Here is a 72,089-nt window from a genome sequence, read left to right as displayed (position 1 = left end):
TGTCTAGAAGAAACCAAAAAGGTTCAAAACCTTTCTGAGCACACAGATTTTGTGACTAGTATAATGCTGGGTTCATAGTAATTTTTCTTTATCTTTGGGTCAAAATGATAAATTACTTTTGGAACTAATATGCATTTTTAAAACATTTCACTCTGTACGCCAGTTTCAGACAGATGGTGACATTTTTCTTCATTATACTTCTAATTTTTCTAAGGAATTGACTACCCAAGTAAAAAAGTCAAACCAATTACAGCGGGCTTGGGGGACACATTTTTCCCACAAAAGAATACACCTGAAATCTCCTGGCATATTGTTTATTCAGAAGAAATATGCATATGAATGAAGACTGCTTATGCCTTTAACTGTATCAAATCAGCATTACCATCACAATAGAAATCCCCACAGAAGAAAGCGGTTTTTTGAAGCAAATGTTCTTTGAGCAATGATGTTAGCGATATGCTAGCACAGAGTAGATTTGCCAGGATTTCAAACTCGGAGCCCCTCAAGATTGTAAACCCAATGGATATCTTTTTCTCTTCATACCTAATCCATTGGATGCCTGCTGGAGGCAGTAAAAGTGATGAAAAATTTTAGTACTAAACTGGCAGAATAATGTTGCCCCACTCCCAGGGTTGTGAGCCTGTGGGAAGAAATAGTAACATCCTCCATTCCTGTTGTGGCCTTGAGATTGCAATTGGAAAATGAGTTGTTGCTGTGTGAGCTTTGCTCCCTCTGCACTCAAAAACGCAGGCGCTTAATGTCTGAGGAAATTGCAGGAGGACACCCTCACTTGTGTGAGAGGTGCCAGTTGGGTCAGGGTCCCACTTAGGGCTTGAGATGTGATGGACATCCCAGGTGCTAGTGGAAACCACAGCATGGAGGTGAACAAAGAGGTGCCTGAGGGGACACGATCTGCCAGAGGCACATGAGAAACGTAAACATAGGCCCTGAGGCTTCCAGACTGATGTTTCAGTAACTCACCTGTAGTCCTTTATTAGGCTGTCATCTGGCATCTGAGGTTTGGATAGCATTTGTTCCTTATCACAATATTTTTGTTGTCACTCTCGTTATGATCTGCAAGAACAAGGAGCCTGGGGATCCAGGCTCCAGATCTTGAATACTACGCAATCTTTAAATCACTGGAAATACCATGATATCAAATGACATTTATCCAGTATTTCAGTTCAATAGTTTATAACCTGTGCCTACCCAACCATGACCACAGTGTTGTATTTTTGCATCTGTATTGCTTCCTTGCCTCTTCTAGTCATGAGCAAAGTTACAGCTTAAACTCTTGTTTGCTTAGTATTATTATTATGGCATCTGCACTATGCCTTGTGTTCAGTTTAGTAGGGGAAGTTGGTCTGTCTGAGACTAATTTATACAAATAATGTAAAAATAATGTGAATCTCAAGGGGTATGACACACCAAGTTGTTATCGTTATATCCACCTTAGTGGTATCTTCCATTGGAAACCAACCTAATCTAATCTCTGACACATTTCCCAATTACAGCAGCTGCAGTGATTGCAGAAAAGTGCTGCAGAAACACATGAATTCCCTAGGCACAAATCTGTCTGTCTTTCACCAGCTATTGGGCTGATGCCTGGTGTTTCTTCTGGTGCATTTGCCTCAAAAAAGCCCATAAATTTTTGTTCTTCCACTTTGGATGTGTCCAGAGAGGGAATAAGGGTGAGTAATTTAGGACCTGCACCAAAGTACACCAAATAGGATGGGATATGTATATGTATGTGTGTATATACATACATATACATATAAAAATCACTTTAACATCAGAACCCCTTGACTCTGCCAAGAAAGACTGTTATTGAAGAGTAGTTCTGGTGGCAGCACTGATGCTTTGTTTCTATCTGTGTTATCCTACTTTGACAGGTAATTTGGCTCCAGGATAGTGCTGTGTATCAGTCACAGCAGAGATGCAGGTACTCTGACAAACCCAGTTAACCAAAGGAAGGTTGCAGGTTACAAACCCAGTTGTTGCAGATCCAGTTTCAACAAGTTACCCTTGTTGCTTCAGACACATCGGTTTGGGCATTTATTACGTTTCAGACAACCCAGGTACTGATGAGTCTGTAGTGCGGGAGGCTTAAAGAGCTCTGTTACAGCTGATATTTTGTTCATGGAACTAGTCACAGCCTAAACTATGTAGTTTGCACATGTTACAATGCAATTCACAGACGGAATTTTACGGTGTCAATAAATACCTTGTTTTGCTACCATTTGACCTGACAGATTATCCCACAAGTATGACCAATCTCAAAAATTTGTTACCAGCATTGGAAAGATTGCCCTAATCGGGAAGCACACCTGGAAATAAACTGCTGAAGTACTGAGAGAACAAACTCTCTCAGTCACCAGGAGATCATTTACAGCAGTACCAGCGTTTTGGAAGGGACGTTTGAAAGAAAGATGCTCCAATGCCGGTAGTCTTTTCTGTGGTATCCTGGAATAGAAACTTTTTGATTTAAGCTAACGAAATATTTGCCCATCTTTAACTGCTAAATGCTAGAATGATGCACTGTGGGCCGTGTACATCCAGGAGGGTTAGATAACGCGACGGGAGCCGGAGAGGTTTGCAGGACGGAGATGCCATCTAGTGGAAACGGCTGGCTCTGCAGGGAGAGACCTCTGTAACCTCTCTGCAGGAGGAGACGGTCCTGGCGCTTCACAGGGCGCCGCGGGCAGCCACCCTCCGTCCCCTCTCTGCCGCCGCCGGGAGATGCCGACAGCTGAGCCCCCAGTGCCACCCGCAGCCCTGGCATGGGGACATACAGCGACACCGGATTAGGTCCCCAGGTGCCAAAGCCTTCAATAGCGTGGGGAAAAAAAAAAGTGATTTGTGCTTTCCTTGATTCCCGAACTGCTGACAGTTGTACTGGAAACCGGTCGTACTCCAGGTGCTTGAAACGTGGGGTTTGGAGGGGCATCCTGCTGCGGAAAGTCCTGGGGAAGTCCAGCCTCAGACACAGGGGGTCGTTCTCTCCCTCCCTCCCTCTCCTGCTTTGTCCCTCTGGGCTGCTGACAAGCGAAACAGGTTCAACAGGAGCAAATGAAAGGGTGTCCACCTCAGAGGAGCCCATTTTCTGAGAAAAGGTGGTAGACGGTTAAGGGCTATCCCATGCGATGGATTTAAATATGGTGATACTCAGGCTGACTGTGAACGAGCCACCTTCCAAACCTAAACTGGAGGGGGGTGGGGCGAGGGACCGAGTTCAGCCTTGCATCAGTATCTCAGTATTGCATTTTTTGTTTCGTTCTTTTTTTTTTTTTTTTCCCTCAAAGTGTGTTAACTGCTGACAATGTGATGCCTGCAAGACAAAATTAATTTCCATATAATACAGTAAGTGTCGGGGATATAGCTACCTATTGTGCTGCACTGGTCAGGGTGCAGAAGGGAATACGCTGCTACACCCCAGTGGGTAGCAGAGATGTGGGAGGGGTGAGGTGAAATAGCAAGAGCCACGGAGCGGCTCCAGAGCTCGCACAAACTGCCCTGGAGTTCAGCTCTTCCCCCAGAAATCCCCGCTCCACATCAGTCTGTGGGAGGCTGCTTCATTGACTTCAGTTTAGAGCAACACAGGCTTAGTCTTAGGGACCTTGCCAGTGCCTAGAGACCCAAGATGTGAGAGCTGCTCTTGAGGACAGGACAGTCTCCATTAAAGAGGATCACCATTCGCTTCCTATATCAAAAGACTATAGCAAGGGTCACTGCATCACCAGTCACAAGAGAGCTTCGAAGATCCAGAGAATTTTGTATGTATTAGTCTTTATTCTTAATCCACAACTGTGAATGAAGGGATTACAACGTCCTTAAAACTTCTTCATGAAATCAGGTGTTTGGAGAACAGAATGTGAATTGCTGGCTCCTGAGATCACTTTGCAGATGTATAATTTAAAAATGAAAAATGTTGCTCACACATTCAGTCAGTTCCATTTTTCCTTCCTTTTCCCTGTTGCTGCTCTTCTCTCATCTATAAATAGCTACTTGAGTGCCTGGTCCCAAAGCAGTACTACAGCAGCTCTTCTTATTATCAGCAAAGCTTGATCATTTTTTTCCACCAAGAGCTTAAATGTGCTGACTTGAGTTGCAGAAAGACCTGGATGTGGGGGAGCTGCCCTGGCTCTGCTCTTTCACACAAGAGGCAGATCGCCAGGCTCTTTGTGCTGGGACTGGGCGTCCCATATGACTTCTTCTGTGAAGCCATTACACTGGAAACTGTTTCAGCTGGAATCGACCTCCTAATGCTCTGTAGGGAGGGCCTTGATACCAAAACCAGGGTTATAGATCCCAACAGTGGGAGTCGGAAACTAAAAACATTGAAGGCATTTTGTGTCTTCAGAATGGTGAAGTTTCTTGTAGAACTTGGCCCTTATGTTCTCAGTTTGATCAAGTCTTTATCTCTGCAGTTGAATATGTTTTGATGATGAAAGAGCTCCTCAACTTCTTGGAGTTCCACCTGTGCTAAAGAAATTTTGCAAGAGTCATCCATTGCTGCTCACACCAGAACCCCTCCATCATGGTAAAGCCATAGCTCCTAAGGCAAGCAAACTGCTGCCCCCATGGTTGCAGTAGAGAGTGTTGGTGTTTCATATGATGCTCCAAATATCTGCTGAGCGTGAATAAGATGCCCTATTGCATAAGATGCTGGTTGCAGCCAAAAGTCTATTTGCTCTGTCGTCTCCCATAGCTGAGCTGATGTTACCAATGGTACAAGCAAAACTCCAGAAACCAGCTGCACCACAGAATGACGCGTGGCACAGAAGAAATGTTTAACTATTAGTATGAGGGAGACTGAAAAGTATTAAGGGTACTAAGTACTGTTATGCTAGTTGGGTCTACTGCAATAGTGGTGAAAATTATTTCTGTCCCACTGACTCAAGCAACCAAGTCATTGTCAACACCAGTTGAAAAGAAAATGGTTGGGAGATACTCAAAGTGGGGAGAAACAAGGGACTTCTGATGCTGACATCCTTGTCCGTAGCAGGTTGTTTTCCAAGAGCAGATAGACCTAGATTTTTTTTTCCAGTTCTCAGTTAAGAGCTTTGTTTTGCTCAGTGCCTGCTGCAGTTCACTCTGCAGCAGACTCTTTCTATGTAAGAGGAATTATTTGTACTTCACTCTTTGCCTGCACAGCAAGGACTGCTTCCCTCAGCCTGCTTTGTTTGCTTTTGCACAGTACAGCTCTTCTTTATTCCTTCTGTGGCTTTTTCTTTTGGTCTTTCTTCTTCCTTCTCTGCTGAAAGCAGATTGATGCTTGGCCTGGGCATAAATTTGCCAAGATGTTTTTCAGGTCATTTATTTATGAACCGAACATTAGCACTTTGTGCACAGAGAGGGGAAAAAAATAACAAGGCAAAAGAAATAATGTTGGCTTTTTCTCTCCTCTCTGGAAACTTTAGAGTATAAAAATATAAGAGAGGAATTTTTATTATTATTATTATTATTGTTATTATTATTGCTCCAAAAATACAGCAGTAAAGCCTGAGCTGATGCTGATGGTGAAAAAAAAAAAAAAAGAAAAAAAGACCTCAGTTTGCAAAATGACTGCAAAGCCAAAACACTCCGCAGCCTAAGTGATGTGTATGATTCTGTCCAGTATGTCCAGCTGAGTCAATAACTAGGTGGAGGAGCTGCCATGAGCCACTGCTTTGAATCCTTACCAAAAGGCCCAAAGTAATAGTAATAATAACAATACCCGTAAGACACTGGTGAATTCTCTGTCAAAACGGGCTACTTTGAACCAGAAGCTGCACATGGATGCTGAAATTTTCATGAATCTGGAGCTTTTCAGCAACAGCTGCTTTGCTCCTATTGCACTGCGCTCCATGCTAATGCTGACATAGACGGATGCTCTTCACCAACCGGTGCCCCACTGCTGATTAGCTAAGGCTTGTTTTCTAGTCACTGTGGCATATATAAACTTCAAAACCTACCAAATTCTTTTTCTCAGCCTCACAGCTTGCTCTCATAACTTGCCTTTAAAGAGGTAAACAGTGGCATCTGAGTACTCTGGCTAGATTGTCTTACCTTATGGATTTTGCTTTGATTTACGTAACATTTCCTGTCTGACAAGAGCTCTGTCAGTGGTTACAGCAGCAATTCGGATCCCGCCAGCCCTGGAGCAGCAAACAAAACAGCAGCTGGGTGGTGCACATTATACTTTCATACTCAGTCTGTTTTGTGTACCTAAATAAGTTGGGAAGAAAACATGATAAATTGATTTTATTTATCAGCCAGAAAAGCAATTTGTAATGAGGAGGGGATTGAGGGGGAAAAGGAATGTGAGACTTTATTAAAACAATTGCAGGTTTTGTTTTTCTTGCTTCAGATTTGTTAACAGCACTATCAGAGCACTGTTGCTAAATGCCATTGGCTTCAAAACCATGTTCTGTTTCCTACAACTAAGATATAAAACTGGTTTTAAAAACTGGACACTGTTGCCTGCATATGGATGTGTGGCTGATGGCGTCCTCCAACTTTTTAATTTCTACCTCTGGTTAGCCCTTACTGTCCTTGCTGAGCGCAGTGCAACTGCACGGGTGTAATTCAAGGTGGAAAAAAACAGCAGTAGTCCCTCATTTGGGGTCTGACAACTTTTCTTGCCTCTACTTCACACAGCTGTGTACAAAGTCACTCAACTGCAGCGGCATGGGCTGGTGCTGTGCAGGGCCACTTCAGGGCCTTACCCTGACCTCAGTCAAGCTGCAATGAGAAATAACTCTTCTGAAACTTGCAGACAATCCTGTTGGTACTTCTGGACCCTTTCTGACCAATGCAGGGTGTATTTGTGCGTAAAAGATGTATACTATACCTATGTCTATGTGTCTGTGTGGTTTTTCCATAATAAATTCTTAAGAATGGGCGCAAGAAACAATCTTATCCTCCAGCTACTAGTCAATGCAGAAGGAGGGAGAGGTTATGGAAATAGCGGGTTCTTCAGCCCCCAGATTATTTGACTAAAAAGATAAGAAAAAAAGCACTTTAACTAATGTGAATCTTTCAGCTCTCCACAAGATTACACAGACTTTTACACTTGCTACAGAAAGATGAATCAGTAGTTAGCTTCTAGAATAAAAATAATAGGAATACTTCATTCATCTGACTTGCTCTTATCCCTGCTGAGCCAGCAGAGCTAAGGACGACGACACTGGGAGGTCCAGGTGCTGCTTTCATTTCCCTGTTACTGTATAGACTGTGTCATTTTTGGCATGGTTTACTGTGTCGAAAATGGAATGGCAGTGTTTTAGGACCCTCTCCTCACCAGAAGACCTCAGGAGCCTTAGCCCTGTAGCTGTTAAATAGGAATTTCTCTGGATCTTACCCAGTGGTTGAAGACTCTGTATGAATATTTGCATGCTGAATTATAAGTCTTTCATCATAAAATATGCCACCCTTTTTCTGTGACTGCATAGAAGTCTGCCCCTGATAAGACGGGCAGTAAACTCCTAGTTTTGTTGTTGCAGGGCTTGTTCCAAATCCCAGCAAACCAATGGAAATTTAAGCTGGGAACCATACATCCGGGAGCCCAGCAGACCCAGGTAGTTAATTACTCCAGCCCTGCTGGATAATGAGGAGGGACAGCCATTTTAAACACAATGTAGCTATTACAGCGCGGATGGCCAGCTAGCCAGGTTTACAAATCTCGGAGGGAAGTACACGGGAAGCTGCTAAGGTGAGTTGGGTACATCGCTTTTTCTCTTTATCTGTACTGAAGAGTCAAAGAGTTTCAGTGTGCTGCAGCATGTAAAATTCATTTCCAGTTACAACAGGCTTCTAGCCAGAATCTCATCTTTCATGTGAGGAATAAATCATTGAAAGGAAATTGCACTAGATGTTCAAGCTAAAAAAGAGGCAGAAAACAATCCCTTCAAATCCAGTTTAAGTGTCACTCCTACTATGTATTTATCTCTTTCTGCAAACCCTTCTGTAACATTAAATTTGTGGGGTGTACTTTACTTAGATTACTAACCATGTTTTTTTATAGAGGCTACATCTCTAGTAGTAAATTAAACAGTTCCAGGAAACATTCTCAGCTGCCGTAAATTTGTCTCCTGTTCAGTATAACTTTTAGAGCAGTCCCTAATATGGTTTTAGTCTCAGACAGATAGGACTGTCCCAAATATCTCTTAGTCCCTGTTTGGGAGTTAGCATGTCCCAGAGGCAGACCCAATAAATAGTTTGCATGTAGCTGAGTTGACAGAGAGGCTGAGAGTTCGTTAGTACAAATGTGGCTGTTTCTTGCCTTCTAGCCCTGGTGCTAAAGAACAGTCCGGGGCACTTTGAATTTATCAGCACACATGTAGCAAGTGTTTTGCATATACATGTGTTCACCTTCTGCAAATATGGGCAGTGTGCTTGTTAATTTAAAATCCCACATTTGCTCCCAAATATTGGCGGTTCTTGAATAAACTTGCTCTGCATAGAACTACACTTGCCATTTGGCTCCACACATGAAGATGAAGACTTCTTTGTTATTCAGGGTGGCTTGATGTTAACATTGGGTCAGCTTCTCTGTTTTGTGCATTTGTTTAATCCAGCCCATTTTGATACAAAGCAGGCATCTGACCCTACCAAACTGTATGCCTTGACAGAAATGGTTCCCTGAGGAACAGAGCAATGAGGAACCTGAGTCAGGAGCTGCCTTCCTGCACAATGCCCAGACCTTCCCTTCCCTTCCCATTAGTGCAAGAAACTCCATGTATTTCAGTTTCTTAGAGAACAGTGACTGCTTAATGTGACTTTGATCTCTTTGGTTAAGCAGATAGAAATACAGGCCTTTCTATGAGTGGGAATCTCGGCTTCTCACTCATATATATTTAATTTTTTCTCTCTCCCATAGTCCGCTATTGCTCTGGGCGTTTTAAGCTAAGAGAAAGATTAAATTGGGTTGAGCCTTTACTTAAGCATAGCTCGTGCTTTATTTGACTGCGGTGCATGTAAAGGCATGCCTAGCTCCTCACAGGATCAAGCCCTTAGCGTGGGAACTTGGGCGAGACACTTGATTCTCTGCGTTTAGTCAGCTGTGGCCAGGCTGATGCCTGCTGCATGGGCCTTAAAAACATGGATCTCGACTGCAGAGTATACTTGAGTTAGCTGCACAGCTTTTTCACATAGTCTGAAAATAAAAGGGTATTTAGGGGATTATAACACTTGTTTGCAAATCTAGAGCAGTTCTATCAGAGCTTTCATCCCAAAGTCTGTGGGTTTAACAGCAATTACTTGAGAAATAATGAATAAGCAGCAAACAAGAGACAGCCCCATTACTTAAACAGAAATAATCTCTTAGCAATACAAAGTGGATTTGGAAGCAGTATCATAAATATACTGGACCAGCTCATTAGATTAGAGATGGTTCTTTACAGAACAATGCAGAGGGCTGAATATTGAACGGTCCTGTTTGCAGTCCTCCTTCCAGAAGTTTATGACTCATTTTCTAGTGAAATGGGTTATTCTTACATTTAGAGAACAGAAATCATAATGTTTGATTGCTAACCGGGACTGTTTCACTTTGGGTAAAGGCATTATATAATTCAGAGCAGGGGGATTAGCATTCTTTTAAAAAGTATAGTCAGTTTGGTTTTATGAATTTTCTGCTATGTCTGTCCCCTTCACCATTTCTCTCTCACAGGGGAGAAGGTGGATGTTCTTTTTCTTTGTCTATCTTTGAATTCTCCAGACTGCTTTATAAGTGTAATAACTTTCTTGGTCTGCACCAATATGTATTGTTTTATTTTCTCAATCTTTGCAAACCATTAAAATCTCTAGGTGCAATTTGTACAAGGTAGGTCCCATTCCACCTGTTTTTTACCAACCACCAGTTAAGCTTCCAGGCTAGGCTGGTAAACTTCCACTGAAGTAGATGTCTAAATTAGGTGGAGTGGATTCCCCCTTGGAGTTCTTTGTCTGCGTTGTCTCTGGAGAGGGCAAAGATCACCAGTTTACACAGTTAATTGGGCATTTTAGGTAAGATGAGTCCTAAGATGGACTGTGAGGGGAAATTTCTAGCTCTCCTTGCCTGCACTTTGCTAGGATGGTGATAACATCCCTGTTCTTCACCTTTCCAAAATGTCCATGGAGCTGTCTGCTTTTCAGAGATAGTCAGCAACGGTGCTCCACTCTGTAAATGAAGAGTTGATGCTCAGGCCCTTTGAAAACTAGGTGTATAATATGTTGAATTCTACTTTTCAGTCTAGGTTCTTGGCATGTGAACCCAAAGGTGAGCTCTAAAACTAATGAGACCATAAAAAGAAGCAGACGTTTTAGAAGTGCTGGCCTTAACCTCTATCTGCTCTCTCCATCTACACTTGTCAGACAGATATATTGGAGTTTGTCAAGTGTTTTGAAATCCTGAATATGTGTGCTACAGCCAAGCAGTTCCATCTTCATTCTCACATGTCTTTGGATTTCTATTATCTTCCTGCCTGTTAGCTACAAACTGGTGTCCTGTGTGCTGGCAAGTATACTAACTAGGTTATATGCCTCAGCTTAGCAAGCTCTCTTGTTTGTAGGTGATATACCTCATGCAAAATACATTGTTTTAGTCCTAATACCATGAGATGTAATCAGGAGTTGGTCGAGGAGTGATTTAGCATGGCTGGAGCTCTGCACGTTGGAAGAAGCAGCCAGAATATCTCAATTTTTCACTCCTGATTTATCTCACCCTGGCCAAGCTCCTTATTAAAGGGAATAAGCACAATGTCTAAGAGGTCAGCCTGCTGTCAAACTGCTCCTTGGAGGGAAGATTTGGGCTTTTGCTTGAGATACTCAGCGAGCTTGACAACAGCAGGATCATTCTGAGTGTCCTGAGGCTTGGAGTTGTCCACCCTTGCAATTGACATCCAGGACTTGGGCCAGTAGTATTTCTACGTCCACATCTTTGCCTTCATCTGTGGAGTAGAATAAGTAGGATATAGGATTCTGAGCCTTGCAGGTGAATGTGAGCTGGAATATGAGTCTTTCTCACTTCTGGAATTTGACAAGTGAAACCGAAACACATGTGTTTAGGGAGAAACCTCCGTGAGCATAGAAGCAGAAGAGGAATCAAGTTAATAACCCAGGGTGTGCACATACAACTTGCCGGGACCATTCCAGTGGTCCCTATTTCAGTGGTCCCAGAGCTTTGCCTGGGTTCTGCCATCTCACTGTCAGGAGTTCCTTAAGAAATCAAATGAGACCATGCAACCCCTGTGTTGGTGTGTGAAGCTGGTATTTTCCAATCACCACCATTCATGAAGGCAAAGAGATTTCAAAGTTTTTTTCTGGCTATGTAAGTCCCTAGCAGTTAGGTAATTTACAGTTTCTGATACATAGCTGAATCTACAAAAAAAAAAATTATATATCTTAATCTACAAAAAAGTGATGGAAATGTAACATCTCAATGCTCTCCACTTCCAATAATCTGGGAAAAAGCATAACTGTCATTGAGGAATTTCAGCACTTCCATTCTTGGCCATAATCTGAATCTATGATGAAGTGAAAATTATTTTTTTTTCAGCTGATTGTAAGAATCTTCAGTCTATGGAAGTACCATTCAACAGTAAGTTACTGTAATTGCTTTCTGGCAATGAAAGTTTGATTTCTTTATGTGTTTATTTTTTTAATATCTGAGATAGCCAGCTTTCATAAGAAGTCTCACTTTGTAGTAACTGTGATATTAATTTCTTAAAAAAGTCTGTTTAGTTTTTTACTTTGAAATCAAGAAATTATTATATAGCAGCATGGCCTTACTGATCAGTCTAGAATAACCTGCTTGTTAAAAGCAGCACTTAAAATAGTGAAATAGCCTACTGTTTCTCTGGTTTTCCAATGAATTGTTTGCACTTCTTTACACAATGGAGGAGATTAAGTGGAAACCTTAAGCAATGAATATTATTCATCATCTCTCTGTCTAAAGCTGAAATTATCTCCCTGAGTCTCTGCTATCCAGGCTGTGATTTAGCAAGTCATTTAAGCATGTTGCTAATCTTTAAATATGCAAGAAAGAATTAGTTTATTGACTGAAGTCCTCACTAATTATGGGCTCCATACAAGAGGGACTACTGAAGAATTCTAGCTAGTTTTCATCAAAGAAAACCACAGTATTATTTTAATTTCAGTTAATATATAAGTAATAGCAGAAGAATGATCAAAATAAGGATGTTCCTTAATCATCCAGGGAAATCATAAATTGTACATCATTCAGATACAACTGTTTCTAAAACAGTTGAAGTCGTCTAGCTATAGGTCTTAATGGAAAAGTGATATGAAACGCAGACATAAAAAGTGAGAAAGTACTGGAAAGGAAATTATAATGTAAATATTTTGCAGAAAAAAAGTGAGAAAATTCTGAACAGGTGCTTAGTGCATAAAAAAAAGCATTTGATAAATGCTTAAATGAGTGAAAGCAGCTTCCCTACTAAAGGGGAATTTTTTTGCTAAATTCAGTAACTATTCTTAGTATAGAAGTGACAGTTCACTGAGCAACAAAGCAATCACTTTTTCTTGTATACAGACAGTAAAAAAGGGAGCACATCTGAAGCTGTGACCCTGGCCCTAAAACCTTGTTCCCCTCCCAATATCATTAATCTGTCCTTTACTGATTTCAGGAAGTGGTAACATTCGTTAAAGAGGTTTACACTTTAGTCAGAACATGCAACTGCCAGACGTGCTCTGGGATAACTATGATTCACTGAACATCCAGAAGATGGCATAGATGTAGCAAGCCTGGCGTGGGGAAGCCTTTAAATGCCATTATACAGGACAAAAAAAAAAAAAAAAAAAGAAGAAGAGGGAAAACTTCACATAACTTCCCTTGTTCTCAGCAGGGCTACCCCAGTAAATATCAATACACAGAGAGAAGGGACAGAGTAACCAGCTTGTGAGGAAAAGTGCAAGGACTTGCAGAACTACAGGCAGTGCCAGGGAGGGGACGGAGCCTCTTGTAAAGGCTGGAGCCTACAAAAAGCAAGGGACAGCCAGGTGGTGGGGAGAGGCTGCAAGGGGCAGAAGGGCCTGAAGCAAAATGTAAGTTGCCCGTAAAGAAAACACGTTGGTAGGGAGGCCCGCTTGCCTGTCAATAGCTTCTGACAGAAAAGGCTTTGAAAGAAAAGGCCATTTCTTTGGATGTTATTAAGGTGTTATGAACGTGAATTATTGTAATAATGTTTTTATTATATGTTAATAAAAGGTATTATTAAATTAAGTTGGATATTACTAGGTCTGCTGCTATTGACTTTTTTGCATTGACAAGGAGATGGAACAGGTATATATTTTCAGTGTTTCTAGTCTCCATTAGTCAGAAAAGTAAAAAAAAAAAAAAAATAACCCGAGTGACTCCTCTGATATTGTTATCAATGCAGAACTAATACAGAGGCAGAATGCAAAGATCTGACTGAAAGAGCTTTCAGCATAAAATGTAATTATAGACAGTATATTACTGAGAGCTTAATACTATAGCCTGTGACGTGTCCCACAGCCAACATTGCCCCAAAAGATTCTCTCCATTGAAGCCCGCTCTTAGAGATGCTGACATTTCTTACAAAATTGCTCCCTTGGTGCTTAAAGGTCCTTGTGCGGTCTTGACAGGTCTGAGCACTTATCCCATGGCTAAGTCCTGCTGGCATTCACAGGTGGGCTGTTTCCATACTCATCTCACCTGTGATCTGCTTGATCCCACTGGCCTTCCTACTACACCCCTCTCAGACTGGGCTCCAGCCAAAACCTGGCTGCCAGGAAGGTGCTTATTTTGTAGCCAATAGCTCAAGGTCACCCACAATGAAACATTTCATTTGTGATGGCTTGCTGGGAAATCAAAAAACATCAGGAAAATTTAAGCGTTCCTCACAGAAATATGATGTTAGTAGAAAACTACCAACCAGCTCTCCCGATACACGGTGTCAAAGACACTTAGACCCAAATCTTTGTTATGACCTGTAGCACTTTCTGTAGCAAATAATTAAAAATACTGCTTGATGGAAGAGGAGTCAGTCTAGTTTAAGGTGAAACCAAATCGCATAGACCTGGCAGTTTAGAGACAATTAACCACAAATAATGAAAAAATCCTTCTAATTCTGAGATTACTTTGTACTTCTCGCTTTTTTATTGCTTTGTCCAGAATTCTTGTGTACAAAAGACTCTTCAATTCATTATCTTGGAGCTAGCATAAAACTAAATACCAGTAAGTTAAAGACATAATTATGAAATAAAACTTAATTCATGGCTGTGTTCCAGCAAATCATATAGTTTCTTTCATGTAAATGTAGCTGGCTTTACAGAGTCTTGAGCTGAAATATAACATTCCCTGGCACATTCTGGCTTAGACCAATTGCTGTATGTTCACTTTGGTGTTTGCAGCTTGGTTAACTGAGAGGAGCACAGTTCCCTCTCCTGTCTTTGCAACCCTTTTCCTCTAATGTTGGTTGATTGACTTATTATATTAAAGTTCCATCATAATTCAGTGTCAATTTAGAATTCTCCTTAATCATGCCTTCAACAAACCTATGGATAAATTGCACATGTGCAAAATACCTCCACGAAGCCATTCAAGTAGTTCTGACATGAGGGTGGTAGGACTCATACAGCTTCAGGACAAGAACCACCATGTTTGCTCTACTCACGGACAATCGTACAACTGACTTGGGTCAGCTTGAAGAAGGCCCGTTTGAAATAACCTGAGGAAGAAATACCTATGATTTGAGGCAAAGTCACAGTCTCTGTCTAGCTGGACCACCTGGCTCTGCCTTTGAGTAAAGGGATGAGGATACGTTGAGTAATAAGAAAAAAAAGTCATGAGGAAAAACTTAAAGCTAACTTTCTGCATGGCCTCTAAGAGAAGTTATCGAAGTGCTGAATCTCAGCAAAGTGATGTTAGCACCACCACTAATAGTTACCATCGAACTGTAAAACCTGAAAGCTTTCAGTTCCTGCAATGACTAGAACACACGGAGAAATAAATATAAATACAAGGCAACGGGATTTATTTCAGACAGAGAGCTGGCTGTCTAGGCCCCATCTTCCAGTGTGGTAAAAGGTAACCCAGCCAGCCGCTTTCACACCCGCCTTCCAGACAGAGATTTAGCACAAGATAGGGAATTGGGAGTTCCTGAGACCAGTCCCACAACCCTCTGCAGTCCTGCCATGTGAGGGGACATGGCACTAACCAGGAGCTCCATCAGGTTTGGTTGTCCAGCCATTAATTGCCTATTCCCATGCTGACTGTTGGAGCTGTGAGGGGAAACTTGTTGAAGCTTAGACAGCACTTTGTGCAGCAAATAATTATCCCTGCTGTACAGCAGCTTTGTGCAAATGGAAATAACTGTGCCAACAGATAGCTGTTTTGTAACCACATCTTTTTTGCTGAGTTTGTATGCCTCAGTGCTCAGTTAGTTAATCACAAATCACCAGTAGAGACGGATTTTTTTTATTAACATTAACAAAGTACTTAGTTTTGGCTTTATGCCTTTCTGTAGAGTAGGCTTCTCTGCCTGAAATGACGCCTCATGAAGCTCAACTCGCTTCCTAAGTCTCTTTTCTTTTGGTTTGTGTTTTAAATTTCTCATTGTAAGAACTACCAGTAAGCAGTCTATACACACAGTTTGATGCTGATTTCTCATCAAACACAGGATCTGAATTTTAACCTGCCTGTAATTTAAACACAACCTCCTCTTCAAGCAGCCTTTAAGATTAAAACAGAGTATTAACTTGATGCAGAGTTTTAAAAAGCATGCACCATTCCAATCACTTAATTTAGAGATGGCTTGATGTATTTTAAACTTTGGCAAAATGTAAGATTTTTGTGTTTACAGCTTGCCAAAATGCTGCACATATTCTCTTGATATCCAGTGGAATGCTGCTTACCCTTTGAAGTAATTTCTTGTGATAAATCAAACCACTAACTCTCCATTTCTAAACAAAGAAGGAATCACCAAAATTCAGCCATTTCAAGTGGAACAGTTGGAACAGCAAAATAACTGCCTTGGGAACTTGTGTACATAGCTGAGGAGTTGGAGGCTAGAGAAGGCAGGCAGCTGAACTGATGACACTGCAACCTCAAAGGCTAACAAGAGGTGGAAAGCCCAGGGTTACCCAGGAGTAGTTCAAAAGGCTAATTCTCTAAGAAAAATGGTCCTGGTGGGAAAGGACTACTTAGAGGGTGCCGCCACCTGTATGGGCGTTTTAGACCACCTCAGGAGCATGCTGCTGAGAGCTGTCTCCCTGGTACCCCCACTTAGCCTGCTTTTGTAGGGGCCAGAGTGAACAAACCAGAGTGGTTCCGCATGGCGCCTGCCTGGGAGGTGTGCTCTGGGCGTGCAGTCGTTGGCGGTGCTCGCTCCGCAGGCCCAGGCTAGGGATGATTCGAGGTAAAACTCAGTGACTGCATAGCCAGGGACAGGCAGGTCCCTGGCATGGACTGTTTAGTGCTATTGGTCTGCTCTTGTTGGGCCTTTCTACTTGCACAGCCCACTCTGGTGCAATTTCAGCTGCATGAACACAGAACTACAGTGAGAAAGAAGGGAATCAGATAGAATGTGGGAAGGAAAGTTGAATTAAAATGAGTGCCTGTGTCTGGGCTCAGTGTATAGAGGACCTGAGTGGTGCTTGAGCTGAACCCTGCCCCATCTCCTATTTACACCATGCACCGTCGGGTCTCTAACCTAATGCTGCATTTAGACCTCTGCTAGGGAAAGCACTTATCCCCAAGCCTAGTCTGAACATGTGTATTTATATATATATATATGCGTCCACTTGGTTTCCATGAAACCTGAAATATGTTGAAATCCATAGCTCTCATTCCTCTTGGCTTGGGGTCTGTGCTGGCAATAAAAGACTCAGACCTACGAAGCTGAAAAAGCTACTCTTAAAGTCTTGTTTATGACAAAGGGAAAACACACTTTATATAGCAATAAAGTCATGAACTTATTGAAATCTTAACAATCTAATCATAACTAGTCCAGATCTAATAGTTACAGAAGAAGAAATAATAACATTTTAACCCAAATTGATATCCATATAATTTTTAGTTTCCGCGCATTTTCCTGGTGTTACGCTCACCCCTCCACTGCTCCTCTGGGTACTGAAGTCGGCAGTTCCATTCCTGTAGCAGTGGGGTGAGAGCAGTCAGCGTGCAGAGTCCTCCTGTGGGAGGAAAGTGACGTTCATGGTGATGGTTTCTTCTTACGCACTCTGGCATCCACTTGGGGTCACTTTTGTGTTTGCTAACATGCTATTACACTTTTGTCTCTTTGGTCTGCAGCTCCACATTACATCTGAGTTTACTGTATATAGGGCCTTTTACGTATGTTAGATAGTATTTCTTTGTTACTCCTTAAATTTTACTTGTCCAGCTCCAGGTCTGGCATGTCTTTGACTGACCATTGGTGAGTTATTTATGGCCGTGGGGTCTCCAGTGCCAAGCCTGTGCCCCGTCTCTTGCAGTTCGTGCCTGTACACCTTTATGTTGCATACTGTCCTGCGTCTCCACTTCTCAAGGCCTCTGCTGTCATATCAGGCTTGTATTTCTTTATGGGACATCATCATTTTGGAGTCATAAATGCCTCATTATGCATAGAATAACTGCTTGTTACTGCTATCTATCTAAAACTGTGGTTGTACTCCACAAAGATAAACAAACGCAGAAAAAATTAACCAGAGACACCCAGTCAATTAGAGAAATTACTGTCACAGTCAAACCAAGTAAAAGAAAACTGCAGGCAGGTGAAGCCACAGTTCAGGCTGAGCAGAGCCTCAGCCCTGGGGCTTTGCAGACTCGGTACAGAGATTATGGCCTGTGACTAGCAATGGCAATACTGTATTACAGGACTACGTGGTTACAGTTCAGGGAGAGTCAGGCTTGCTCAGGGCCTCTTAGAAGTGCTCGGCACCATTCAAGCTCAAAACTGGGAAAGCAGAAACTCCCCAAAGGCAGTAGGTACACGGTCATCTTCTCTCTCATGCAGCAGTGGGAAAAGGCAGGGTGTGTTGCTCACTGACATGTCAAGGTGGTGGTTTCTTTCAACACAAAGAAAATAAAGGGTTTCTGAATGTTATTGGAGCAACCTGCTGAAATGAGGGGAAGAAGGGCTTCAGTAGCCTCCCTCTTTTTAAATCCAAAGCTCTCTTGTTGAATCCAAAGCTTTTGGCTTACAAGGATCACTGAGAACACACAGAGGTTGTGCTGAGCTGCCTCAAGCTCTTTAGACCCAGCACACAGACAAGGTTGCTGATCTCAAATCTTTACTACAAAGTCTGCTCTCAGATGTCATTGGCCACCTTCCAGCTATGTCTTTTATTCTCCTTTCCTACCACCAGAATCTGAGTACCACAGCTACCTACCTAGAGATTTCTCTGTAGTTCCCTCATGCACCTCTGACATATTCAAAGTTGTTTGTTTTCTACAGCTTGGGAAACCCAAATATGGATAAACATATGAGGATATATTGAAGTCCGCATATTTATCAAAGCATTTAAGCATATACTTCTGTGGAATTAGTCTCAGAGGAGAGGGTCGCAAGCTTCTGTGCCTTATTAAACAAGGCAATACGTTAAGTGCACATGAAGTACCTGCTCAAATTTGATGCTGAATCAGGATCTTAATTGGTTGAAAATCTACAGCTCAGCCTTGAGCCTTTCTTTCTACAGTAAACGCCTTTGGCTGGAGTGAGATGACTCATTGCTCCCTGAGTGCAATTGTGCTTATTGCAGTCAAATAATATAAAAATCACCGGTCATGAAGGCCTTTTGCTTCTGGTTAAACCAGTAACAGTTGTAAATGATCATTCATTTACAGAGAGTTGCACTAAAATAGAATAAAATCTGGTTCAAATTCAGCTTCTTTGGGGGGAAAAATAAAGGAGGGAGAGGTCTGTGAGCTGAGTCTACAGACTACAAGGGCCAGAGGAGGATTCCTGGGTGGGAAATACAACTGAAGAGGCGCTGCCAGAAGAATGGCTAGCCTTCACACACTTCTCCAGTCCCAGAAATGAGGGATTCCCTTCAGAAAAAATCTCTTGAGAATCTGCTTCTTAACTGTCAAGAAGGAACTGACAGAGACTTAAAGGGGGCTGCAGAACCAGTGGCTTCTGAGTACTGAAGTACTTCTGAGTGGCATTCAGGAGTCTAGGTTATTTGAGATTTTTTATATCAAGGCATATTTTGATACAGCACGTGTATTTGACAGGTTTAGATTAAGAATGGACTTGAATAGTATTAAAATACATTAGCATGGGAGATGGATCAAGTTTTGAATCGGAAAAGGAACCGTATTTCGTTAGGGCCATATATATCTATATACACTGTTATGAATACAGAAACCTTCAGCCCTTAGGATGGATGGTAGAAGAGGTAGCAGATGTGTCTTGCAAAGTTTATTTTTAACCTGGCAATGATACATTTCACTTCATGAATTATTGCATTGTGTGGGATTTTCCTATGTTGTTAGAGCACTGTCCTGTTTCTTCCCAGATTAAAAGTGTATCAGGAGAGCCTGAAAAAGTGTTGTGTGCTTACATAGCAAATTATTAGAAGTCTGTTAACTTCTGTGCCCCGGCACAGCATAAAGGCAGTCAGGAATTGCACACTGAGGAAAGGGAAATAACTTTCAAGCACAAACTGAGTTTAAGAATCCTTTAAAAACCCCAGTCCAATCAAGTTAAGGAAAGCTTACTGAGTGTACACAACTACTACTTAGGGAAGAAAGCTCCTGAAGCAGTATGGCAGATTGCAGGAAACTTTAAACATCTGTAAAATGTAGACTGTAAATGGAACTGAAAAGAACCCAAACCTGTGAAAATGCCCAGTCAAACCACCCAGACGACTTTATCTGGGCTCCCTCTGGTGCTGCCTTAGGCAAGAAAACAGAACCCCCAGGCAACTTTATCTAGCTATCACTAAAAAGTCTTGTTTCATTAGTTACCGCAGCCTGGGGAAAGCATCCCCTGGGGAAAGGCACCGGGCTCTTTTTAGGTTTGCTGGCCTGTGCTTTTACTCTGAGTCTCCAACAACTGCTGCTGTTTCAAAATAGCCTTAGCTTCATTAAATGCAGCTGAAATGTTTATCTCATCAGGGTCTGCACAGGGCACCTGAGGTTTCTTCCTATTGCATTGGCATACAATATGCATATAGTAGCTATATTCCTAGGATATGACAAGTTGGAAGGAGCTGAAGTACAGCTCCTGTCCAACCCTTCCCTCTTTGGAGGTAGGCAACTATTACTGTAAACAGAGGGAAAAGTCATCTTTGCTCCCCAGCGCCCTTCCTCCCTGCTTTTCACAGTCCACAGCCTTACTGGCCTCTCCATCTTTTCAGTGAGCCAAATTCACTGCTTTCCTATTTAGCTTCAAGATGGGGGTCTCAGTCGGCTGCCTCCTCTCTGTGTTTCCTGCTGCCAGCTTCCTCTCTCTCCAGTATGCCATCGGCTTAACTCTCTCTTAATTTCTATTACCTTCCCTAGAAGAAAAGGGTCATGAGTTGCATTTGTCCCTCTCACATACTCATAGTGGCATTGAGATTACAACTCTGCATTGATTGCCCAGCTGAAGAGAACCCGGAGGACCAGCCTTGAATTTCTTACTAGTTACCTCCTAGAAAATGGTCCACAATTTAAAATGTCCTAAGGGGTTTCTGCATCCCAGGCTCTGAAAGCCCACCATTGCTCAGGACTGGAGAACCCCTTAAGCACAGCTCCTGGGAGGTTAATAAAGCATGGGAAGTTTATAATCAAAACACATGAAATTCTCTCTACTTTCCATATGCTAAAGAGGAAAAAAGGGGGAAAAAGTTTCCTTCTGCTTTGTTTAAAATGCCCCAGTGTGTGAACACATCAGTTACTCCAGGCACAAGTTAAAAGAGGGGTTGAAAATACAAAAGCTATAATGGATGTCTAGACTCAGAATCACTCCCAACACCTTAATATTACTGCCCATGTATGGGAACAAGTTGGGTATGTCCACATTCATTCAGCAGCACATTCCTCCACATTTTCTCTTATTTGTTTTACTCCACACAAACGAATCTCTCTAGCCGCTTTACAGACATATAATTAGACAGTTCCCTTCCCTTTAAAACGTTTTACGTCGAGGTGTCTCAAAAGGCGTAGGACTGAGGCATGACTTTTATAGAAAGAAAAAAAAAAGATTGACCACAAGGAGCAAATTAAAGTAATAGTTAAAAAATGAACTGCTAATTCAACCACATCTTCAATGGAAAATTCATATTACAATGAAAACACCAGCATATTTCTTTCTCCTTTGTGAGTTTAACTTGGAACGTCACCACGGCTTTAAAACTGGATGAAAAGCAAAGAGTTTTGGAGTGAGAATTTCTAGCATCTGTTTTGCTATGGCAGCACTACAAGGAAAAAAAGGCTCTTGTGTTAAAAGATAGCTGAGGAAGTTTGGCTCAGTTTTCTGACCTTGAGCTTCATGTTGACACTGAGAAAATCTGATCACTATACCCTAATTTATTTTTTCTTAGTGCAAACTATACTTTTACACTTTCTAATTATTTCTGGTATTATTTGAGAGACATTTCCAGGACCCGGGAATGATAGTCAGGTCTTGCTTTTTTTTGCAAAAGGTTACAGGATGTATAGTTTGAAAGCTGTCAAATTAAATAAAAATTACACTACAGTTTAAACTGGCAATTGCATTCCCGACCTCCCTTGCCTGGTTCTCACTTATTCTGAGATAAAGGCCTGATTCAGCACCTTCTGCCATAGCGGCGCTCGCTCACCACTGAATTGAATGGCCATTCATTCGGTCCCTGTGATAATGGACTGGTCCTGACGGCTTGGTTCATGCAGGCATATCAGTGAGGGAGCCACTGAACAGGATTTGTTTGCAGGCAGTTATAAAAAAGCTGGTTAGATCCTCAGTTAACCTCTGGACCTCTAATTGCTGAAGGAGGATGTAGGAACTGTGAGGGCAATTACTTAAGGGTAGGAATTCATCCTGTGATTACTTAACAACTGACTCGGTGTACATTTTAATGATTTTCCTCATCAGGGATGCTTAAAAAGTAGCCAGAATACAGTTCATACACAATAGGAACCTTACTGGTGGGCTAAACATTGTGGAAGATGTTCTTGAACCAAACATTTAATACTGCAGTGGTTCCCACTGCATCTCAGACAACCTTTGTACTTCCAGATTGCAGGATTTCTGACAAATAAGTGCTGAATCTTGGTGCTCATGATATCAGAATTGATTTGGCTTATGCTTTCAGTCATAAGTTGTACCATTGGCATAATGTCTTCCAAAAAATGAGCATAGTTTTTGCTCTTTTCAAAACATAGTGTAGCTTTATCTGTAAAAATACTACAAATTTTCCGTTGTCTGGTGAAGCCTCCTTTGGGTTCTTGAGTTTGCCTGCTAGGGTGTCACACTGGCACTCATTTTTAGCTTTCACGAGAAGCAGAATGAAGGGACTTTATAACTGCTATGGTCTCATTAAATGCAGTTTTGGCTGAAAATAATTGCCCAGGGACAGCGACAAGGAGAATGCAAGAAAATAAAAAGTTTTATCTGATAAACGAGTTGACTAATTAATTGATTTTATATCCAGATTATCTATGGAAAAAGCAATGACAGTTGTTAAAATGCAAATAGGAAAGAATTAATTTCTTTACATGTAAACCCCATATTGATCAACTGAGCCTCGCTTGCCACTCACGAGTCAGACCATCACAAACTAAGCTTCAGGAAATCATTTTCCTGGCAATCCATTTCACTCCCACAGTATATGCATTAACAAGATAACTTATTTTTGAAGTGACTGGGATGCAAAAACTGCTTTGGTGATCCATGTGCTTGACTAGACTTGTAATTCTGATCAATTTAGAGCAACTCATTAGACACACAGCTCTGTTTCTGCACATGGTGAGCAATTTCCTGCTGTAACCACCTAAGCCCCGAGTTCCTGCCTAGACTAACAGGGGACTAGGCAATTTCTTTACCTCTGCTGCCACAAGGTCAATGTTCAGTGTGGTTTTGAGGATACTTATGACACCCTGACAGAATCAGACCCCCTCACAGGATGCACTTGTGGTGCTTCGTTTTAGTATATAGTGGTTTTCTTTTCAACGGCCAGCTTGCAGAGGAGGGAGGAACACAAAGGTTCATCACTCAACCTGCTTCTGTGTCACCTGGGATTACTCCTGAGGAGAGCCTTCTGTGACTGAGGAGAGCCATTCAGATACCCCGCTTCTTGGGGAGGAGCATAAATCAGCCGATAGCTGTATAAACCATGGGCACCATCTCCAACCACTGCAAAAGCCTGGCCTAGTTCCCACAAAAAGAGTAGTGACTGTGCTCAGAGAGGTCTACAAAAGGGTACTTCTGAGTGCATGCTTTCCCTAGGGTTAAATTTTGGTTGGCCCCATAAGCACACTCTTGCACACTGTCCAGTAAACCAGGGATAAAGGCACAGGACAGAATGGGAAGCCCTGATCTCCAACTGGGCTGCGGCAATTTCTGAGGCTACTCAGGTGCTACTCCAGTAAGGAATCTGGATGCCACCAGACTTCCGGATTTCAGGTGCTTCACTCAGGAGGAGTCCAAAAGATCAAGGAGTTCTACTCTCTACTGTTGCTCTACCCTTGTTTTACCAGAGAGCATGCAAGGGTGTGCTTACGGGGGCTTTTCTAAACCCTCTAACATCAGTTAACAAGTGTGATCTCAGAGTTTTGGCTATACACAGAAAACCAGGCGCCTGTCTGCAAATTAAAACTAGCCAAATGACCTGCTTCAAGCACGTTGCTCCCTTTTACAATTGTTTTCCAAGGTGCAAAGGTAAATCTTGCCAGTGCAACGGTAAATCTTGCCCCATCTTGTATTGCGTGTGTGAGAGACTCTGCCCATTCAGACAGATTTCACAGAAATCAGGCAAAACAGTGACTGAGCCGTATAAGTCCTGTGCAGAAGTTCTAACAAAAGGATCACAAGGATCAGTGGCTGGAGCTGCCTTGTGGTGCGAGAATCTGCCACCACCCCCTCCCCATACCCCACTGCTACTCTAACCCGGAACCCCAGATGTAGTGATTGCCAGGGTGTCTGTGGTATCTTGCTTGTATCTGCCTGAGGGAGACATCACAAGTGCCAAAGGAGGCAGAAGGAGATGAAAACCTATATAAACATGTAGTGCATGAAATTCTGCCGTTGCCGTGCTTTGACTTTGACCTAGCTCTTTCTTCCACTCACATCTCCCTAACCATGTCTCAAGGTGGCTTTGCTGCCAAACCATCTTTGTTGTAATTTATTTTTTCTATATTACTGAGATGAAAATCAGCATATATCAATGTAGATACCGATACGCTTTCATATACATATTCTGTTTAATTTAACTTGAGGCACTTTAACAACTTTAACAAATTCCAAATTCTGCTGGCCCTGGCAGACTGCAAACTCCCTGCCTGTCTTTCCTACGAGCAGTCTGTGTCAGTAGATCTAAGATGTTGGAAAGATCATCCCTTGGTTAACTTCAGCACTTGAAAATCACAGGCATTTCTCATTTGAGTTTTCAAGATTACAGGGCTACGCACATTGACGTATTTCCATAGAACTGTAAACACCCATCAGGTGTTTGTGTTTCAGACAAAGAGATCAGTTTTTTACCTCAGAGGCTGTAGGGTCAGCTTCGACTATTGCACTGTACTAAAACAAAGGTGAGTGTTTGTTTCCGTTCTGCTAACTAGATAGCAGAATATATCGCTGTTTGCTGGGGAGCCGGCAAGCTCTGAGCAAGACAGCGTGCTGGGATGGCTTTAGTCTGGCATCTCTGCGTGGAGTCGTATACCAGTGTGCGTGTGTGTATGTAGGTCCGTGTTGGGAGTTACTCCATTACGTTAAAGTTATGCATGTTGGAGATACAGAAAAATTACATAGAAATGTAAATGACAGTGGAGAAAGGCAGGCTAGAAGAACTGCATATGTTCTACAGGAGTAAAAGTGAGGCTCAGGGTTTTTTTTTCCTTACTATCATTTCGGTGGTAAATTGTTAGTCCACTTACTTTACAGTATTCATAAGAAATGCCAATGGGATATTTCCCTAATCCAGACAGACCAAAAATAAAGTGATAAAATGTACTTGGAATTTTAACGTCAAGGATAAAAAACCTAAAACTTTACAAAGAATCAACTTTGTGCACAACCCATGCTTTATGTATTTAATTTATCTGCTTAGTACAGAGGCAGCATCTGTTTTCAGTGAGATGCTGCCTATTTTTTTTTTCCTTAAGTCAGCAGCTGGAATAAATGAAATAGTAGTGAAAGACCAGATTAACAGTTTGAGGGCCACAAAGAGGGGAAAGGAGGACAGTTGAGGAGGACAGCGACAGGAGGAATTGTAACCTCCAGATGTCCCAATAATAAATCCCAGGCACACGATCTCGTAATGTGGTATGTATTATGCTCCACAGTAGACCGCTCTATCTCAGACAAGTTTCTCACAGTGCTGCTAATTCTTTTGTTATCCCTTTCCTCCCACGGTGCTGCAGAGACGAGGCAAGTGAAGGAGAGGTTCTTCTGAGCCCACCGCACATCACTGATGCTGGCAGCTCCCGACAAGACATGGGCCACAGTGTTGCGATAGGAATAAACCTGCCTCACTCCACTCTGTAACTGGAGAGCCAAGCGTTTTGGCCTCGAGTCACGTTCTTAAGCTTCTCCCTGGATTACAGCTTCCAAAATACCAAAGTATAAATTCTCTTCTTTCTTCTTTGCTCTCTAGCTCTCCGTCTCACCACCTCAACCTTCTCCAGCAGCTGAAAGCGAGGAAGCTGCAGGAGCAGTTGGGAACAGGTCTGACTAGAAGAAAAGACAGAGCCTCGGTAACCAGCAGGGCAGAAGAGAGGTGAAACAAGCTCCTCAGTCCTCAGCAACTGACTGCTGACACACTCTGGAGATGCCGTTGAGAAGAGGAGCCCCTGTCTACTGAGGAAGGCAAGGAAGAGGGATCAGGAATAAATGGACGGGTGCGGAAAGGTATTTGTGGGTGCATGGCTGAGTGGAGAGAGTGAGTGGCTGGAATGACTGGCAACAGGGAATAGTGTTTAAATTGCCTTTATTCTAATGAAGAAAGTTAATTGGGCTTTTAATCATCCCAATTGAACTAGTCAAGCTTTTACCACACCAGATTGTCCTGATTTTATCACAGCTTGAATAACCAAATCTAAGTACCCTTTCTAGCCCTGTATTTTCCATTAGAGGGTCTGAACTTTTCTTACACTTACGTCTCTTCATACTGCCAGAGAGATATAAAAGAACTGAGTGGAATTGAGAATAATACCCAGAATATTCCTCACTTCTTTCTCTGAATGGCTGTGTGGCACTGCAGAGCACTTGCTGCTGGTTTTCGCCTTAGGGAGGGTTATTTTCTGTAACAATGGCATATTGAAGTGGAGTTAAAGTGTATAATTCCCCCACCTACTCCCAGGTACCCTACCCTTTGCAGTAGTTAATACAACACCCACAGTATGAGCCAGTCTCTGAAGAGTTCAGCCTGGTCCCCAGCAAGAGGATCAGCCTGCAAGGAGCTAAAACATTTTGGATGAGAAGCCCTGCACAAATGCAAGATGGTAGTGCTGATAGCATTAACTACCTTGTAGTTATGCATTGCAGGGGTTGGAGATGACTGAATGATCTCAGAAACAGTATTTGCAGTAATAGCTTTGCATAAAGAGGTCACTTAGAGATAAAGTGGCAGTTAATTCGAAACAGAATTTCAGACTTAGCTTTCCCTTTTTCCCCCTCTTTGAAGGAAATGAGAGGTGACACAATTGGATTAGATACATATTTTAGGCTTTTTCAGAAACCAGGATATTATTTACTGAAAAGATTGTAATAGTTCCAAGCTGATAAATGCAGTACATTGTTTTTGGCATGCATATCAATTCTTAAAACAAATACAATTTACCAGAAATTTTGTAGAAGCTCCTTTGGACTCTCAACAGTCAATTAGGTAAATATGGGCTTTGTAGCACTATAGGAAAATGTGCATTTTTACAGAAGCATTCAAGTTTGGCAACTCCGTCCAGCTCAGCCCTCTTTATTCTATAACAAAGCTCTTGAGATTAATTTTTTTAGGACTCAGTTGCCAAAGTCCACAAAACTCAGCCTACTCTTAACATGACAGTAAAAGAGTGAGGGAGATAAAGATGTACTTTGATTGGCAAATGTGTCAGGAGCAGAGATATAAAAATGAGAAAGAGTCTGAAGTGAAGCAGTTCCAGAAACCCAGGAGTAGCGAAAGACCGTCCTTCCTTCTCCAGCATCATGGTATGTGGGATCACAGGAGGTAAAGGTCGCCTGGTCTGCCAAGGAATGTGTGAAAAGCTCACCTCTAGAAATCACCTCTGCTCCTGTATGCACACATGCACACAAAGCACATATGCCATGTAGTACGAGTGTGCGTATAAAAATTCAGGTTTTATTTACACACAAATATCTATCTCAATTCAGATACAGATACACACTACAATTATTTTAATTTAATTGGCTTTCATTTCAGAAATTGCTGGCAACAGGTACAGTAGCTCACTTGAGGTGGACCACTTCTCTCAGCCCTCTCTTTCTAGCAGCCAGCTAGTTTCATCCCTGTTGGAGCTCTGTGAAATGTTTTATTTGCTGTGGAACTACAAAGCAGGAAGGATTCACCTGCTTTGGAGCGTGCGCCCAAAACCAGAACTGGCAGGACATCTTGTAATGTGTTGTGTCCAAATACTGTCTTGCCAATGCTGGAATTAAATTGTCTCACTCAGTTTTGATAGCTCCAGATTCCTGGAGGTTCAATTTATTGGAAATCCAGAGCCCTTTCCATGGCCTAGGCCTGATGGCCAAGCTCCAGAAAAAATCAGTGTAGCTCACTGCATTCTTCTGGACAGAGTGGGTGCCTTTTTGGCCAGCCTATTTTGTCCAGCAGGAAGGACAGCCACGTCGGGGCCCACTGTGTGGCCAGCACCAGATGTTGCCCTCTTGCTGTCCAAAGCAAGCTGGTCTCCATCATCAAGGTGGGAAGCGCAGGACTGTCCTCTGAGACAGACTCACCTGTGCAGCTCTGTGAGCTGCCTGCTTGCAGTCTGTGTCCCCCTGCCCAGACCTGGCTCAGTAGCACCTTATGCATGTTATTCACTGGAAACCTTATGACTTCAGTGGAGATAGAGTGCTTTCCTGCTTCTGTTCACCTGTGGAAACCACCTCAAACCTCCTGTGCCCAAGTACAGGACTGTGTTAAAGGATAGCTCTTGGAGGCAGTCCTCTAAGGTGACTTTTGGTGACTTTTCAGGCCGCTGACTTGCAAGGACGAAGAAATCTCACTACAGATCAGCTGGGATATATTCAAGGAAGTGATACAAAACAAAGTGAAGGAAGCTATTGGAAAGCACACATAGTTAACGACAGTCTAGACGAGCAATAAAACAAGGTAATATGGGGAAAATGTAAACAAGCCAAGTCTGAAGGGAAACAAAAGAAGTAAAAGTATCTTGCAGAAAATTGAGTGAATCACTCTGAGTCCGGACAAGCAGGGAAAGCTCTGAGGGAAGATCAAGAAAGCAAGGCACGAGAGCAGTATGCTAAAGGTTAATTTCTGTGGAAATGCAGCTGGGCCAATAATACCAACAATTAGGGAGAAAAAAGAGTGGTGAACCACATACTACAAAGGTGAAGTAAATACGGAGGGAATATTTTGATGCCTGCCTTAGCCAGCTTTAGAAGTTTGCAGTCTACCCTGCAATGCAAACACAGTAAACGTGCTTGAGTGAGCTCAGTTCCTTCATCAGAAAACTCTGCTCCAAGAAAGAGTTAAAAGCAGAGAAGAGATAAATAGCACAGCTGGCCTTTTAGGGGTTGGAGGAAAAAATTCTGCCAAAGCAGAAAAAAAAATCTGAAAAGGTATAATGGAGCAAGTGGAGGTTCAAGGTAGCTGAATAAAGAAAATAGCTGAATGAACCCTGAGGAAAAGAGTTCCTTTCATTCCAAGCAATCCAGAGATATAAGTTCATTGGCCTGATGAAATCAGTTGTCAACAGGCTGCAGTTAGCTGCACAGTAGGGGGAAGAGAGTGTGACTTCAAATCAGGGTATGTTGCAGTGGTCAAGCTGTGAGTACTCCAGCAGTACATGGAAAAGTGTGGTGAGTGGAGGTACTCCACTATGACTCCACTGTCACTGTTTCTGCTGGATTCATCATAGCATTCAGCTGAGATATGTTGTGGGAAGTAGAAGAAATATAGGGAGCTCCACATAAATGCACTGGTAAAAGATATGCTTGAACTCCTACACAACAGTGCCATAAGGATTTATGGGGGTTAAGCAACGGCTTCATATAAAAACTTAGTGAATGACAAAGCAGTATGAATCCACCATCACTCTTTTTGCTTTTAATCAGCTATTACAAACACTAGATGTATCAGAGAACAAAACCACTGTTGGTCCAATGCTAAGGTCCATATGCAGTTGCAACTGGATATCTGACATATTCTGAGAGACCATGTGAAATTGGAGGAATTATTTAATAAAAATTGTCATGTAGATGAATTCATTCCAGCTAGGAAAAGGAAGTTATAAAACAAGGAGACTATTTTGTGCACCTTGTAAACTCCATCTTTGCTAGGCATTCTGTTAGGTTTGAGATTAAAAGTATTGCATTAAAGCGTTATATTCAATGTCAGATACAAATGCATCAAGACAGTGCACGAACAGTAGGATTTTGTGGACTGAACAATGTAGTCAAAGAGAGTAGATCAACAGGCACTCGAGGGCTGAAGTTGGAACAATAGCAAATGTAAAGTGTGGTCATTTGAAGGCAAATGAGGAAACAGGAAGGAGGGAAGGAGGTGAAATCAAGGCATGGGAATGACTGAACCTGAAAAGATTATGATGGTGGGAATACTGCAGAAATCAAAGAGATAACAGAATGCCAGAGATAGTCATGCAAATGCAGCCAAGGTCAGCTCAACAAGAAACAGACTGAAGGAGCTGGTCTGAACGGGTTCAGCTGAGTGGGCTGGCGCCCTATGCAGGGGTGTAGCCAAACTGGACTCAGTGGAGAAACAAGTCCCCGGGAAGGGACAAGCAGCAACGCTGCTCTGTTCCCAGTGTCTGTTGAAAGCCTAGGAGATGCAGAGAAAGACGGCATTTAAAGAGATCATTCACGGTTGCCTGCACAAGTTTTGATGCATAAATTAAGGTTTCGGTGTAAATTGTCTCTGGTCTCCTGTCCACTGGTTGCAATGCTTTACTGAAGCAATGCTATCTATTTCTAGAAAGCCCAACTCAGATTTTCATGCAGCTTGTGCCTTAAAATCTGTGACTGAAGTCCCTGTTAAGACCAAACCATGGGAGATGAACTTAGAACTGAATATTAATCAACTATTTGTCAGTATTAAAGATCAGGTTGCAAACAAGTTTTCTCTGCCCCAAACTCGGCACCAAATGATGCTGTAATCTGGAGGGTGTGCATCCTCATAGACTAGACCTACTGAAACAAATACATTTCCCCTCCCAGAGACCTTTGGACAGCTCTAGTTTTTATTGAGGCCCGTAGGGAGACTGGCTTTTCCTGTCCGTACAGTATCTTTCAGACATATTTTCTGTGAATGATAAAATCTGGGGAATGTGTGGGGGTATATGAGGCCACCTGGCTGCTATGTCTTAATAGTAGACATGGGGTTTTGTTTCGTGATTATTTTTGGCTTTGAGTGCTGCTCATCTTCTCTGTCCTAATGCATAGTCTCTGGTCTTTCATGCCCAAAGAGAGCGTTTTCAAGCATGGGTATCTGTAGTTGAGCATCTATATCCATATTTTAAGGCTCCTTCAAGTGTCCTGCTTTTGAAAAAAAGCAGAGCACTTGGCACTGATTTACCCAGCCTTTTAGGAAACAAGTTAACTTATGGCAATGGCTGGGAATGCATGCGCACCCTTTTACTTCTTAGTGAACTGCTTGAGAAAAGCAAGTGTCCCATCTAAGAGACACTCAAAGGGACAAAACACACCCAGTCTCCTGCTGCGTGGGTTGTCATGTTGGCATGTCTTGAAGACCATATTTAACACCACTTGTCAATAGTTGTCTCTGTAACACAGGAGTTTCTGATATTGACTATGGTAGTGTCAGCAATTGTCATGAAAAGAGATTCTTACTCAGTTCAGTATCTCCCAGTTAAATGTCTCGTCTCTTTACATGCTGCCATTTGCAAGCCCAAACAATCCTTGCAAACATTAAGATCAGGAGAGCTCTGATTTGTTTTTCATGCTATTAATTTTCTACTTCACATGATGGATGGTAGGATTTATTATAGCTCAGAGGAACAAAGCAGTTGCTGTACAATCTGCCCCAGGCAAGCCGGACGAAAAGCAATAGCCATGGTCCCTGAAAAGATTTTGCTCAGACTTTCTGAAAGAATTCACCTTTGGGGCAGGGAGCAAGCATGGAAATATGCAGCCCCAAAGGTCAGCATTTTGCAATGCTTATGGCATATGAAAATAGGAGGTTGCAATGGAAACTATGGTGCAATCACAGTGACAATGGGTGCGGGCAGCACCCCTGTGCCATCCTCTTGTCATGAAACAATCTCTTCCCCTGAAATATCATGAATTATATTTTACTTCCTCTCAAAGTTGAGTTCAGTAGATAAATGATGACAACTCTGCCTTCTACAAAATGTGATCTTAAAGCTGACTCTTTTTAGCCCTGTCTGGGCAAATGTTTGCACTTTGCTTTTGGAAAACCACTTTCCTAATCTTTTTGTAGTAGGGATGCCATGATCTATGTTGGTGATAGTGAGCCTGGGGATAGTCTTTGTACATACACCCTGTACTGCAAACTCTGTACCCTTCCCTTTATTACCCTCTTTTTGTGCACTTTCAGTAGTGTCATATGCTCTGTCAACCTCAATAGTTGTCTGTAGGCTCACTTCATAATCCTCTTTGATAAAGTATGGCAAAAGTACACACTTCAGTTCCTTTCATTCAAGCCAGAAGTTATTCTCCAGGAAGGAACATTTAAAATGCACAAAGGTACTCGTTTAATGTGTTCTGCCTTTTTAGTGCTGCTTCCTGAGAGGCCACCTAGTCTGGGCATCTGAAACCAGTAACAGCAATGTCACATTTTTATACCAAATAGTCACAGGCTTGTACAGCTCAAAGAAATTCAGTAAAGAAAGCCCGTAACGGGTATTTTCACAGGGCTCTTATTGCTGTTCATGAAAATAATTTTCCAAGTAAAATAATCCATTATTTCTCAAATTACTCCAAAGCAGAGCTCCATTAAAATATCACTGCATTTCAAAGGTGAGGAAAAAACTAACCTACTTGCTGGAGAGTGTTAAGGAATGTGTTTGAGAATTTGAGATTGTGGCCCCATAGGTGAGAATTCAGAGTGGACTCTCCAGATTCAGCGACGCAAATAAATTGAAATCTGACTGGGAGAGATTTCCCTTTCCCTTGCTGTCCTCCGAAGTGTGCTATTGAAGATATGTGACAGGATATAGCTAGGAGGTATTGGATATGCAAGTTTCTCTTTGACTGAGGAATGGTCTTTGTGCCACAGAAAACACATCAGTAGAAGGAGAGATCCAACGGCTGAGAAGCTGGGGCTTTCTAGCATTTCCCAGAAGGATTTCTGGTCATCAGGGCAGCTCTAACTAGGGAAATTCACACTTGAGGAGAAGCCACAGGAACACCAGGAGGACTGACCATCATGGGTCAAGTGGAGGAAAATGCTAGATCAGAGAAAGCTGCCTCCCTTTCTTGTGGTCAGCAGTTCTTGCAGCTGACTGCTTTCAGGCCTGCTTCTCCCAGCATCCCTTGAAGCAGATCTTCTGGACCATAACCCTGGGCCGTTTTTTAGGCCAGATATTTCTTGTAGCTGACAGCAATTTTTAGGATTGAGTCCTGCAGAACATAGTTCTCCATGACTGTCAATTCAATCCTATCACAACAAAACCAATGTTATGTTAGAGCCACGACCTGAATGACCTGGAGAGGTGTCTGCTCTTGCTCTCATAAGGATGAGCATGAAATTGCTGTAGGAAGCATCTTTGCCTTCTGGGGAGATAACAGCAATGTGAGCAGATCATCCCCATAGAGAGATTTACGCATCCTGATGGCTCATGATGTGGCAAACCAAGCATGCGCCCACCACAAAGTTTCAGAAAGCAAAGACATGTGGCCCAGTTCCAGGAATCTGAGGTGAATTTTGGCTGCTTTGGACATTTTGACCAGATTGGCGGGGGAGGGGAAATTAAAATCCCTCTTGGATCTGACGCCCATTGTCATTTTCACTCTAGTGTGGAAAGTCAGCTTGGATTCGAATTCCTGCTTGTGAATCTGCCCCAGCTCTGGTCTAGAACCAAAACCAGAGGATGCTCATTTCTGCAGCTGGGGAGAAGGCAGCCAAATGTGCCTGGGAATGAGCGGCTTTTCTCAGGGGGCTGTTTTTTTCTCCAGAGATTTCTGCTACCTGGTAATCCTTTTGACATCTTAGGCAGTAACATGTCAGTACTTGTGTCCTCAAGAAGCAACACCACTGGACAGGAGCTTAAATTTGGAGGCTGCGGTTTGCCGTCAAAGTCCTTCTATCCCTAGCAGGACAGCAGCCTTGCTGAGGCTCTGGAAACCCGAGCCAGCTGGATGGAGAACAACAACCTTCCCTAATATGAACAGATAAGACACATCTCAGCAACTGCAGGCCTCTCAAATCCAAATTACTTGGGATGAAGTTGAAGCTTTTGAAAGCACTAACTGCTGCGGTAACAGGGTTTCCACAAAGGTCACTGCTTGCTTCATTGAGAACAGAGCTGGGCCCTCCTCAGCCAGATCCTTCTGTGTGAAGCTTGTCAAGTGGAATAAAATCCCGTTCCAATTACATGCTTTTCATGTGTGCAAATCTCCCTTAGGAACGACAGGAACCTCTCATAATGCGAAGAACATATGGCGGAGGGCTTGTACACAAACCACCGCTTTAAACCGTAGCAGGCTAGGTAATGTGATGTGGATTCCTTGGTGCGGCCGCTGTTGCAACATCAACAAAGAGGTGACAAAAGAAAGAAGACAGAACAATGTGTATCAACCATCCTAGGAGCACACATACACAGTGAGGGCATGGTTTCTGATTTCTTCGGAGTGTGAAGATTCGTGTGCCCATTAGCATTCACATGCTTGGCGAATTGCATTTCCTGCAGCACCTTCAGCTCCAGTGTTTTACTTAATCTCATGGGAATGTGTGTAATGAATTTTAGCCCTTTCAATTCTTTTTTTTTTTTTTTCAAGAACTTCATCAATAAGAAGCAGATGAATGGTTTCATTTACAGTTTAGATGAATACTGTAACGCACAGGGGCACAAATACAAAAAATAGAAGACTATTTTAAAACAATTGAAAAAAGCATACAGTGATGAAAGTGCAAAGTCACAGGAGAGTTTCTCTGTCTTTAACGAGAACCAGTTTTGGTTCTTTTAATACTTTAAATGTCTTGTATATAAGGGTTTTCCAGTTTGGAAAGTATATATGAGAAAGTCAGTAAAACTTTAGCTGTAGGAGACCTTCTAGAAAGATTATGAATAGGAAAATAAATTTTCAGTTAGTTTCTTATTTTTAAAATAAAGTTCTTTCATGTGCACAGCAGTATGGTTTTTTTTACCATTTTTAATGAATGTAATTTTAATCCTGGAGGTGTCTTGTACTGAATGACTAGGTATAATTCAAATAATGTGTGACAAAAGGGTATTTGGGTTCAGTTCTGCATCGTGTGTTATATTTTGTTATTGTTAATATGAAGTGGATAGTTTCTGTTGCATTGGTTTTATAATACTTGCTTTCAAATAAAGGCGCGTTTTGAAGTAACGAGTCCATGGACAACTTAGGCAGCATTCCTACCAGCTTTTCACTAACTCTTCTACTAACTGAAGGCCTTGCTATTATTGAAGCAATTTTTTAAAAGCCTACAATAAAAATAGAAAAAATAACTTGCATAGATTAAAGTGGAAAGCCAGCTGGTACACGCAGAAAACATTAAGTTCTAGCAGTTTCGTACTGAAATATAAAAGCAGTGTTTGGGCTGCAGGACTGAAATGGCTGCAGAATGCAGAGCACCCTGAATCATAGCAGAATAGTTCTGGCCTCCAGCCAGCCGAACTGAACGCTTTACCTAATTGTTTTGACTTGGATGGGGGCACTAAAAATAAATGCGCTATTGCAAGAGATAATTTTTTTGTGCTTTTCCTTCCCATCTTTATTGTATTTGTCCTGAAACGCTTCTAAGGTTTGGCTGTGCTGTTATCCCAATGTTACAGAGGGAGACTCAGTCCTGAGGGACCACGTATGTGGCAATGTTTAGGGGCCAGTGAGATTTCTCTGGGAGCTGTGCAAGGGTATTTCTAAGGATCTGGGGAAGGGTAGACAAGGCTCAGCTGTACACAGATATTTGGGTGCATAAAAGTATAAACATTTTTAGCAGTTCGCAGGTGACATACCTGCGAAGGACATCTTGAACTTGTGCAAGGTCCATTTCTAGTCTTGTGTCTGGTTTATATAACAATTACAATTTTCTTATATCCTGTAATATCCTTACATCATGAATTTTTAACTCATGAATTTGGGGTTCACAGGAACAGAAATTTTTTTATTGTCTTAATCCCAAGAAAAAGAGGTAAGGCTTGATGGTGGTTTTTCCCACTGCACACATGAAAGTGACCATCATGAGCTGAGGGTCACTCTCCACATGAAAAGCCCAAAGCACTTTTTTAGTAAATGAAGAACTGACCTTTGGATGGAGGATAAGTTGGAGGTGCAGGTCTGATGTGTATGACTTACTCTTCTGCCAGGGATTCTAGTTTTATTGTCTCTTTTCCTAACTCAACTCCATCCAGGGCCAACATAAGAGCTGAAAATGCCCTAAGCAAGCCTCTTATCATCATGGGATTTCCTACTCAGCTTTATTGATTGAAGAAGTTTGGATAAGTATTTCTACTTATCTAGGCCAAACTTTTGATCTCTTACTTGTTGTTGCTGTAAGGAGACAGGTTTATGAGCTTCAGTACTGAGGTAAAGCTGAGGAAACAACATGTGAGCTTACGCATTTTGGAAGGCATGAACTAACAAATTAGCTCCTCTGTTTAGCCCGCCTCAGCAACAGTGTGGGAACAGTCGAGGAGCATGTGGTCACCACCAGAAAACGACACTTCTTTAAGATAGTTTTCTTGTAATAAAGGAGTAGAAAGAGTGGAGCACAGACAGCTACTGGCAGGCAGCTGACTTGTGGTAACCCATGTCCTGCTCTTCCTCTGCTGGCCACGCACTCCTCTCGCTCCTCTTGTGGGAGCTCCCAGACTTGGGTGATCTCTAGGTGAGGTGCCTCAGATCACTAGATTGGCAGAAAAGTAACCCTTCAGAAAGGAGCAGACATATGGCACTTTCCTTCTGATTTAGCAAGCTGATGGGATTCACTGAGGTGGTTGGGCAAGCATCAGGGATGTTGCAAAGGTGGGGAAGGAGCAGCACAGTTAAAGCAGAGGTAAAATGGGGGATGAGAAACTGGAAGACCACTTTGCATGGCCAAGAGCAGTGCAGTCAACTCAGTCATCTTTTGGAGCCTCTATATATCCTCCTGGGAGAAAAGTTTTGTACTCTTCATTTCCTGCTAAGAGTCCTGACCACCTGTGGGCTCTCTGCTAAGTGGATGAATGCAAAACTGTGTTCAAAGAAAGGTATTTACATTTTCAAGTCAAGCGTGCAAAGCTGGGATATGCCCATGCAACTTAAATTCTACTCTTTGCTGGTCTATCTTCTGGAATGGGATAGGGATTCACAGGGTATTAGCAAAACAGCACAGGAATTGAAAACTGAACTGTAGTGTGTTTGCCCGAAGTGTGAATTGCATCATTCCGATGTTGTCATATCCTCGTGTTATGCTCTCCCAACAGCCCCTCACGCTACAGCTGATTTCACGGGCACTGCGTTGCCACAGATGCTGATATGGCTGATGTGTGGGACTAGAACACTAGAATATTCATATTGATTTATGATTTGGGCATTTTCCCAAACTTTGCCAGAAGAAAGAAGAGGAAAGGTGTAATTAGGGATTTTTAACAATGTATAGTTCAGTTACAGCTAAACATAATTTAATTGGACAGTGAAAAAGAATTTCTAGTATAGGTGCTTCATCCCATGACATTTCAGAGGGCCCTGCAAACAAAAGAGCTGATCTGAAAGCAGAAAAAGACATTCACTAGCATTTTTATATATATATGTATATATATATGTGTGTGTATATATATATAATGAAAACTGATAGGAGCTGTTGCCATCTCCCTCACAGTAAATATAGAGAAAGAGATACCAGTGCAACAGGTTCATGGATTTGGGGAACAATCCAAGTCGTGTGAAATTCTTTAGTCTCTGGCAAAGTAAAAAAAATCACATCTAACTGTTGTCCTTTTAAATGTAAAACAGCTGCTGCCTACTGGCACTGCCTGAATGCCTACATACTTGACCACTTGACGGCAGGATTCCAGCCTCTAGTTTCCTATGGCTGCATATCATGACATTATTAATGTCTGTTCATGGCATTTAAATGTCTGTTTACCAACGCTGCTGAGGAAAGGAGAGATTTTGCTTTTGCTAATGTGCTCTCTGTGAATTTGTGGTGGGCAGAATTTTGTTAGAAAACCACTCACCCCGTGTGTTGATCTCCTCTTTCCCCCAAGAAAAAGAGAATGAAGTTAACCTGGCATCAGTTGGACCATGGGATGTCCCTGCAGGTGATGCTGAGCTACAGGTGCATTGGACAAGCTTGCTGAGTGACATATGTAAATCCTGGAAGCAGTATCCCTGGGAATATGGACACACAAGAATGATATCCACATGAGCTTTTCTAGTGCTGCAGTGACTTCCCTTTCACTGCTGCTGTCCTCATTCAGTTCTGGGAATCCCATCAAATACCAGAGTGGTACCAACGGCAATGTAGAGGCTTTACAGATGGCAAACACCCACACCTCTTCCTCGCTGTGTTCAAGGCACCTGACTTTCCCTGGTTCAAATCAGCAGTATCTGTGCTTTCTGCATCTAGGAAACAAGAGCAGAAAGGCACTGAAGCAAACACAGAATAAGTCATCAAATGAAAAAAGTGTTGTGGCTAAACAGATTGGAAACTTTGGTGGTTAGGGATTTCAGCTGCGTCCGGGGCTGCTACAGCTCAGTGTGTTACAACCATAACATGAATTTATTTCAGATGAGTTTCAGCCTCCCCTTTGCCAACAGAAAAGGGGTGATCAATAATGTTGACTTTTTATTCTTCTTACTCTTTTCTTAGCATTATACAACCACTTGTAACCTTATTTATTTAGGCAATAAGGCCTTTAAGGGACTTTGATCAGCCTGGCTAAAGTTTCTTCAAAGATTAACTGACGTTCTTTAAAAGTACATCAGTTTCCTCTTAAGCAGGTATTTGCTTTCCACGTAACTGGGTGTTGAGGGCTATGTAGTTATAAAGTTTGCCAGGCTCAGTTGTAGATTTCCTTAAGACATACTGCTGACATCACTGAGTCTCCTCTCAGAGTTCTCTCTCTCTCTCTCTCTCTCTTTCTCCCTCCCTCCCTCTCCTCCCTCCCTCTCTCGAGTTTCTTTATTCAGGTAATTCCAACTCAGACTTATTCCAACTTGTTTTGACTGACAGTAGGGAAGGGAGACTCTCTGAGGGTTGTGTTTTGGGTTTTTTTTGTTTGCTTTTTTTTTGTTTGTTTGTTTTTAAACCACACATGCTTTATTGAAAAGACATCCCACCTTTTATAAAAAAAGATTGTTTGACTTGTCATGACGATAACATCTAGTAAGGAATCTGAACGTTGCTCTTTTACAGGTAAGAGGTATTTGTCAAAAATGCATACATGCTTAGCAGTGCTTTGGAAACTCTGTGGAACTGAAAGCTAATGAGTACGTTCTTTTCCGATTTTCTTCTTATTTTAGTAATTTAAGGATTTAGAAACTGTCTGTAAAAGAAAAATGTTTATAAGATTATGCCTTCTTGTGAACTTTGAGATACAGGCAGTTGAGCGATGATAAAGAAAAAGCTGTCATGGTTTGGGCTTTCCACTGATGCAAGTTACTGAATCTGGGGTTTATAATGTATGTTCCTGATATTTATATGTGCTGGGGAGACGGGCAGATACTGAACCTATCTTTGTAAATGTTTGTCTGCCAGAGACTTTTTCTTATAGAAATATGTAGTGCTTTTTAAGCTTTTAGAAGCATACCTTTCAGTCAGTTCTTGTTCTTTTTTCAATGCAGAAATCAGTTTTAGTTGACACAGTGGGAAAATTTACCTAGTACTTTATACAGTCCCTGTTACCTATCTGTATAAGAAAAGATTATGTAAGTTTTCTGTGGTAGGTACAAAGAATGCAAACATGTCTGAGTTGGAGAACATTATGCATTTTCTTCCAATTTTTACATGTGTCTTCATATTACTTGTTTGCAACAGGTTTGGCTTAACCTTAGTAATCACAGTCCGAGCCTGTGGTGCAAGTTTCCCTCTGCTTCAGTGTTGCTTGGTTTTGACTCCCTTTTTATTTTCACATAGGGATCATGCTTTAAACAGATTTACAGATAAGTTCCTTTTTTCTCCATGACGTGCTGGTTGCAAAAAGGAACAAAGCTGGCTTTCCTTTGTGAACCAGGAGTATCTACATTACTTTTTAACTAACCTTGTTTCCTCACTTGCATTTGGCTGTATTGTATTTAGAGGCATTTCTAGGGTCTTTCTGATCATGGTGCCTGCATACCTATCTGCCAAGTCTATTGTCTGTGTTCTCCTGTGATATTATTACCTTCTTTAATCTTTAAAAGATTTCTTCTTTTAAAATTGAAGGGGAAAGGGGACCAATTGCTATTACAGAAATGTCTTCTTTATTTCCTTGGTTGTAAAATGTCACTATGCTCTCTGCACTCTCTAATAATTAGCTTATAGGAGGGGGGAAACAAGCCTGGAATGTAATGTAGTGCTGGTTGTACAGTAGAAACTGGCATCACTTTTGCAAAGCAGAGTGTAGACGAGACCAAAAACTTCCCCAAGAATTTCATCCCAGTAAATGAGGCATGGCCTAGAGACAAAAACAGCAGCAGATGACTTGGGCTTCAGTCTTCCAACGTACATACAATACTTTGGTCCTGTTACTTTTTATAGAATTTCAAGTGAAAACAAATAGTGCTTTTTTATCCTGGCTCCTCATGTAATGAAACAAACAAGGCATCAACCCACAGCCCTGATTGGAACTGAAATTTTTGTTTGTTCAGTTTTCATTAAGGTAGTCTGGAATATTGTTCCCTCCTCCTCTCCTGTTTCTCTCTTCTAAGACACACAGTTCACACGGACAGGCTGTATTCTTTGGGAACAGGTAGAGACCAAAGCTGTGAAGTACCAGGCGGTACTCTTGCGAGGGGCCAAGAAAAACAGAAACTTAAGTGTTTTGCATGCTGAACCTCAGAACATTTTGAAATAAATTTTGATTCACTTAGCTTCCAGGAAAAACAAAGCAGATTACGGGACAACTATTATTTTTTTTTTTTAAATGGAGGGAAAATTCTTTACTTTATTGGCTATACTGTGTATATGAAAATTAGAAAAAAACATTGGTTGGAGTATCAAACAGTTAAACTCAAACTTTTCAGTCCAAATGAATTCACTAAATGTTAAATATTCGAAAGCTACCTTCTTGTGTGGCAAGAGTGTGGCAAGCAGATCGAGGGAGGTCATCCTCCCCCTCTATTCCACCCTGGTGAGGCCCCATCTGGCATACTGTGTCCAGCTCTGGGCTCCCTGGTTCAAGAAGGACAGGGAACTGCTGGAGAGGGTGCAGAAAAGGGCTACCAAGATGATTAGGGGACTGGAACACTTCTCTTATGAAGAAAAGCTGAGGGATTTGGGTCTCTTCAGTCTTGAAAAAAGATGACTGAGGGGGATCTTATCAACACTTATAAATACTTAAAGGGTGGATGTCAGGAGGATGGGGCCAGGCTCTTTTCAGTGGTGCCTGGGGACAGGACAAGAGGTAACGGGCACAAACTTCAACACAGGAAGTTCCATCTAAACATGAGGAGGAACTTCTTTACTTTGAGGGTGCCAAAGCACTGGCACAGGCTGCCCAGAGAGGTGGTGGAGTCTCTGTCTCTGGAGACGTTCAAAACCCGCCTGGACGCGTTCCTGTGCAACCTGCTCTGGGTGACCCTGATCTGGCAGAGGGGTTGGACTAGATGATCTGCAGAGCTCCCTTCCAACCCCTACTATGCTGTGATTCTGTGATTCCTGCCAGGCAGTCCCTCATACCTTGGAATGAGAGAGCATTCATGGCTTACTTGAATGAGTTACTACAGGCTTGAGGATCATTTTAGAACTTAATGTGTTTGTATCATTAATATGGTAAACAGCTTGGCATTGAGCGTGTGCATACTCTTGGAGTAAACAGGGCACAGCTGAAAAAAGCAGCTCCCTTGTGTTGACTGTGCATGAATTGAAACGCCTGCTCATTCTATACCTATCTAGCCTGAATTTTGTGAAATACACATGGAGAGCAGCCAAGGACAGTGGATACATTACTAATTGGGCTGCAGGAAGGAAGAAAAGTACCAAGTAAGAACCATAGTACCTTTCCCTGCTCCTAAGCATATGAAATTGTCTTCGTATGACTAGCACACACTGAGGTTCACAGCAAGCTACAGGTCATGGTCAGGCAGAAAGGGAGCAAGCAACGACATGAATGCTCTAAGTATTGTCATCCTTTACTGGACAAAATAATCATTTGGACATAAAGAGGGTAGGTGTATTCTTTGGAGTAACACATCTGCAGTCATTTTTACCCACTGGGGAGAAAGGTGTTTGGCAAATTTCATCTTCCAGCAGAGCCCTTGGCAAACTGTGGGCTGCCTTTGGCAAAAGGTTGAAAACAAACTGCTGGGCCACAGGTTGGACCCAGCATGGATCTCAGGGAAGTACCATGGTGTTATGCAGCTTTCTTGTGCCTGCAGGATACTGGGAAGCCTTGCGAGCTTTTAATCACCAAGGCTTGAGAATCCCCTTGGCCTCTTTGCTGAGGAGATCTGGCTCACTTTGCAGGTGTCGGTGGTGAGCATTTGATCATTTTCACCTAGGCATTTTGTTACTTGCGAAGCTCCTTCCCTCCCTGCACTGTGCCTGCTGAGGTATGAGAGCCAGCTGCCTTTCTGTTGCCTCCCAGGAGGGTTTCTTGATTAAGAAATGTCTTTTTTCCACTTGGTTCAAAGTAGCCCCTGCAATTTGACCTTCAGGGCATACTGCATTTTATCTGGATTTTAAGGTGGAGGGAAGGTCTAAAGCTTGGGAACTGCAGCTTGGTACCTTTTAAAACCTCACTTGACTCCTTTCTGGTTTGTTTTTCTCATGGAGATTGTCAGCTGGATTTGTCCATGCTTAGGGAGCCTAGGTAAACCACCTTCTCTTTGTAAATCGAAAGTGATAAATGTAAAATAAGTTTTGACTGGAACAATAGTATAGCCTGATTAGATTAATTTAATCTCCATTGCTTTAACTGAGGTAATTCACTCTTCGTTAGATCATAGCTTGCAGGATACCTCTCTGGTTTTACATTATGAACTTTTCCTTATCTACAATTAGCACTTTTACATTGAGGCTATATGATAAAAATGTTTATCTGTTGAATAAATTACCGTAATCTGTAATCATAGAATTGTCTAGGTTGGAAAGATCATCGAGTCCAACCATTAACCTGACACTGCCAAAACCACCACTAAACCATGTCCCTAAGCACCACGTCTACCTGTCTTTTAAATACCTCCAGGGACGGCGATTCTACCACTTCCCTGGGAAGCCTGTTCCAATGTTTGATAACCCTTTCTGTGCAGAAATTTTTCCTAATATCCATCTTAAACTTTCTCTGGCACAATTTGAGGCCATTTCCTCTCGTCCTGTCGCTTGTAACTTGGAAGAAGAAATGACCCCCACCTTTCTACAACCTCCTTTCAGGTAGCTGTAGGGAGCAATAAGGTCTCCCCTCAGATGAAGAAAAAAGGGAAAAATATATTATGATCCAAATTTCCCATTTTTCTCACTAGAATTGCACCGCCTGAAAAAGCATATAATAAAATAAATGGTCACAACATTTTGACCAATAAATAAATTCTTCCTGCTTAAATGATTTTTATTTTGGTCAACAGTTTCCAAGGAAACTTGGAATCAAAAAATGTCAATCAAAAAAATGTTTCTGAATTTTTCCAACCTTGTCTGTAAAGATCCCCATAAGCGCTCCCTTGTTTTCCGCTCAGTGGTGCTCCCACTCAAAGCTGCCTACCCTTACTCCATGCCAGCTGTCCTCTTCTGAACCCCCTTCAGCCTCTCACCCAAGGAAACAGGCTGCAGTTTCCTGCTGCCTTACCCATAAATAATGTTTCCTGAAAGTTTCCTTCCTCAAACACTTCAACACCAAACCTATCAATAGTCCCCTTTCTCCACAATAAACAGCCAAACCACAACTCCATGTACTGCAGCAATGGATAAAAGGACTGAGGGAAGCCAAGAAAAGATGTGCTTTCTGTGACTTTCACAGCATTTGGGCAAGGCTGGGCTTCATTTACACACCAAAGGTATATCAGGATATGGGAGGAGGTGTTTGCGTGATACAGAGCACTTGCAATTCAGACTCATTTTCTTAGGCAAATGACAAAACATTCTTGCAACAATGCAAAAGCTTAGGATGAAAAAAAAAGAAAAAAACTTTTAAGGCAACATTTTATTTTATTACCATAATGAGTTTCATTAACTGGCACACTTGGTGGCCTCTATGGTACCTGGTAGTTGGTCTCTTAATTGTTCCCAGCTTACTGGTTTTAGATCACTCCTCTTTCCCTAAGATTAGGTAGAAAGTCAATTGTTACAAGGAACTCCGTTTATGAGTTATAAATTCACATAGCAAACATCACTTCATGGGTGCTGGCCTTCAATATGCCTGTTACCTGTTGTGAAATGTGCTACATAAAAGGTGCTGAAAGCTCTTATCAAGGCACAAAAAAGGATCAAAGACTGCAATGGCCTGCAGTGTAAAATGCTTCCACAAGACTAGAGGTGAATGAACACAATTCAGGCAAGTGTGGAAAAGCTAACAATGCCATTTTTATCTATGTATAATGGAAAAACAAAAGGCTTCAGGTCTGGTTCACGTTCACACTGTGGCCCTTTTACACTGCTATGGGAAATGCAGAAGCCAGAAGGCGTTTTTCAGCTGGTGGCGTTACACCATGAGCTCTAAATTGAGTTCTGTCTGGTTTCATTTGCGACAGCACATTTCCACAAGCAAAATTCAGAAAATTGTGCAGTACATCAGTGAGTTTTTCAGAGGTCTAAAGGTCTGTCATAGTGGCAGGAATCCTAATAATCATCTGTCTTATTTTGCTTCATACCCTTGTTCTTCTTGTGGTAATTATGCCAACACACTTCAGGCTGCAAGCTTGACTACCTGTCCTCACTACAGGTAACAACGTTATCAGTGCTTCAGCCCAAGTCTTGAGGAGTGCCTGGTATTTGAAGTTCATTTCGACTCTGTTGTATTGTTGCAGTTCTTTTAAAAACAACCCCCAAAAAACCAAACCAACAAAAAACCCCAAAAAGCTCTGTACTGAACCTTAAATATATATATTTGGAACAAAAATGTGTAAAATTTAGTGTTGATTTCTTTTTCTGTCAGCATAAAATGACCAAAGCTGTGACTTTATCATGACACAGAATAATATTTGTTGGTAGTAATTCTCCCTCCCCTATGTAAGGTCTCAGGTGATAGGTAACATAAAATCTTATTTTCAGACCATTTCTTAGTGTTTATGTGCTGAAATCCAAGAAAACATTTCAATGGAGTAATCCTAGTGGTACATCCTCCTACTGTACCTTGGTGTAGTGTTCTGCCTTTGCAGATATATCTCAGGTTTGTAAGCAGTTGAAAATGTAAGAGGAGGGCACCATGCCTTTAAATGCTACGTTACTTCTTTAGATCTTACAAATAATGATTACATAATCAAGGGAAACCTTTTGTTTCTGATTACTTTGCATGTTCTTAGGCTACATTACTTCTTTAGATCTTATAAATAATGATTACATAATCAAGGAAAAGCTTTTGTTTCTGATTGCTTTCTACGATCTTAAGAAACTTGTTAACCACCCAAGCTGTCACGTGAAGACTGACAGTGTTACAGAAGTCAATAACCTTTGTATTCTCGCTAGAAACTTTGATTTAAGCATGTTGCTAACAATACATATTATATAAGCTCAAACGTTAACATTGAAATCCGCAAAAAAGCTGGGAGGAGAACCAGATCCTCATTCCCTGGCCTCAGAAGAAAACAATGGTCAAAGTTTCAGAATTTGCTGAGTTCCTAAAACTCCAGCTGCTATTAAGAGAAATTATTTCTGATCTTCAGCTTTGCTCAGTGTAAGACAATGTGTGCCACTGAATGGCTCTGGTTTAGTCTCCTCCTCGTTTTCAACTGATTACTAGCTCCATCTTGCTGAATGGCAGGTTAGGCATGGTGAAAAGCAGAGATAGATTTGAACTGCGCTGTGAAAAGGGGAACCTTCGAAAGAAGCGGTAGTGACAAAGATGCAGGATGCAGGTTGTTTGCAGGCAGGCTCAGATGTCATTTTTTGGAGGTGCATAGGTAAAAACATCATGGATGAGGAAGCCTTTGCAGCACAAGCATGGTGAATCCGTACTTTGGTAAGGGATGTGGTGGCAGTGTATATGTTGATGACATAGACAAGCAAGCTGACCTGTGGTGGGGAGTGTCATTAGCGAGAACACATAAAACAGAGCAGACATATCCTGTATCTTGTTTTAGATTCCTAGATAGCTTCTTTTTACATAAGAACCTTGTCCATCTGCTTCAGTGCATAATTAAAAGTCTTTTACAGTAACTAAACTATAAGTGTGATGGAAAGAGTACATTATGTTGTGTAATTTTACATTGGATTCCACACTGCACAGCATCTTCTATGGGATTTAACATGAAAGGCTTCATCAGTGCAAGTCAGACTGACATGTATTTATTTAGGATATTTCAATTTAAAGTACAGAAATGTACTATGTAATTTACATATGTAAGCCTCGTGCTTCCAGGAAGAGTAGGGGTACCTTCACATACACTGGAACAGTTGATTTCCATACAAGCGATAAACTTGGCACCTCTCAGAAGTACTGACCTTGCTCTACAGGTGCAAGGATAAGAAAAATCCCAACTGCCTAAAGGTTAAAGATCTGGTCTCAGCTCATCAGGCACTGTGAGGAGATGGGTATCTCCAGGCTTTAGAGGAAGAAGAGGCAGACTCACTCTGTGGAGGTGTCCAGCTCTCTCCATTGACTCTGGTGCCTTAGTAGACTAGCCCAGACTAGACCGAAACCTTTTTGAGAACTAACGTGAACAGAGAGGAATTTCAACCTACAGAATCCAACAATTGGCATTGCAGTGCATGTACCTTTAGAAACGGCTCTGTTTGGTAGATGCTTGGCAGCCAAGTTAGAACTACTGCTTCACAGTGAGGTTTCCAGATGTCTGGTATTCACAGGCAGATTTTAAGAAAAGCATATCTCCACATTTCTTTCAGACAAAACTCACTGTTACATAAAGAAGCATCATTCTGGGTATCTCAGGTGTGTAGTAGGCAGAGACATCCTGGAAAAGGAGTGTTTTCAAGAAAACAAATCACCTGTTATCAGTGCTGATGCCGGACATAGCCTATAATCAGAACACATTATTTCTTACCATGCTGTAGGTCCTCAACATGCTTTTGAAGAGGAAAACTTTATATCTTCTCTAAATGATTTAAGATCTAACAGCAAATGAGGCATCATGCAACACAAAGGAGGAACTTGATAGGTGAACGTAATGACTAGCAGATGTTTGTTGAAGTTGTAATGTGTCTTAAAATGGGCGCATTTTCAGGATTTGGTTGGAAGCTGGTGAAGGGGGGAATTTCATGTATGTCAAATGCAAAGCTGTTGAGGAATGGCATAAGAGAAGTCTAAAACATGAAGGGAGCAAAACATCACAAGGAATAGGCATTTATGAGAAAGAGGAATGAGATGCCAACAAAGAGAAAAAGAAAGCAGAGCTATGGGGGCCAGAGCAGTAGCTGTGGAGAGGTTAGGCTGTGAGCTTTATGGGTATGAAGTAATGAAAGAGATGTTTACATTAATGAAGGGGAAAATTATGGTCAAAATAGTAGAAAGGAAATAAGATTTTTACTCCAGAAGTTTGAGTGATTTGGCCATGGGACCATGTGAACAAGAGGCCCATTGGGAAATGGTTAGTTTATAAACTGAAATTCTGGACTTGAAGAACAGGCGGATTTTGAAGACTCTGTGGCATCAAGATGCCTTCACACAAGAAGTCTGAACCATACAGCAAGTGGAGCAGAGGAAGTGCTTTCAGACAGGACATGTCCTTTCGGGAAAGACTGGGTTTGACAGCGTGTCACCAGCGCAGGGAATGAAGGGGTTTTCTGCATTGCCATTAAGCTGTCATCTGCCTGGTGGAGTCACAGTCTCTGGGACTTTCCTGTAATGGCATTATCTTAACCCTATTTGAAATACAGTGCTGCAAATTGCTATATTCATAGTCCTGCTCAGCTAGTTTTTGCAAGCACTTATCTTTAGCAATTGTCTACAAAATATGAATTCTGTTCAATAACACTAAAATAACATATAAACCTCCACTAGGTCCAGTTACACGTTTCCCACCAAGTGTGTTTTTCAATGAAAACGGAGGCTTTCTTAAATTAAATATTACAGGAAAACTACAGAAGGTTAGAGTTCAAAAAGTTTGATTTTTCCACTGAAAGAGTGATCCCTTGTGGGAGATGTAGTTGATTTCCTCACAGCCCAGTTATTCTTTATGCCTGGACTCCTCAGCCAGACTATATTTCCATTGATGTATCAAGCCTTATAACAAGGCGACAGAAAGTAATTGGGGAATGGTGGTATTTTTTGTTCTCATAAATCAGGCTGCTTGGAAAACATCAAAGTGACTTCTGAAATTCATGGCATCTGGAAAACTTACAAAAAACAAGGTAGAAGTTGCTGAATATTGTAGAATTTTAAAAATAAGTTTGCGGTATTCTGAATGTAGTTGGAAACTATTCTGAGCAGAACATGAACAATGTTCTATTCAGTCTAATTACTTCAGTGATCAAAGCTAGACCTTCCCAAGTTCCCGACTGTAAAAGATTGCGGAGCTTTTGAGATGACATAAAGGAACACTCATAAAGATAAGGTATGTGTAAATAAACAAGCAAAATAACCTCCTTTGATAATAAGGAAATGTAGTAACTTTGAAAAACAGCACGAGCTTTTTTTTCTTGTTTGGGCACATTATCGCTACATTTTTTCAGCCTGTTGCAGCGTAGCACCACGAAGCTTTTATGGAGGTTCCCAAGAAACTACAGGACAAAGAAAAATGAACAGTGAATCACACAGTTATGTCCCTAGATCCTAACAACGGGGACAGGCATTGCTTCTGCTGTGTTCTCAGAAGAGAGCATCGCACAAGCTTCACTTGTCACCAAACCAACCAGGAAACTCATGTGGTCTTTACAGTTACAGAAGACTGGGATTTTTCAGCCAAAAGTCTTATGGGCTGAAAATGCAGATTTAGGTCAGATGAAAGATATAATGAATTCACGTGAACAAGACGGAGAAGCTTAGACTGGAAAAGTCTGAAAATAATTTTGAAAAGTAAAAAAATTTCATTTTGACTTTGTGGAAACAAGATGTTGTGATCTGTCACTTCAAGCAATGTTTTGTTCCTCACCTGATTTAATTTAAATTAACACAAACATACACACACCTCTACACAAATGTCAAAGCAAAATGGAAGGTTTAGTTTTGGTTTAAACAAAGAGCACCTTCAGTCCAGAATGGCTGTTTTTTTTTTTTTTAATTTTGCCAGAAAAGTTGAAACTTTTTTTTTCATTTTTTGTTTGTTTTGATATTTTTGGTTTGGCAAGAAAATTAGAAAACATTGATGTGCACCAGTACATTCATGCTATTTCCTCCCTTTCAGAAGCCACAGACTTTGTAGCAGACTGAGGGGTCTGTGTCATGGAAATTGGCAGGGATCAAGTAATTTGGGAAAGCAATGAGGAAAACAAATATTCTTTTCCCTCTGATTCCTTGGGAGTTTATCTGGAAGACATACAATCCTGGGCTGTGTAACCTTCCAGTCAAGAAACTCAGGAAACAGCTTTTTCTTTAAAAATCTATATTTTTTATTCCAATTTTTGCAATAGAAGAGTGACAATAAGGTTCTGTACAATTATAACATTTAGTTGATGGAAAGGGTAAATAATTGACCTACCATATTTTCATTTCCATCCCCTCACAACAAAGGGATACAAAACAGCCCACATATTTAAATCCACAGGCTAATTTCAGCTTAACTTGGCAGGTGAACAGAGGCTTGAGAAATTGCGTTCCAACAGGCTTCATGAAACTAGGTGGCTCTGTAAGTCAGAGAGACTTTATTGATGCCTTCACTGAGAAGAGGAAATCAAGGGGGACCAGCCTTAACCAGGCATCAGACAATCCACGTGGAGGCAAGTGCAAGGGAAAAGGCTTTGCAGGGAGCTTGCATGGTGTTACAGCCCTGGGGTTCACCTTGGAGATGCAATAGCAGGAGGAAACAGGGCTTTGTGGGCTCCTTCCCAGTGGCCTGGTGGCTCCTGCCACCCCGTGAGCTGCAACGGCAACCCTTGTAGGAGGGAAGGGGTGGGCAGGGGTGGGAAGGTGGTCATCCTGCAGCCTCCCCTGCTGTGAGGTGACAAGAGGGGCCCTTTGCTCTCTGTCCACCTCCTTTCACCAAGATGCCCATGGCCTGAAATACCCTACCAAAGGGAGCACAGAACGACACAGCTGAAAACTATCATTTCCATTTAAAACTCCCCAAAGTTTCTCACCATTAAGCTTTGATTATTTTTTTATCCGTCTCATAAAATAACGATGCATTCAAGAGTGTTACCAAAGTGCTTCATATAAGCAGAATGGAAACACACACCAGCCAGCAGCTTATGGTACTTTTAATATATAATTATTAATTTTTAAATCTCCTTAGCACTCCACAAATACAGCTTAGAGTCCCAAGCAAGCAGTGGGGCTCAGACGCCATACATTTCCACCTGTGAGCAGGAATAGAGTATTCACACTGACGACACTAGGACTCTCTCCTGTTTCTGCTCTAAAAAAAACAGGTATAACTAAATTCTTCTGGAGGCTTTTCCTCCCTCTCTTCTACTCACTCTCCCCCTCCTTTCCCCAAAATGTGCAGAAGTGGAAAAAAGGGCATTCTTCCATTCATTGCATGGAGAGTATGAAAGCTTGGCACACAAGTGAGCTACGTACTGGAATTTGGGTGGGTCTAGGAAAAAGCACGGACTTCAGTGGAAAACATATATGGGTGTGTGTGTATGTGTGAGAAAAAGCCTTTTAAACCTTAAATTAACCACTTCCATGGATTGGTCAGGAAAAAAAAAGAAAAAAAAAGAGAAAGCTGCCCTGAAATAAAACTCTTGGGCAGTACTGAGAAAAAGCAACCCTACACCGATGTGAAAGTGTCACTGATATTTTTAATTTGTCCCTGACCACTCCAAAGAGGCGGGTGAAAGGCCCCGGTTTATACACCAGTGCAGCATTTTAACGGTTTATAGGAACCCCGTGGCCATTTCTGTCCATGCTGGGAGCCGTGGCCACCTTCCGCGAGGCTGGTGAGGAAGCAGCACCTGGCTGGGGGCAGCAGCAGGGCTGGGACGGGAACGGGGCCAGGGACGGAGATGAGGATGGGGACAGGGTGTGTGAGCCCCGAGGTGACACCAGTGGCCTCCCAGGGACTGTATTGTGACTGCGCAGTGCTTTGGCAAAGCACGAGGGGAGACTTGATTGGGTAAGGACTGTGCTCCAAGACCATAGCCGCAGGTTGTGGTTACTGGTCACTGTGGATGTGTCCGAGACTTGCCATTTGAGAAAATTATTTTGTGTCAAGATCTAGAGATTTTATTAAGGGTAAAAATGTCACAAGGGGAAACATATAAAAGAAGATGCATTCACAATTGACTCTACACATACCAAAATCTCCCACATCGATACTCTGTATTTGCAACTGCAGAGTAGGGAATGCGTCATTTATGAAAATACATAAACCATGAAGTAATATTTTAAATAATAAAAATGAACCTATGATTTCTATGTAAATGTATATATATGTTTGCCTGTGAAATATCACATGTCCTGATTTTACTGGGCACTATTGAACTTTCTTTCCAGCATTTAAAAGTTTTAACGTTTTGTTTTTGTTAAGTAGCTACCAAATATTTGTTTGAGATCAAGTAGGACTTGCTTTCTGTTTATCAGACCTGACAATCAAGGGAAATGGGTGCTTGGTGCAATTTGAAACCTTTGTAGTGCAGAGAAAACACAATAGGAATGAACATTTTTGAAGCTGTTGTGTCCCTCAAAGAGAATACTGGCCACACTTACTCTGTAATTCTCAGTAAAGTAATTAATTATCAAAAAAAGAGTAAGTAATCTATATGGGTATCTGCTACGCCAGTAGCATCAACTGTGCTTTGGCTAAGAGAGAAAGACATCCAATTTAAAAATCATAAGGTTTGGCTGAGGGAAGTGGATACGTTGTCTCACAGGCTGCATTTTGCTAGCATGAAAGAAGAGTCACTTTTTGAAAACATTTTTCACAGCATGAACTTGTTCACACAGGTAGAGCAATTCTTCATAACCAAATAACTTCCTGAGAAAATCAGCTTGTAACAAGTTTTAAGATGAAACCATGACAAACCCATCCTTCTTTCTTGGAAATGTGCTTTGCAGTATTGCAAAAATCACAAGGCCAAGTTCACTGGTATGTCCTGGCTATGCAGAGAAGCAATAAATTTGGCTTAATTAGCCAGCTACTCTGCATTTATTGTTACTCTGCCTAGATGAAGCAGCACAAATCAGCTACACCATAAAGGTAAGAGTGACCCAGAAACTGCCACAGAGGAAAAGCTTTACTACCATAACAGGGTCCATCTTCCTGCTGGGTCAAGGTGTGCTATTTCCCCAGTTAGATTTGATTCTGTCTAAATTAGACACTAGATAACAAAAGGTTACAAATATACAGACCTTTAAATAAAATGCTTTTTCCCCTTGCCAGTTTCCTTGCCTTTTGCAGCCCTGCCATTATTTTCAATACTGTTTAGGTTTTTACATATTTAAAAGGTGCAGATTTCTTTTTTGTGTGTGGAAAATTCTTTCCATAGACTGCTATTTCAGTTTTGAGATTTAATGACTTCATAGAGTTGGAAAACTATAAACATGTTTATTTCAGCAGTGTTTGCGAATGGGTACATGCCGTGGGATAATTGTGGGGTACTAAGGTCATTCCTCCGCCAGCGTAATGTCTTGTGGTATGGGCTAACTAAAGGCATGTTGTGGTTTACGGGAAATGCAGCTTTCATATGGTGAGAGCACATTAAAAAGTGTGCCACAGCAGAAGCCTGACACCCTGCAGGGAGCCTCACCTCACGGCCACACCTACACCGAGCTATGAGAGCCCCGCTGTGCAATGACTAATTAAAAAACGAAACCCAACTTGACTGGGGTACAGTGCATGCATCATGCGATGAATTGGCATCACAAATGGTAATTAAAAAGAGAGCTGCTGAGCCACTGGATGTATTCATACTGTACAGTTGACATACAGCTAGGAGTTAATGCCCCTGCTCGTCAGGCTGAGACAAGGCTGGTGCTGGGATCTGGTGTCCAATGTTGAGTTTGATGCTCGGGGTGTTTGTAGCCCGAGAAAAGGAAGAGGCAAAACCCACTCTAAACGATTTGAAATATCCCCCTGCTGCCTGACAAGTATTTCTCATGCACCAGCCATGGTAGCTGAGAAACAGGGAGAAGAAGTGGCCCTGGGGAGGCAGACTGCAGACGTTTTAGCCAGCTTTTGTGAACTATCAGGAAAAGTGCTAACTTTTCTCTCTGCCTCTTGCATAACCATGACTAGGCACATTTACTGTTCATTTTCAGCCACCTGCTGACAATTTAAATTAAAAATCTAGAGTAAGTGTCTGGTTTTGGGGTTGTTCGCTTGTTTGTTTTTAAATGAAACCAGATTTTTATTAGACCAAGAAATGAATTTGGAGGAAAAAGTAAACAAACAAGAAAAGAAACCAGGCAAACTTTCTGTTCCACCAACCATTCTTCAGGTCTGAAACAAAAGCGGCAAGTTACAAAGCAACTGCACATTGGCAAAACAGGTGCTCTGAGTTTAACTTTATTATTATTACTATTATTCAGTGTTAGGGTAGGTGTCTGCCAGCTTGTGAAGTGATGGGTGAGTTCTGGGGAGGTTGAAAACAAGGGGCTGTCCTTTACCTGCTGTGAAAGAAGGGAAAACAAGGACACAGCCAACCTATGGTGAGCAGGGAACGACAGGCCCAGCAAATTTAGTCAGCAGCCCAGGCCAGTACATTTGTGCTCTGCACTGACCTGGGAGGGGACTCGTGTTCCAAGGAACTTTGTCGGACTTAAAACCTGAGAGGTAGATGGGTTTAGACTCGTTATTTTCTGTATCATTATAAAAGCCATCCCCATGTGACTAAAATACTAGAAAGAAACACAGTCATCCCTCCGTTGTTACAGAAGCATGAAACTGTCTTGGCACATAAGCTCATGCGGTCGCATTATAGCCAGGTGATTTATACCAGGCAGTATATAAATAAGCATAAAGAGAGGTAAAATATGCCTCTGGGCAAAAAACTCAACCACCTTGAGCTCTGGCCTTGAAATCAGAGAAAAGAGCAGTGTAGTCTCTCCAGGTGCCTTTGCCCGGCCCTGGGAGCTGTGCTCCAGTGAGGTGGCCTGTCCTCGCACTGGGACAGGGAAAGCAGTGGGAGCTGTGTGAAAGCATGCTCTCACAGCGGCCGGAGCAGCTGGCTGGAGAAGGGCCCGTTCCCAAAAAAGGAATTAAGTACTTAAGTAGGACTTAGGTAGGCCTTCGTTGACTAAGTGAAAAACTATTTTGCAGAAAATCCCTGCCCCAGCTTCTGTTTTGTGCTGGAAGGGCTCGACACGTACAGGTGTCTCCATTTCTGACCGTCATTTTGTTGGACGCCCAACAGCTCTGCGTTTGGGCATGCCGCAAAGCACCCTATAAGATACCAAACGGATTAGTTTATCTCGTGTCTAAGCAAGAAGAGCCAGAAATAAGGCATTCCTTGGCTTGTCTTCAACCATCTCCCAACGTACCCCCTTCTCTACTTCTCCACCTCCCTCCTCCAGTGTCTGAGGTGATTTGTTCCCACAGTTCCACCCTTGCAGGGGAATTCATTGATAAGGAAGTGGAGAGATGGGGAGGGGGGACTCTGCACTTCCTAATGAAGATGCATCACTGTATGGATGAGAATTTATAAGGCCAGAAAGCAAGAAGGTATCAACATTACTCTATGGCCAAGCTGTTAGGGTGCTCAGCTGGCCATGGAGATTGTGGGCTTCAGTCTCTGCACCAAGAATTGCTTATGCGTTTACAGTCTGGCTTCCTGAGGGAAAAGACACCAAAACTGTCTTAACATGGATGCAGAAGCATCCCAAAACCATATTTTCTTCTCTTTGATTTTGGAAATAGCTATATTGTTTTGGCTGATCATTAAGTAAACAAATTAATAAAAAAGTGTGTTCACTTGAGGAAAACCTCAGCCCAAAGTGTTGAAGCCTTGTAAAATTTGAAACCATTGAAAACAGGGTCATATAATGGAGAGGTCAGGAATAGGTGCTGTGAACCTATGGTAAGATACTCGCAGAACATAAACCAGTGTGCAGTCTTGTGAAAAACAGCTCTGCTGCCACAGCTACAAGCTTCTCTGGTGTTGGCCTAAGACAACTAATTTGGATCTTTTGATTCACAGAGAGTGGGAAAGAGGAGAGGAATGGGATACCAAGCAAAATGGTGGAAAACAGGACAATGAGAGGTACCCTCATGAAAAAGAGAAATACCATAGGGAGAAAGAAGGGCAGGATGTAGCTACTGAAACCCTCAAAGGCATCCTAGAAGGGAAGAGTGAAGAAATAGTGGCAGTGACTGCAAAACAGGATAACAGAAGGCGTTAAGCTCTCTGAAGGTCTAGTCCTGGCCTTAGTATTGACTGCTAATGTTGATGGGGCTAGGACAACACTCCCATCCTCCCTTAGCTCAGTTCTTTCTCTGTGGTGTTGCTGAGATATTTGCCTGTGCCAGAGGCCTACTGTGAGGGGTCACTAAAGTTCCTACAGCAGGTCAAAGATGTCAATGAAAGTGGAAGTACAGGGTATGAGCTTGACAAGCACAATGCAACAAAAATGTCCCTTTCAGCCTTGGAGAATACTTCTGGCACCCGGCTCCCCAGAAACAGAAAGGACAGGCTCTCGAGAGTCTGTTCAGACTTGCCTGTGTAGAAAGAGCCAGCTAAGGTTTGCACAGAAAGAACAAGGAAAGGGTTAGTGGGTGGGAAAAGCATCATAGCAGAGGCAGGTTTTGAATGCTTAATTGTGCTAATGAAGTGTTTGAAACTAAAAAGAGTTTGAAGCAACAATACGCCAGCAAGGGAGACATTCAAAAGTATTGAATGTTGCACTGCTGAAGGAAAGCCATTTGTAAAAATAAAAGAACAGAACGGGTTTCTGGGGAACCTTTCTGTCTTTTCCAGCAGTGTTATATAAACCGTATTACCAAACACAAAAAGGAGAGTTTCAGAAACTGATCAGCTTACTTCTCTCTGAAAGAAGACTTTAGTGTAGGTGAAGGTTCCTGGACTGAAGGCTCTGCACGGCCAAGTCCCCTGTTCATCCACAGAGCTCAGTGTAAAGGCTGGAAGGTGGGTTTTTGGAAGGGCGAATGGCCCACTTGCAGTGTGTTAGCAGTTCAGACGCTAGTGGTAGGTGCTTTTTCTCCACTTGGAGGCCTGATCCAGAGACCTGGGAAATCACTGGGAGCTTCCCCATTAACCTCAATAAGCTTTGAGTCATCTGTTGCCTTCTCTCTGCCTGCTTGGTTGTTTTCCTATTTGCTTGCATCAGTATAGTTTCCAAGGCGCGTCTATGTAAACCAGTAGTTAATGCGAAGCCTTACATCCCCTGCCCTTGGAAGGAACAAGATTCCTGTACAAATCTCCCTCAGAAACAATGCACCGTGAGACTTCTCCAGCTTTAATTCATCTTTCATGGCCAGACGTCAGGCAGGTGGCCTGGGAGAGACAAAGATGGATTTGGGTTTTCACTTTCTTCATTCTGCTCTGTAAATGGTTGCTCTGGCCCTGCCTGAAGTAATGAAAAACACACCGCCGGCTCCCCCACTGCCCCCCTCGCCCCCACCTCTGGCACAGTCAGTTCCGCAGCCCCCGGGCACCACCCTGCCCTCAGGCTCGGCCGTGCCTCTGCTGTTATCTGCTCCAGGGTGCCCGAGCACGGGGAGAGTCACCATTCCCAGGGCTGCCCTGTGCTGATGGGTGGCTCTAGGGAAGGATGGGGGAGCTAAAGGCACAGCTGTGGGAACTGATTTTGACTTGATTGGGTATTTACAGTTCTCTTGGCCCAGTACTTCTGTGGAAGAAAATAAAAAGGTGTTAATTTAGTTTTTAAAGGCAGCATCTTTCACAACATGAGTGCCTGCCAGCCTGCCTATCACCACTCTCAGCGCTGATCAGTCCTAGCGCTGAAGGACTCTTTTATGAAGTCCAGGGTAGCAGCTGGTGGCGGAGGTGAAGCATCCTTTTGCAATCACCGCTTCCCTCCCTCTACCTCAGATCTCTCCTTTTGTATTCCATAACTCAGCTACAGAAGAGGATTTTGCTGGTTGACAATTGCGCGGCATAACCTGGTGCGTAGCCCAAAAGGAGGAGGGTGTTCATGCTAGACAGAGCACTGAGAATTCAGGAGGGACTTTTATAACCTACTGAACCACACCAGACCTAGGAAAGATCTAAAGATTATGTAGTTCTTTTCAATGTTTTCTTAGCTCACCCCTGCTTTTTTTTTTTTTTTTTTAATGCCAAGCCTGCTAGTGGTTTATGCTGGTTGAAAATACAGTTCAAGTTTTGCCCCTGTATCAGAGTGGCAGTGAAGCGTGCGTGAGGGTTTGTTCAAGTGGCAAAGCATATCTGATTTGAGAAAAAGCAAACAGCCGAGGCCATTCGAACAAGTCATGCTCCTGTACACTTTTAATCAGTTGTGTCTGCCAAAAGAGATCTTGCACAAGCAAATCTGGCTTCATGTAACAGGAACATTTTTGCGTGCATGCGAGCTGGCTTCGACTTCTAGATAATGTGGTCTCTGGAAGCAGTGTTAATGTGCTTGTTATATCCCTGGCTGCTGGAATTACCTTAATATCAAGGTATTCATGGTTGGTGGTTTGGTATGTAGCTCTACGTTTTATTGACTTTGTCTGCACTAAACTTCCTTACCAGCATGTGCTCTGATGGGGAGTCTCCTTTGGCTGTTCCAAAGGGCTGGTGAGGAAAAGAGGTAATTCATAGGACATTAGAGTGCTAGACAAGTCTGAGACGATTTCATTTTCTTCCTCTTTAAGTATCTGTTTCCTTCAGTTCCCTTTTATTTGTGGCTACGGCTTGAGTAGGGTGTTTTTTACAGTAATAGAAAATACTTTATTAGTGTAAAATCAGTTAGCTAAGGGACAGCAGGCGTTCATTTAATTTAAAAATGTATACTGCTATTATTATACAGTCTTGTTTGCTTATATTAACTTACTGTGGTAGACATGCTTTCTGATTTAAAGGGAAAGGAGTAGAAACCAAACAAAACAAACCATTTTGTCTGAGGTGCTGAGGATGGCTGTCGGGGGTAGAGTTTCTGAGGCGCCTATATAAGGTATAAGACGGGAAGTAGTAATGCAGGTGTTATAACACAGCTTTTATACATACGGACACCCACAAATCATTTATTGTGGGATATTGTACTGGTTACTGCACTCAGGAAGCAGTGGGGAGGTGGAGGGCAGGGGACAACCCTCCTCTGAAGCCCAGATTTGTTCCACTGTTGGTTTCATCAGAGTTTCTTCCCCCAAGTGACTGCTGCTGGCTGCTGCCAGTGATAAGGGAGGGAAGCAGAAGCAGCACTGCTCCGAGGCAGCATGACAGAGCCTCTCTTCCCGCATCAGTATTTTTGCAGGGAAAGGAAACCAAGATGAATTTCCCTGGAGAGGAAAAGAGCACTAGAGGAATTCAGGATCACACAGGAAAAAGTGATGTAAGAGAAAAAAAAATAGGAAGCAAATCAACATAAAAAAATACCCTACCACCAAAAAAAGCACCAGAAATTGGCTGGGATCCATTTCAGGAAATCACTGTAAAGCTGAGTAATTTTGTCACATACAGAAATACAAATCAAGGGAGGACAGAAAAGATGACAGGGGAGCTCTGATACAGCCTCTTTCTTCTATGGCAGACTCCAAAACTAACGGCTCTGCCATGCTGACCTCACATGTGGAGATCAACTTTACACATGGGGACAGCAGAGAGACATAGTGAGAAACGACTTCGGTTGTGAGTTGAAACACAGTCTGGAGCGTGCCAGACATTGCCTAGGGCTTCAGCGAAGCTTTATTTCTCAGGTTAAGCCTGAAATGGCAAATTTTGCAGCTGTCTCACTGTTGGCATAGCCCAGGGAAGACATTGTGCCTTGCAACTAGCTTCCTACCTTCCGTCTTGTGCAGGGAACTCTTCTGCTACGGCATTTCGCTATGCTGGTGATGTTAGGTGTCCTGCACCAGGTCTGGGAACATGGCAGTCTGCAGCGTCAGGATTTTGTCTGGTCAGGGCTCCCAGACAGGGAACAAATTATTTCAGGGCAGAGCAGAGGCAGGGGCCAGAACTCGTACATACCCCTTGTGTGGGTTGAAACTGTGTCCCTGGCAGGTGCTGCAGATGCATACGGTGCAGCGTACGCATGCCAAGCCTGGCAGATGAAGGACATATCAGAGTCACAGTGCATGTTGGGCAGAGCTGCTCTGCACAGCGTGCCCAGTGCATCCCAAACATGCCAGATTTACTACACGTATGCTGACCACTTGTGCAGAAGCCAGTGTTTCTTGGGCATGGTACAGCCATGGTGAGCGTGTTGTGCCGAGCGTCCACGCGCCCCTTGCCTTGGGCCACCCCTGACCCTGACCAGGTAAGTCTGCTGTTTGCTGAGCCCACAAGCCCTGTCCCTGCCCCACCAGCTCAAGCCCACCAGCTGGAGCACTGAGGAGGGAAGGTGGAGCCTTGGCCGTCTCCATCCTCGTGGCCTCCGAAGGAGGAGGAGCCGGCAGCCCTGGGGAGCTGCTCCCAGGAGCAGGCGTCCAGGTAGGCTGAGCAGGGGGATGAGATGGGAACGTGTCCCTGGCGCTGGATTGGAAAGGACAGCTATCTCCTGACCTAGCAATTTGTGGCAGGGAAATTTGTTCTGACAATGTAATGTTTGTGCCTGGAAGTAATGGCTAAGGGAAACTGTGCTTGAGAGGAAGAGATGTTCTTATTTTGGGACAGATTTTTGCACACATTTATATCCACAGCTTATCCAGGGTGAGGCTTGGTGTGGGGAATGGAGCCTCTTCACTAAGTGGTATGCATTTTCCTAAAAGGTTTCCCATTAGAGGTTGCATGTATTTACTGTGCACTGACAGTAGGGCTTGATTTTGAGTTTGCCTAAAGAGCAGTTGCATGTATGCTCCTTCCCACCCCCACCCCCCCATTTCCTCCCGTTGTTCTTTTTCAGATCACTTGAAGGTTTTTTCCTGTTTATTATCCGGACATGCTGCGTACTGTGTGTTGATTTGACTGTCACATAAGGAATCTCCTACTGGGATCACTGATGCCTTCCTTTCTTATATATGTACATGTGTGTATGGCAATGGCTCCTAAGCTACGGAAGAGAATGTTGGTGATTAAACCAAAACTGGTATGAGCTACAGGTGTTAATGGGAGTTAAGTTTCATTACCCTTTCCCAGAATATCTGCAACAGTGTGATGGGTATAGTTGTAAACAAAAATGCTCCTTAATTGACATAACAGGAAAGGTACTTCAGTGAGCAATTATGCTGATGTCCTGGACTGGCACATGTGTGTACCACAAATATATCTTGTACTTCCTGCAAAATGCTTTTAAGTAGCTATAAGGAAGACGATCTTTTTTTTTTTTTTTTTTTTTTGGTGGTTCAAGAAAACGAATCACTTACTTAAGGCTCTTTTTGAGGAAAACAATGGAACAAAACAATGCTTTTTGTATGACCTGCCAAAGCACAAAGGATGCATGGGATGTTTTTTTTCTTTGTTGTTTTTGTCAGCAGGAAGTTTTGTTGTTGGAAACGACTATAACATGCACTGTCCTTGCTCTACGTAATCACTGTCTGGTCCTGCAAGCCGGGTCTTGTTACTTGCCTCATCAAACTGGCACAGGCACCGTTCTCCACTCTGTGGGCTTTGTTCAGTCCCGAGTGTCCGCACACTTACTCTCCATCCGGACTGATGCACAGTAAACAAACTTCAGGAGTCGGGTGGTCCAATGATTGCTGGGTTCGCGCAGGTCAGGGCCCACGGCTAGAATGCTGACTTCATGAATTGCCTCCTTTTTTTTTTTTTTTTTTTTTTCCTTAGGCGGCTTAAAATCGGAGTGCTGTACAGTGCAAACAGCTTCGAAGCATTTTCAGGTGTAAATATTCCTTTCCAAAACTCGACTTTGATGTGTTCAGGTCTGCTTTGTTTCCCTCTAGATTAGATGTAGGCTTGTAACAAAGAGCCAGAGCCAGATCCGATTGAGTAAATCACTTGTGGAAGTTAATTGTTCACAGTGAAAGCTGGTCTGGCTCATTTTGCCTCCGTCGCAGGAAGAGACAGAGGTGGTGTGCTGGATCTCCGTTCTAAACCAAGCATTGACGCGACTATAATTTTGATCAGATGTCTCTCTTCAGGGCTTTAAAGAAAACCTGCTCAGTAATCAAAAAGAGCCTCTTCTCTAGAGAAACGTAAGAAAAAAAATTTAATGCATTTTACAGAAATAAAATACTAATATAAAATTTCAGCTTGGTCAAATTTCTTTTGCAGGCTATCATAAAAAAGAAACTTACTTCTCCATATTTGGCAGTCACCATAATCAAAGAATGATTTTTTTTTTTGGAAAAAAAAAAGAATATAAAATTATTTGTAATGTCAGATATTGTATGATGGTAACTTTATATTCCAACTGTTTTTATTCACTGCTGCTGTGTTTAGATTATGTTTGTGCCTTCTCTTCATCAACATTTTCAAATGCTTTTTAGAATCAGCCATGTGCTTTGATTTCATTGAGTAACAGCCTTCTTTTATTCTCTCCTTAGGACTGAAGCAGTGAGAATGGAAACCACAAAGATTAATATGTCTCGCATACCGCTGGTTAACGGAGGCATCGACACTGCCATGCTCAAGGCACACAAACCCCGTGTGATGTCCAAAAGCGGTCACAGCAATGTGCGGATAGACAAAGTCGATGGCATTTACCTACTCTACCTGCAAGATTTGTGGACTACAGTCATAGACATGAAGTGGAGGTACAAACTCACCTTATTTGCTGCTACTTTTGTTATGACCTGGTTCCTCTTTGGAGTTATCTACTATGCCATTGCATTCCTTCATGGTGATTTAGAAATAAACAAATTCACCCCAAAGCGCGAGCCGTGTGTCAAGAACGTAGACTCTCTAACTGGGGCATTCCTCTTCTCCCTGGAGTCACAGACAACCATTGGCTATGGATTTCGTTTCATTACAGAGGAGTGTCCTCATGCCATTTTCTTACTTGTGGCCCAACTGGTAATCACCACCTTGATTGAAATCTTCATCACGGGTACCTTTCTGGCCAAAATTGCAAGACCTAAAAAAAGGGCAGAGACTATTAAATTCAGCCACTGTGCCGTCATTACAAAACACAATGGAGAACTTTGCCTGGTGATCAGAGTAGCAAATATGAGGAAAAGCCTTCTGATACAGTGTCAGCTGTCTGGGAAGCTTCTTCAGACGTATGAAACCAAAGAAGGGGAGCGGATCCTGCTGAATCAAGCCAGTGTCAAGTTCAATGTTGACTCCTCTTCAGAGAGTCCATTTCTCATTTTGCCTTTAACCTTCTACCATATTTTGGATGAAAGCAGCCCTTTGAGAGATCTCACACCTCAGAATCTCAAGGAGAAGGACTTCGAGCTTGTGGTGCTTCTGAATGCCACGGTGGAGTCCACCAGTGCTGTCTGCCAAAGCAGGACTTCCTACATCCCCGAGGAGATCCACTGGGGCTACGAGTTCGTGCCTGTGGTTTCTCTCTCTCCAAATGGAAAGTACGTTGCGGATTTCAGTCAGTTTGAGAAGATTAGGAGAAGCACAGATTCTACTTTTTATAGTATGGACTCTGAAAAACAAAAATTAGAGGAGAAATACAGGCAGGAGGATCAAAGAGAGAGGGAACTGAGAACGATGTTGTTACAGCAGAGCAATGTTTGAATGCACAAACTATTTTGATTAATCCCTTTTGCAAACTGAAAAAACATACTCTCTGTGCTGTATGTCTGCTATGAAACCAGCAGTGAAGTTATTTTCAGCAAATAGCTTTGGTGTAGAGTAAACCTATCCCTTTGTTTGGCTGAATTGTTAATCAAGTATTTTGTAATTAGGCAGGATTTCTTTGTTCATGATCTTGACTTAGCAAAGTTGGATTTTTATTAAGTCTCTGCCTTATACCACCACTAAAAGCAGACACACCACTTTCCGTTTGGAAAGTGAAACTGGATGCACTGTGCTGATTCCTTCACATATTTATTTGACATGGTTTTACTGTGAACCTGCATTCACAGAGGCAGCACACCGTACTGCTAGAAGAAAATACGCTCCTTTAAAATATGTATATTTAAAATGGATATTCTTGTACCAGCTGGTGCCTTCACAGGGATTCCTGGCACTGAAAGTAAGTTGATTGGAGAGACAAATGGTTGGATGTGGGAACAGCCTGCAGGGAATTGATAAACTCCTTCTTAAATCTTGAAGGAGGGTGACAGAGCAGTCGCGCTGGGTGGTGAGGAAGGGAGCTTGCTTTCTGTGTCGGCCACTCAGAGCTTCTTTTGTGACCACTCACTTTTTTAACCTTGCTAATGACTGATTTATGTATAATAGCAAAAAGGGGAGATGAGGGCAAGCTACACAGAATTGTAACTGTAATCAACTAAGGTTACAGCTGGCTTTGAGACACCTGTTTTCTATCCAATGTAAATAGTTTGTAATAGCAGCATAACAAAACATTTCTACAGATTGCTTGCTTTGCTATGGACCATATTTAATTTTGGTTAAAAGAAAGCTGTATAATGTCTGTAGACAATATTTACTTTTTCTGGCAGCAGTAAAGTACAAGCATTCCTTTCATGGATTTCATTTTTGGTCTTTTAAAACCATTCCATTAATAAAGGAATTTAATTTGAGCAGCTCCTGATCTCTTTGTGGCACGGGGAGAGGGTGTGGTACCTCGGAGATGTTGAAAGAGCCGAGTGCTTGGTGCAGGCAGTGGCATCCAGCACACAACCCAGGGACTCAGCAGATCACTGAAGCGGTCAGATTATGAGTAGCAAACCAGGTAGCAGTGCTGTCCACGTAGCATGCCGATTATACAGAAGTCGACTTTCTAATGGGACTTATTTCTGACTCATATCAATATCTTTGGCAGCTTTCTGAGTTCTAGAGATTTTGCTCCTCTAAAGCTTTGGCAAGGAAAAGCTGTATTAAGTACGAGTTTTGGGTCTGTGGGCCAGGTCTTGGACTGAGAGCCACCAAGGCCTGCAGTGAAGAAAAGACTTTTGGCACCATTAACTTACTGTTACTGTGCTTAGCTTCCCAGCACTGTGTGGCCCAGTGGAATGCAGTCCTGCAGTCTGCCATAAAATATTCTACACAATAAATCAATCTAGCTTGTTGCCTAAAGAGGCATGCAACAAGTTGAGCACAGAGATGCCTGTGGCACCAAGAATGAACGTCAAGAAGGGAGTGCACGCTGTGGGGGATGGGAATGATAAGGGGGTGCATGACAGGCTTAAAACTGCTCATTTATGCAAATGGTTAGCTCTCCTGTGAGAGAAGCCAGAGATCCAAGTCCCTGCCTGAAGAGAGAAACTTACTTAATCCAAGAAGGTTCCCTACCCACTACTCAAACTATTTTCTCAATCTTGTTTGAGAACCTCAAGTTTGAGGTTTCTCAAGTTTGAGGTTTCTCAAACTATTGTAATTGCAGGGCTCACCTAGCATTTAGGAAAGCATTTCCAGGTGGTACTATGCTGTGTTGTCACAGAGGTTTTCATTTGCAGACACGTATAGAGGATGTTAATGTTTAAATTATTGATCGTTAACTTTCAATTTTCCTCCATTTTCTCTGCTTGCTTGTTTCATTGCAAGGAAGCACGTGTGCTCCATGACTTTTTTCAGTCACTTTGTAGACCTGATGTCCATGTCCTACAATTCAAAGAACACTGCTTTGGGGTGCTGAGGTGAAAGTGCGCAGGTGTCTTAATCCTTCTTCTGTCAAGCCCTAGCCTCCATGTGCTGATAATCAAACATATGCTCCAATTCTTTCTTATCTGGATAAGGGCTCTAATCATTCCTAAAGTCAATGTCTCAGCTGTGTATTGACTGTAAAACAGTTTCATCAACTACAAGTGAGCTAATTCTTCTCCAGAAATACCTGACAATGAACCGAACCCCTTCCTCCCATTCCCTTCCCATCCCTGGAAATAAAGAGAAACATGTCAATTTGTATCGTTCAGATGAGCGCTCCATCCATTTCAATAAACTTGTTTGTTATTGCACTTTCTTGCTTATATCTTAAGAAATTGTAGTGTGTTGAGACCTGCAGGGGACACACATGCCAAGTCCCAAAGGGTCTACATATTTCTTGAGTGTCAGATCTAGGAAGTCCTGTGGGTACGCATCTGCAGCAATGTGCTTGTGTGGGGACTTTTGTGGCAGCCATTTAGGAGTCCAGCGACCAGGCTGCTCCAGGCTTTGACAGCTGCTTAGCAGTAATTTTTTAGGATCTTCACTATTTTCTGTGAACTTTCAGTCCTACAGGAAAGGAAAGGAAAGGAAAGGAAAGGAAAGGAAAGGAAAGGAAAGGAAAGGAAAGGAAAGGAAAGGAAAGGAAAGGAAAGGAAAGGAAAGGAAAAGAAAGGAAAGGAAAGGAAAGGAAAGGAAAGGAAAGGAAAGGAAAGGAAAGGAAAGGAAAGGAAAGGAAAGGAAAGGAGAGGAGAGGAGAGGAGAGGAAGAGGGGAGGGGAGGGGAGGGGAGGGGAGGGGAGGGGAGGGGAGGGGAGGGGAGGGGAGGGGAGGAGAGGATGAGGAGAGGAGAGGAGAGGAGAGGAGAGGAGAGGAGAGGAGAGGAGAGGAGAGGAGAGGAGAGGAGAGGAGAGGAGAGGAGAGGAGAGGAGAGGAGAGGAGAGGAGAAAGGGCTAGAAATCTTTGTCAAAGTCATAGCAAACTTTCATCGGACAGTAAGGACTGTACAGTAGTATATATACATACATTAGTATAATATATAATGCACTGCTATTCATTCTTTCCAGCTTCAGAGCACTGTCATACACTGCAACAAGTCGGACTTTTCCTTCCTGCTTTGGTACAAGCTTAACTTCCATTGCTTTCTCTGCAAGTTAAGAAAAGCAGAAGCGGCCTTGATGCAGCATGCTTAGCTGCGGAGTAGTGCACTACAGTGGAAAAATGTCATGACATGTGCATCTGATGTGAATCACCAGCAAACCACAACCTCTCAGTGCTTGTGGTCAGATCTTCGGGTTGTATAAATACAGCTATGGTGATTTACCTTGGTTGAAGACGGACAGGACAGAGAACCAGAAATCAAAGCTTCCATGACCATCCCAAAGCTGCCTTATCCATGAGTAAGGACTGTACTGCCCACATGGTGATTGAGGGTGTGAGAGCCTCCTTGTCCGCCAACTGCTTGTCCCGAGGGTGTCGGGCAGAGCATCTACCAGCAGGTCAGATCCTTACACAGCCCACAGTAACACTTTCTCAGTCCCCTCCCCGCCCACAAATGGAAGACACCGCTTTGGGAACAACTGAGTTCGATAATTATATTAGTCTCTAAAATGTTCTAAATTTATGAATAAATTTAAATTAAATCTGATCCAAAATTTCAGGGACTAAACAAAGCGGTGGAGCCCCATGTCCCTGTGTGCACTAAGTGCATGAATATGTCTGTCAAGTAAATCCTCCATTTCAGTCATTAGATCATTCAGAAGAAAATAGTCATGGTAAATTAAAATCTATTTTTTAACTTTACTGAGGGATATGACTTATTTATCTTTCTTTTATTCAGGAGTTATCAGTGAACAGAACATTTTTAGAGTCGTTTTAAGTATTTGGACTTGTACAACACACAGCTGAATAGGACTTATTTGAGCTCATGGACTGTTTCTGAACTATTTGTTTTGGCTTTGACTTTAATGTTCATTTTTTGCCCTCTTTTTTTTATTTTTTTCTGTGGAGGTAGGTGGTGGAAGAAGCATAATTTCACTTCTGTTGCTTCCTTGCAATGACTTAGGAAAGGAAGAAATGAACCTTCAGAGACTGCAGGCTCACTGTGCCAGAGTCAGATCCGCCATCCTTCACAAATGTTTCACTTCATCTTCCAAACTGATGACAATGTTTGTGGAAAGCCAAGAATTTGACAGGGGAGCATAGTGGTCTCCAGAAAAATGTCGTTCTCTAATTTTCTGAATAGAGGTCTAAAAGCTACTGGGCATGGGGGAGGGGGTGCAGAATGGGAAAACAGAGAGAGAAAAACCCACTCATGCACCCTCACACTCACCCATATGACTGAACATTTGCCACTTTCATGGGATGCCAGGTTAAAAAAAAAAACAAAACCAACAAACTCTTTCAGTTTTGCTGAGATGACTCAAAGGACTGGGAAAAGTGAATGCAAGTTCTGTATTTGAACAAAGGTTCCTGATGACTTTTGGGTGTGTTTGCTCAGTGTTAGTCTGATGACAGCCTGATCTTGAAAGAGAACAGGTAAGACTCTGTGATAACTCTAGCAAATCCGTGATGGAGAGAAGCTTAAAAAAGCATAGTGTATGCTCTAGCTCTTGCTTATTCATTGCTAATATGCTGTTTGGCCGCAAAAGTCATGTCCTGGTCACCCTTATGTTGTTGGGATTACATGAATAAAGGAATGTTACCCTGACTCGCCTGCTCAGCCTTCAGCAGATACTCTCTGCAAATATTAGATTACCAGAACAGGGCCCTTTTAATGCAACAGGTACAGGTTGAACATCCTGTACCTAAATGGCTTGAAAGAGCTTTTGGAGCATTTCCAGGATGTCGCATATTCCCTCAGCAGAGACTGTTCAGAGCTGCCCTGTCCTGCGTTAGCGCACAGTACACACAGCAAAACAACGTAATTCCACAAGTAGCACAACATACATATGCTTTTTGCATCTCCCCTTAACAATAAGTTCCACAATGGTCACTGTGCACCTCGCCATATCACATGGCTGTTAAATTCATTCCCTCTTTTCTATCCCCTGTAAATGTTTATCCAGACAAAATATGACATGGTGACTGACATTAGTGGTACTGAGAGGAGGAAAGTGTTTAAGGACATAGGATTTATGACCCTGACAGACACATTGCCATGAACCTTTCACAAGGGACAAAGACTTTACTGCCCTGCCTGCCTGCTCCTCTTCTTTGCCCAAGATCAGCATCCTCAGGACCAACAGTGGAATGGAGCGTTGCTTGGCACTACCAAGGCTCCAGCTGAGAGTCAAACATGTGGCAGGCTCTGATGAAACCAAAACCAGGTCGTGGAGGTAAGTTGGTGCTAAGATCCTGCACTGTGAGGGCAAGACGTGTGTTCTGTCCTGATGACTTTCATGCAGAGGGAAAATGTCCGATGGGGGCAGCAAATATAAAGCTGTCTTCATTTACCTTCACTGCATATCTGCTTTCTCTTGGGAATACACCAGCCTCAAACTAAAATGCAGTGAGTCTGAGTTGCTATACATTAAAAAGGGCTGAGGTGCCTGAGGAAAAGATTTAACAGAGGTCAGATGACTCTAGTACTCATTAATGGGTTTTGCAGTACCAATTGTTCACCTTCCATAGACGTATTTCAATGTCTCTTCGTTTCTACTGCTTATATTAAGCATCTAATTGTCTAATGCTGGTTAGGATCATAATTTATTTATCTTTCCTTTACAACAAAGATACACACTTGAATCATAAGCAGAGTAAGATTTCACTTAACAACTGCGGTTAAACAACAATTTTCAAGTTAAGGGATTGTTATTCATTCTTTACCCAATGAAATTGGTAAAATGGTCTGTGAAATGTACCCTTTGCTGTGCTCCAAAATAAGAAATATCTCAAAATAAATATCAAAGTCCAAGATCTGGAATGAATTAGGTGATTCATACAAAATGGCCAATCTTGCTATTTATTGGAAAAAAACAGATTGTTATTTTCAGAAAAAAAGTATCTTAAATGCTACCCTAATGGTAGACAAAGTTTGGAAAGAACAGTATATACCATAGTAGCCTGTGGAAGATGTTGTAAGTCAGGACACTTTTTCATTGCAAAGCTGCAGATGTGGAAATGCTTTCCTGTGACAAACAAACATTTAGGCACTATTCATTTCCCAAAGTGTGCCTAACTAATATTTGTGTAACAGAATCACTCATTTCAGTCTTGGTGCAGTACCATTAGGCATCTGGGGAAGGTCAGAATGGAGGTTAAGCATAATTCCCAATGAGATCCCCAAGTTTCTTTCTTCCTCCCTCCCTCTCTCCTCTGCTCTCTTCCATGAATGTGTTGTGAGAGGATCTGTTCTGTACACCAAGTGCCCTGAAATGGCAGTGAATAACAAAGGGCATCCCTGCAAGTTCTGTATGAACATGAAGCACCTCTAAAAGCTGCAGACCTGGGTGCGTATTGTGACAGCTTATGGCTGGCAAAAAATAGGGAAAACATTTACTGAAAGACAGGCAAGGGAAAAAAAGAACAGATCGATAACTTCTCTAAGTGTGTAGCACTTCAGAACTGAGACTTGCTTTCCTCTTCAAATAAGTTGCACCTAAGTATAAGGCAAGTTGGGTTTTTTTTCTAGAAAATTGCCCTAAAACCATATTTTAATTATATCTGGGTGAACATGATAGCTGATCTTTTCTCCTTCAACCAAAGTGCTTGAAAGCTAGAATAGACACTCAAAACTTATGGTTTGAAAAACAGAAATGGTTGAGTCTTCCAGCTGATATGTTGAAAAAAGTTTACTCAGCTTGAAATGTCTACTAATGAAACACCGATTTCTTTATCCTGGCAATTTTATTTATACTAACCTCACAAACCTGGGCAAATCTTTAGTTCTGAGAGGAAATAAGCAAGCTGAATTTATTCCCTGATAGACTACAGAAAAATGAGAGCTTGTCTCTAGATGGAGTTATTCCAGCACAATCATTTAACAACCTCAAGTAACAACCCCAGTGCGGAGTGATAGTACATGTGGATGCTGTGAGACTGGAATGCGAGTGTCTTTCCCTGCATCAACTTCACTGACTTGCATGATCGATTCCATCAGACATAAAAAAGAAATAATCGCATTGCCACATGACTTACTCCATTTTACCACTCTCCCACTTTAAATTTACAGCTTCTCTTATTCCAGATGCATTTATTTGCATGTGCAGACAAGCCCCAGACTGCGAGGAATGGCTCCAGCTTCGCTCATGGAAGTGGTCCTTCCCAGGAATTCTTTCTGGGTGTTAATGTCACTGAAATCCAGAGGCCAAATTCTTGGCTCTACGGTTCCCCTTTCTGCAGCAGCCTGGCGTTGCAAAGAGGCCGTAAAGCTGATCCAAGAAGCCAGCTGAACCTTTTCTCTGGCACAGAGAGAAGCATCGTCAAGACCAGGCTATTTCCACTGGAAAAATGAGCCTCATTTTGTTGAAGAAATGAATGTGCTGTAATGAAATTTTACAACCCCCATAATAAGCCCATTATCAAGATTGTGACAAAACATGAAAAAGCATTAAACTTCCAGTAGTTTCATGCTAACCCAGAAGAAATGTAGCCAGCTCTAATTCTGTTTTGTGATGATCAGTTGGTGTCAGATACAGGTTTGTTTAAACATTATATTTTACAACCATGAATTTGGCTTTCTAGCTGGAGTTTGAACTTAGACTTCATTGCTAATCCACGGTCAGTGATTGAACTGGTATTTCACAAGTTTGTCTGTGGACTTTCATATTATGAAAGTGTCTATTTTAAACCTGCGATCTGATATCAGCATCCTATCACCAAGTATCCATCTCATACCTGAATACAGCTGCTAAATGACAGTAACTCTGCCTATTTTGCTTTTGCTCCTCTTTAGAGCAGAAGGTTCTTTTGTGCTTTATTAAAGCAGTCAACGTGATTTATGGTCATTCCTCTTCATAGCTGGGAAGCTGCAGGACAGAATAGCAAAACAGCAAGGGTAGCCCAGCAGGGCAAAGCTGGAGGTATCGATACCTGGAGACCTGAGTTTTAGTTCAGTAAGGTTGCAATTAGGTCACATTAGGCATGTTAACATTTTTAATACATTTGATGCTACCTGAGAAGTGGAATGTGTCAGATTTTCCATCTCATCCTCCTATCATCCAGGAGACAGTTCAAACTCATGCTTATGTTTGTCCATCAAGAAAACACCGCTGTTTCTGGCACAATTTTTTTCTCCTCCTCAGTTCTCTTGGTCAGCCCCTGCTGCCATTCCTGCCTGTTAGGACAACCTCTCTGGCTATTTTTCCATATATCTGCTCAGTCTCCCTCTCTCCTTGGTCTCCTTCTCTCACAAACATTTGTCGTGCTGAGGTGGACCAGTAAAAATCCATTTACTCCCTCCACCTGTCAATAGGAAAGGTTGATTGCCACTGCTGAGACCTGTGGCTTGATCTCCAGGCCCAGGATGGACAGGACACAGGTTTCACTGAGAGCCACCCAGGTGATGCATCTTGAACCTGTCCAGAGATGCCATCTGAGGCATCTCATTAAGTCATTGGGAAGCAGGACCTATGAAGTGCTTCGTGTTTCGTTGGACATTTTCTGCATTTCTTTACTTATGTGATGACTGGAGTCACTGCATTGCTCACATGTAGCTTCTCTGCCCAGGTTGGACAGTATTTGGCAAGAGCAAGCTCTACAACTTAATGCTACTAACTGGTGGTTAAAATGCATGATCTTGCTCTTCCTCATCCTTCTCCTACCTAACTTCTGCTAGAGATCTTTCTTGGGAAAATTATGTTCACAGCTAGGTTTAGAGAACAGACAGCTGGTGCAGGGTAAGAATATGTTAGGTTATAACCACGTCTTTTCCAATGAAGCCTCACCTAAAATAGCTTCAATTTTCAGGCACTTACTGAGTGATTTGAGGGGGTGATGGAATAACATGCTAGGAGGAATTAAACTGCAAACAAACTGAGGGGGGGCTGGGCACTAAAATGGAAATATTCTAAATGTGAAGAGACCAGCTCCAAATGCGGCCGTGAGTTACAGAAATAGAGTATTTGCTGCTAGGGATTCATTTCCAGTCACTCTCCCGGGTCAGTACGTGTCACAACACTGAATGTGTATGTACATGGTGATCTGCAGTATAACTAATTCAGTCGCTGGCAAAACACATGGTAAGCCAGACATGATCCAAAGTCCCTTGAATTCAAGGGCCCTTTCCATTGACTTCAAAGGACTCTGCATCCTCACTACAGGGATGGAGAGCCAAGCTCACCGATGGAACAAATGATGACAACTCCGTGGAAGCCAATGTAACTCTGTTTGCTTGTGCCAACAGTGAATCTGGCCTATAAACTTTGCTCTGCAGCGATCAGAGGCTGCATAATTCGTTCAGTGGTTCGGAAGGTAATTAAATTTTCATGGCCATCAGGATACCAGCCATTTTATGTGCCCAATTACATTTTGACTATATGAAATAGTTCTTTTCCACAACCATTTATTTAA

General features: G+C 42.3%; 1 protein-coding gene across 8 annotated transcripts; it reads left to right on the top strand.

Moving 5' to 3' along the window:
- Nucleotides 1-38,430: 38,430 nt before the first annotated feature.
- Nucleotides 38,431-63,518, top strand: KCNJ15 (potassium inwardly rectifying channel subfamily J member 15). Of its 8 annotated transcripts, none has more exons than XM_063345486.1 (4): nt 38,431-38,615; nt 59,807-59,989; nt 60,915-61,052; nt 61,404-63,518. In XM_063345486.1, exons 3-4 carry the CDS (start codon nt 60,985-60,987, stop codon nt 62,548-62,550), a joined length of 1,215 nt encoding a protein of 404 aa, XP_063201556.1. In that variant the 5' UTR covers nt 38,431-38,615; nt 59,807-59,989; nt 60,915-60,984; the 3' UTR covers nt 62,551-63,518. The 8 variants fall into 8 exon arrangements, with proteins under 8 accessions (XP_063201556.1, XP_063201586.1, XP_063201547.1 ...); XM_063345516.1 differs by having other exon boundaries at nt 38,431-38,841; nt 60,999-61,052; XM_063345477.1 differs by having other exon boundaries at nt 38,431-38,841.
- Nucleotides 63,519-72,089: the final 8,571 nt, after the last annotated feature.

This window comes from Chroicocephalus ridibundus, chromosome 1 (genome assembly GCF_963924245.1).
Source record: "Chroicocephalus ridibundus chromosome 1, bChrRid1.1, whole genome shotgun sequence".
NCBI lineage: Eukaryota > Metazoa > Chordata > Aves > Charadriiformes > Laridae > Chroicocephalus > Chroicocephalus ridibundus.
The sequence above is the reverse complement of the archived record's forward strand: the minus strand, read 5'-3'. Positions and strand labels throughout refer to the sequence as shown.

Excerpts from the sequence above, each read along its gene's own strand:
- KCNJ15 (XM_063345486.1), top strand. The coding sequence starts at position 60,985 with ATGTCTCTCTTCAGGGCTTTAAAGAAAACCTGCTCAGTAATCAAAAAG. Across the intron at positions 61,053-61,403 it reads AGCCTCTTCTCTAGAGAAAC|GACTGAAGCAGTGAGAATGG; the intron begins GTAAGAAAAAAA and ends TTCTCTCCTTAG.